A 72,089-nucleotide genomic window follows, 5' to 3' on the forward strand; every position below is an offset into this window, starting at 1 on the left:
GAAGCAAGCAACAGCCCACACAGCGCCAAAGGTTCAATCATAATCTCACAATCCAAACAAAGGCCACCAATAAAATCAAGAGGAAGCACCACCAGTGGTTGCCAACAAGCCACAATCATTCAGGTGGTGAACATAAAGTTGCCACATCATTGCCCGGTTCACAAAACACAAACCAAAGATAGAAGCCATCCTCAACGAAGCAGACCCCAACAATGGAAAGAAGATCAAATCCAAAAAGAAAAAAAAAATCATTTCTTTTTTAATTTACGACGTTTATGCTTACCACTCGAATTAGAAAAATCATCCTTAGGTGCTTGTCGTGATAGATGAATAATTGAAGCTCAATAATTAGGTCGGATGCCGGTAGTCAAGCAAAAATAGTCGAATGCTACAATTCAGACAGTACTGGTGGCAATTGCTAATTGTAGTCATCAATGATGATTGTCGGGAAACGCAAGCGCCTCTTGATATATTAGAAGTCAGAAATGCGTCTGTGAAATAACGGACACAAATGGCCTAAATGTCCAAAAAAATTAAAATAAAATAAAATAACTGACACATATTAGACATAGTAGAAATATCAAATATATCTAATTAAAATAATATTGAAAGTAAAAGGACATAAGTGCAATATGCGTGTCCTAAATAACTGAAAATTTGTTTAATAAAAATTATTTTTTTAATAAATTATTAGTCGAATAATAAATACATTCGGTGTGCGCTCCATATGGTGACATATTACGATTTTTACGAATAGCTGTGTTACAGAAGTTAAACGAAAGTCCACAGGTGGGACTCCTCTGTGGGCTAGAACAGTTAAAGGCCCAGCCCATTATTTAAATTGGCTGACTTTCTGAAACCGGCCCAATTAATCACAATATAGTAGACCTTTTTATGAATGTCCTTATTCTCATTCATCATTATTAATCAACAAAATGGCTTAGGCTTCATTTGGAACTGCTTTCTTTTTGCTTATTGAAGTAATTTTTTAGTACAAAATTTTTAATTTTTATACTTGAAATTTGCTTTTTAAGAAGCAATAAGAAAGCCGTCCCGAGGCTTCATTCGGGAAGACTTTTTGTTGCTTCTTAAAGCAGCTTTTTAGTAAAAAAAAATAAAATTTTTATACTAGAAACTGCTTTAAGAAGCAGCTGTTTTAAGAAGCAGCCGCTTTAAGAAGCAATAAAAAAGCCATCCAAAATGAAGCCTTAGTTTTATTTAAAACTTGTCTATTGTGTTATCTTTATTTATTCTAGAATAAAAAGTGTAAGTCTATATTAAATCTTAACAAAAGAGAATATCATTTTTGACTTCTCAAAGAGAATAGTGTTGTGCATTTTGTGGATTAAATTCATTGCATTTTGGTTAATAAATTATTTTTCAATTCTCTACAAATTCATTAAATATTTTAAGAGTCAACATAATTTAAATGAAGTTTGTTGAGCTATTTTTCTTCATTTGCCTTTCAATTTTTTTTTTTTTTCAAAATTATATAAGCTGAATTTTAGAAAGGATTAGTTTAAAATATAATTAATTTAAAATGTTGGGGAAAAATATTAATTTGCAAAGGCAAAGTCCTCAAATGGGCTGCGATTTGCCTGCCACGATTAAGGCTTCGTTTGTTTTTTTTTGTGCTTTTGTAAAACACAGTTTTAAAAAACATTAGTTCTAAAATGGAGTTTTCTAACGGAGAAGCACATTTAAAAAGCATTCTCAAAACTGCAGAAAAATGAGAAAAAGGAGTTATTGGGAACGTGATTTGACGAACCAAACAACACAAAAAAAAATTCCTCCGTTTTAGGAAACGGGGAAGGCAAAAAAAAGCTCAAACAAACAAAGCCTAAAAGTCACGAGGATAGTAGTTTTTTTTTTTAATTTTTATATTGAAACTTTTTTCTTTTAATAAAATTGCCTTAGATTTGTTTAAAATATTTTAACAGCAGCAATTTTATTTTTTTAAGTTTCAAACTTTCTTCTAACTTTTTAAAAATATTTTAATATTTTTGATACATTTTTCGAACTTAGAATTTTTTTATTTTTTATTTAAATATAATTTTCAATTAATCACCATAAAATCATCTTCTATAACTGACCATACAAAATTACAACTTCAAAGAAAAATATTTGATTTGTTTTTTAAAGCAAACTTAGTGAAATTTTTTTATATGGGTAATGAGTTCCCCACATGATAAGTTGTCAACTCTTGGGCGATTTTTGTCATGTGCAGGCAAAAATTGCACTGTCTGAAGAAATTTGGTCTATTTTTCAAATTTAACTTTTCCCTTCTTATTTTCAATCTATATATTATTAAAGTAGTTTTTTTTTTTGGTCAATCATATATATGCACAATTACTTTAATACATGTGTATCTCACTTACATAGTGGACAAAAATCAAGCTTTGTCATTTGCTTTAATGAGAGAATGTAAGACTTTCAAATTTGATAAGACATTTACAAAATAATATATGTAGGCTTCAGTGGCACTATTAGTAAGAAAATTTGTTGGATTTTTTAGGACTTTCTAGCTGGAAATCTCACTTGATATAAGTGATAGATTTTCTAGCAGATAATTCATTATAAAATATACTAGAACTCTGCTATATTTTATTTTAAATTGTGTTATCTTCTCCAATTTTGTCCTAGCCATTGTGCTAGCTCTCATGTGTCTCTATGTTATTGCCTTTTCTTGCCTCAATTTGGCCTCATGAGCACTCATTGATACATCTCCATCATAGATTAGAAGCTTGAGCAAGTCCTTGTCCATCGACAAAAATTCTGCTAATATTCGTGTCGATTATGTTGAGGGTGATTACTCTTCTTTTTGTCAAATGATGATTTTATAGTTAATACAAATAAGCATATGATAGTCGCACTTAATTTCTAGTGTTGAGGCATATTGGAATGCTCCTCTCGATGATTGCAAGCATTATTCTAATATGGAGGATGATGACTTGTTGGAGAAATTTTAATGTATATGATGAGGCATAACCTTTATATATATGGGTCATTTTTTTGTATTATTTTTCTTACTACTTAGTTGTTTAGGCTAGGTATTCTTATTGTAGAATCTCTTCATGAAATAAAATATAAATAGAAATTAAGTTGGAATTATGAATAATATTCTCAAATAAGATATCACCTATTTGATTTTATAAGTAGTAGTAAACCTATATAAGCTATGCATAAATATGCAAAAATTTTCATTTGAGAAGCAAAGTATGTTTATCCCTATGATTTTGGAATTACATAATTGCAAATGAAGAAAGCCATTACAAGAGGATTTAGATTTACATGCTGTAATTAAGGCCATTAAGAACTTTATTCACCCAAAAGAATTGAAGCATAGCATTGGTGATTGTTTAGTTGAGGAAATTTATAAGAAACTTGATGGTGGTGTTTGAGGAGTGAAAGCTATGGCTTTATTAAGGGACTCAATTAAGAGGTGCCTTTGTTTAGCAAAGATTTATGAAATGTTTCAAGAAATTATTTTTTAGGGGTCATTTGGTTGTAATTATTTAGAAAATTCAATGTATTCAAAATAGAATATAAAGTAAAATCAAGGTATCTGAAAAAATTTGTGATATTTAGTTACTTGTAAAATAAAATTAGAAGTTTATTTATTTGTGTTTGATTTATTATTATTATTATTATTATTATTATTATTATTTTGCAAAGTTAACTAATATTTAAAACATAGTTGGTGGCTAGCAGTTGTTGCTAGCAACTACAATGGTCGACACGTGTGACAGTCAACTATGATATGGTAGCTGGTAGTGGTTGGCAGTGGCAAATGATGGCTTAATGAATATCACGTAAGTTGTTTATTTGATATTCCGATGCAGATTACACCATAAAATTACATTGCATTTGCTTTTCTTCTAGCCAAACGGTTGAAAATTCTAATCCCTCACACTTGATTTACTCAACCCTACTAATACTAAAAACAAGACAGTCCTTAAAACTAATATGCTTTTCTATTTTTTAACCAATTTTTTTCTATCATATGTACACTACAAGAAAAGAGATATTTTCTAGCGGCCATTTTCGTTGGAGGGTGACTAAATTTCATCGGTAATTACTATTTCTAATAAATTTCAAACGGAATTTTTTTCACCAGTAAAATATGCCTTGAAAAAATAAAAACCGGTGATAAAAAAAATCCGATGAAAATATTTTTGGCAAAATAATTAATAATCCACAAGAAACATTTCTAGCGGGTGGAAATTGCTGTAAGAAAATTACATTACATTTTTTATAGTGGTAGCTATATATAATTTGTTTTCTTTATTCAGGGTTACCTTTAAATTTATAGTGAAAGATGATTAAGTATTATGTTTTAGCTTATTCAAGACATTTAAATTACATAGGAAGAGTACCTAGTTCAAATTCATAGCTATATTGGTTCACTTTCTTGAGTAGTTAGTTGTTGAAAGATGCTCTATACACTTGTGTAAGCCTGCTTATGATCAAGTGTCAAATATCACTCATATAGAAAATCCCCTATGACTAACAATTTCAATGTAGAATGTATCAGACAATATTTATAAAGTATTTAGTTAAAAATGTCTAATATTTCATAATAGGTGCATGTTTAGGTATGCCATTTTACTAATGTTCAGTACATTGATCCCCTTTTAAACACATAAAGCTATTACATATTACTACACATGCAACATATATAATTGCTAAATATTAAAAAAATCATTGTTTTTTACCTACTAATATGATTTTAATACCTCTTATTTTAACAAATAAATTGTGATATCACATATGATACACCACATAGCAAATATATTTAAGATATTATTTTTCTTTTTGTTATTTCACCACATTGTCAAATCAATATTATAGCGATAATTTGTAATATGTTTGATGCATCAAGTGGAAGGTTTTTACTTCAAGATGATAGGTAATTACTACCTCAAATTTGTAAGGCCTTGTTGTTTGGATTCAAGCTCATAATAGTTCTTACCTATATTAATAAGTCCAGTTTGAGGGCACTTTAGATATAATGAATAAGGCTTCGTTTTGGGTAGCTTTATTGTTGCTTCTTAAAATAACTTTCTAGTATAAAAATTAAACTAGAAAGCTGTTTTATGACGCAATAAGAAAGCTATCCCAATGAGGCTTAAGTCAAGTAGGAGGGTATCATCTTAGAGTAGTGGGTGGACATTATCATCTCATATTAACATAATGAATCATCAATGTAGTTTATGTCCAATTCAAATTAACCATAAAAATTTGACCATGAACCACATCAAGTCCAATCAAAGGTTGGTGAATTTATTCACATCTAATGTTTCCTCAAATGATATTTAGTTATTCTTCAAGTTTATCTTTCTTAGAGCATGAATCCATTCTTTATAAACAAAAACAAAAATAAAATGAACATCATCACATGATCATAAAATGAAAAAACAAGCCAAGCCATGGCATATGAAATTGCATAAATATGCCTATGGAATAATCATTCTCCATTATATCGTCATCACATCCTAGCTAGTATACATGCCAAATCTTTTATAAGATAAAGTAAGTATATGATTCACAAGTATGCTCATCAATAAATAGGACAATCATTTGCCGCAAAACATGCATATAATAGTATTCTTATCATCATGAATAACCTAAACTTCATCATAAACCTAACATAATTATTAAGTTACTTTTTTCCTAACTTGAACATATAGCATATTTCACAATCTATGTTATAAGCAACCTACTACAAAACATTTTTGAGCCATCTTTGTCTTCTCCTTGCCTCCTCTTCAAGGTGCCCACTCGTCTTTCTCTAGTTTTTCCTTATCTCTTTCACTATAAAGAAGCTAACGGTCACTCTATCTTATATTAAATAAGTAATAAAAGCAAAATGGTTTCCTCTCCAAAAGCCAATAGAGACTTAAAACCTCATATGACTAACAATAGGATGTTTTCATGTAAAAAATTAAGATCTTTTTTCTCGTACTACAAATTAGTCATTCATTTCCATAATACTTCAGCTCAGTGTATATACGTTCTATTAAAAATGAATTACAACGCACACATAGATTTAATTATTGGAAACAATATTTTTCATTAAAAAGGTGTTAATTATATCTTATGAGCTCATTAACAAAAGGGTTATTATATAAAAATACATATTTTCTCCTATCCTTACAGTAATTTCATTCCATCAAAGAAGTGACATATGGAATTAATAAATAGTGCACACTAGCAAGTTGGGAGGTTACTGTAGTTGATATCAAATAAGCCAAAGAATTGAGGCTTCAACTTGTCTGATTCAACAAATAGGAGTCAGGGCTTTCCAGGAAAAGAGAAAACCATTCTTATTCATGATAAAGGAATAAAAAATTAAATATAAATAATGAGAAATTACTTAAAATAAAGAAGAGGAAAATAATTTTTAGAAATTTTTAACATTTTATATCAAATTTATTAAATTTTTATGTATATTAAATAAATTTACTATTAAATTTTTAAACAAGCCAGTCACAAGCTGATAAATCGAATAAGAGTTTTGAAAGATAATCTTAATATATTTAAAGAGATCGAGGTATAGTACTATGAAGGGTGCATGTTTCAAAATAATTTTATCCAATTCCTTCATGATATAGTATACAAATTTTTAGCCATAGGGTTGGGAATTTGCATTCCATCCACTTTGAGATGTTTGAATGAATTTGGCTAGTTTAGGATCTCAAATAAATGAAGGATGAATTTGTTCTATTCTATTAGGCCATTTGGAGGTTCCTTTAAACTTTCATTGATTCCAAGTATAGTCTTTTCAGGTAGAATATTAGCTTTTGCTTTAATTACCAAAAACCCTTAACAAGTTAACATATCTTATGATTCAAAGTTCAGTTTTGTATGACATTCACTCATCATTTATTATATTCATATCTTATAGTCAAATCAAGCGACTCGACGAGATGAATCCAATCGAGCCCAAGACCACAGAATTTTGACATCATCAAGGGCTCAAAATGCCTAATAAATGGACTATGATGAAAGAATTCAACATCGGCCATCCATTCAAATCACTCTCAATTTACTCATGAGCTTCCTCCTATTTACTGGTCATGCCACTCTCAGAAAATTATAAATAAATCTCTCATTTCTCTTGAAAAGGGGGACCTAAGTAAGAGGAGAAGAAGAGAAGGACATCAGAGTAGAAGAAAAAATGAAGAGAAGGAAGAAGCTCCTCCTCGACCACCGCCGGAGTTTAACCCGGCATTTGACCGACGTAGGAATTAAGCAAGGGACCCTAAATGGGGGGAAGAAGGAGACCCAAGCAAGAAGAGCAGAGAAGATAACAAAGAAACAAGGAAGAGACTCCTCATCGAGCACCTCTGAACTTTCACCCGGCAGCTTATCGACGCCAGAGTTCTGCCCGAATGCCATCTAACACCGGATTTCTACCCGGCTGCCGACTAACATCAGACTTCTATCCGATGCCCGACCTCCGCTCATCGCCAGACTTCTACCCGATGTAGGACTTCCGCTCGTCGCCGGATTTCTACCTGATGCTGGATTTCTACTCAACACTAAACTTCTGCTCGTCGTCGGACTTCTATCTAATGTCATACTTTTACCCATTGATAGACTTCTATCCAATGTCGGACTTGCGCTCGTCATCGGATTCCTATCCTGCACTGGACTTTCGTCCGTCATCAAAATTCTATTGGGCTTTTACATGACGCCAGACTTCTGCCTTTCGCAAGACATTTACCAAACTTCTATTCAATGTTGGAGTTCTCCTTGACGTCGTCCTTCCGACCTCCGTCACCAGACAACAGTCTTTATGACCTTCGTTGCCCGCCGACTACGATCCTTCCGATTTACGTCGCCCACTGACTACGGTTCTTCCGACGAAACAAACACATCAATAGTTATTCTTTGTATTCATATCATGTAATGTACTATATATGATGTACATCAAGCTAAAGCCTTCCCTCAATGAAGTTCCTCATTTGTAATCAACTACAAGTACTAGTGGATTCATTCAAACTGGGCTAGGCCCAGTGATTTTTCCCCTTTTTAAAAGTTTTACATGTAAAAATATTGGTGTCTCCTATAAATGATGCATCATCTCTTTTTATATATATATGCGTGTTGGATATTCATACAAAGCGAAGACATTAAAATTTTATATTTCTCTATCACCGCGAATACTCCAGGACGCAACAATTATATTTCCTATTTGTTGTAGTTAATATCATTGTTGATGATTCAATTCTTTTTTAGCAAATATGATTCATGTAGACTTCACATTTGACATTATAAAGATGGTGCAACAAAATCTTGAAATAGGAAAACTAATGCAATAAGTCTTAGGATTCGTTTGGGATAGATTTCTTATTGCATTCTAGTACAAATATTTTTTAAAGTAAAAAAATATTGTATAAGAAAGTTGCTTTAGAAAGCTGTAAAAAGTTGTCCCAAACGAAGTCTTAGTTTAACCACTGAATAATTCTTCTCTTAGGATTTCATTAAACAAAATGCATATGATCATAACTCCTATGTTTTTTTTTTTTTTGTCACAAATAACTAAGCTCTTGAAAATTTTTTACTTTATGATTCTAATTAATGATATCAATAAATGACCTGACCATATAATTCGCCTAGAACCTGATCCAAAAAAAAATCAAGTTCAAGTTTACCCGCTTACTAAATGGGTCAGATCATACTCAACCCCCCCCCCCCCCCCCCCCCTCTTTCTTTTAAAAAAATTGTTTTTGATACAGGAATTATGCTCAATTTTAGTAGGATTTAGGTAATTGTTAAATCCCGCCAAATAAGGTTTAGGGAACTGTTAAACTTCAAAGCGAGTTAAATGCCCTATTTTCCTTTTTTTGTCATTTATCCCGATTAGCTAAATCAAGGAGTTCGGTGGATTTATGGGATTTGGCCAAAGAAGCATGTGAAAGAAAGAAAGATGGCTACCTTAGCAATGAGCAAGCTCTCATCGTCAACGTTCCTTCCAATCCAATAGAAGAATGGCGAGGTGGTGCGACTTCAGATTCGACATGAAGGAACGCATCGAAGGAGGCAAAGAAGCTATTTAGCGACTGTTCAAAACTACCTCTCGTGCAGAAGTCAAGTAGCAACGAATAGCCAAAGAAAAAGAAAAGAAAACATGTGGCCAAAGAACCCCTTTTGGTTTTAAAGGGATAATTTTTTCATCAATCTTATATATTCTATTTATTATCAAGATTTAGTTTATTTTGCTACTCTTAATCATCTAAACTTTACACTTCGATTGCTTAAAGTGCATTTGTTTTTTACTTCTTACTTAATCATTCTATCTTGTATTTTTTTTTTTCAAGCATTTGAACACTGAGCATTTCACTTTCATTTAATCGTTGCATTCTTTACAATTCTACTTATAGTCAAACAATCCTTAGTAAGTTTTAAAATTTTGAGTTTGTTTCTTTTCATTTCTTGCTCTATTAATTTCATTAACTCCAACTTTGAGATCAAAAATTTGTTAAAATAAATTTAGGCCTTCTGAAAAAAATTTTGGGCTCCACCACCGCCTCAAATAGGACATTAATTCTAAGAAGATGATACTTAATATTGATGATCATTTTATTCAATTCTTGATAAGCATTAAGCAAATTCATTGATATGTAAATACTTATGCTATCATTTTTTAAACATTATTTTAAATAGAAGTAATAAAAGGATCTTGCTGATGTTCTATTTTTCATTGGTTATTAAATTATTTTCATAATTATTAACAACAGAATACTTTATGCCTAATCCCTAAAATTAAATTATTTATTATTAAATAATAATAATAATAATAAAGACAAAATTATCATTTCAAAATAAAAAACTAACTAAATAATAGCTTTACCAAATGAAAAAATTTACCCTTAGTTATTTTCTATAGAACATCGGCGCCACGTCTTCTCCAAGCAGTCCATGCAGTTGAAACGTTGAATCTATTTCACTAACGTAACGTTAGTTTAATTCAGGCTGCTATTTTCTGACAATATCTTCCCAGCTATTTTCTCAACTATAATACATATTTGTAATTAAAAAAACTAAATAACTAAATTATTGCTTTTGCTATGATATGACCAATCATTACAAAATATGAGCAATAAGTAATTTATAGTTTGTGCGAGTAAAACATGTCATTTACTTTGTAAGGTTTTTATTTTGGAACGTGATATCCACCTATTGTCACTCTTGAAAGAGAGCTATATTATCCTGTGCGAACACTGAACGGTTCTCACATCCTGTTACGCTTAGGTACTGAACGATGCGCGATACATTTTTGGAATGGTGTGGAGAATTTTTATTGGTCTCCGAATGTCATCTGGACTTTGCACAGAATAATAAATCCTTTAAAGGGCCCTTGGCGGCATGACTAATCCTCGACTGACCAAGAAGAGGCACCCACTGCAAAAACCTCTTGACCCGCACTTAATTGAGCCCCACTTAAGAGGTGTTATCGCTCGAGGGAAATAGAGCACGGATTGGGAGTTTCTCAACCATACTCAGTCCAACAAGTAAGGTAAACAACGATGATTATTTATAAGGTTTTTTTTAACCTATTTGCACGGATAATTTTAAAATGTTTCAGCGGTCATAGTTAGACGACACAGTACTCGACAAAAAAACAAATTTTAGTAAATTATAATTATTTTTATTTGTAAAGAAAATGACAGGGCAACTGCAATTTGTGATTTTTAAAGTGTTTTTTTGTCATAAAAGAAGAGGAAATAGGAGTTTCGGGGATGTTAACCGATACAAGACAGAGAAGCGACAGCTATGTATGTGCTTTGGACGAGAAGCAATAAGTAAATACGCAAAAGTTAAGCTCCACCTCTCATTTTGAGCAATGAGATGGCAGCACGCTCTCCAGCTCTTCACGGGAAAAGATTATAGAAGAAAGACTGGCTTTGAAATCTTCTCTACCTGCGCAATTTAATGTTCCTTCCTTCTTTGATATTTATTTTGAAAAAAGTTATTTTTTTTTTATTATAAACGGTATTAAATTCAAATAATATTTGCTACGTACTAAAATATTTATAATAACATGGATCATTCTTGTAGGCGAAGGCGTATATCAAAGGCAAGCATCGGCTTTATAGACAATGGCGCTATATATCATCACATATGTAAGCTTCGAATCTAAGGCATCTTAGTTGATAACCAAAGCTCCAAACTAATACATCAAGATGAGCTTTGTTGTGAAAGATTGTCAAACCAGTTTACATTTTGCTCTATTTCTATTCTATTTTCTTCATCAATCTAGTACTCATCTTTCAATAACTTAAAATAATTTTACTAGAAGTCTCATTTTTCAAGTATTTTTTGGCTGGTTTCAACCATTTAATAACATGAAAACAATAGGAAGAAACCACCATAATCAATGCACATCCACATTATAATGTCCTTTTTCATCACAAATGGAACAAGTTCTCTACATAGAGACACATTAGGGAGGATGAATCCCCTTTCAACTAATGCCTGAAGTCGAACCTTCAACTCCTGAAGCTCCTTAAGTGTCATTCTATTCGGAACAATAGAGATCGAAGCAGTATCCAAAAAAAGATTGATACATAATTCTATCTCTTTGTAAATTGCTATTGCCCTCAATCTACCCATGGTCGACTGCGGAGAGCCTTTGAAATCAGAACGTCTATCAAAACCACCTTAGGGACACTCTACAATCCTATGTCTAAACTGACCATAGTTAAAACACTTGCCTCATGCTCTATAATACTGAGCATTGTGCTTTATACCACACTGTTGACATAATGGGGCCTCACTCACTGAACCCCCAGAACTAACAACTTTGCCTCTATATGATCCATAAGAAATTGTTATTAGTTGTCCCCTTCTTCTGAACTCAACAGGTCCAAACATGCTCTTCTTCCCAGAATGGTTACTGCTAGCTGTCTCACTACCAAATCTCTTCTTGCTTGTATTTCATCGTTGCTGCACTACTACCAGATCAGTCTCTATCCTCTTGGCCCTCTGGATTAACTGAGTAAAGTTTGTGATATCTTGAGCCAATAGTGGCTGCCTCAAAGCATCTTGGAGTCCCTTCAGAAATCGATAACACTTTTCCTCATAAGAGTTAACTAACTGTGGAGCATACCTTGAAAGAGCAGTAAACTCTGTCTCGTACAAGATCACTGACATGTTTCCCTGAATCAACTTCAGAAAAGAGCTATGTAAATGTCTCCTATAAGGCAAAGGCATAAACTATGTCCTGAATGTCTCAGCAAACTCATCCATAGTAATCAACGTATTTGCATGATCCTAAAACTTCTCTTTTTGTTGGCCCAACCACTAGCGCTCTATGTTGCCATTAAATAAAAATACAACTAATGCAACTCTCCCCACATAATCACAATATATCACATCCAGAGTTTTTTTTATCCTCATCAACCAATCTTGAGCTGCTCTAGGCTTGATAACACATGAAAGTCCAGAAGGCTATAATCTCATAAAATTTTATAAATATATATCCATGTCATCAGATTGGGTACCAACAACTAGTTTGTGAGCCTCACTAACTAACTATGTTATTATACATGCAATTTGAGAAATAATGTCAGAACTAATCATAAGGATTGTACCCTGAACTTGAGCAGCCTGACTAAAACTCTGATCATTGGTCATATCTGGATTTAGTTGATGTCGATAAGCTATCTCAAAATGCAGAGCTGAATGCAACCCATGTATATGAAAAAAAAATAAATAAAATGAGCACACAAAACTATCCAGAAGCATCTCACTCTTCTACAAATTAAATCTTATAGCTCTGTTATAATTCACTTCTCCAACCTATGCTCTGATACCAAAAATCTTATCACAACTTAACCCGATATGACCCGATAACACATAGGTCATACCGTATATGATTATGGCAAGATTGACCTCAAGATATGGTTGGAGAAATACTGAAATAAAATATCTAATATATATACTACACATAATTACTATTGAATGCAATATAAAGCGGATGACTACTGAATTTCAATAAGATTTTTTATATATCATCCAAAACATATATAATATAAAATATATCTACAACAATACTTGACAATAGAGAGTACAACAAAAATAAAAGTCAAACTTACAAAAAAATGAAAACTAATCAAAACATACCTACAACACATTAAAGCGTGCTATCCAAACTAAGGACTACAATATTTTTTCATTTTCTTAAGTTTTTCACATAAAAACTTGGGTGCGTTGATCTCATACAAAACTAAAATATTAAATTCTCTCTACAATAATGATTTTTTTTTATCATATAATAAGATCATATTACAATCCTACTATAATTTTTTTAAAATTTAAAATCACTTAATCAAAACTTTAAAAACTATATCTTCAGCATTAATATTAAGTATTTTATTTTTTTTACATGAAATTGTAAATATATTTTGCTTTAGTCTTGGATTCTCTTACTAGGCATTTGCAAGAGGATGTATGGCTTTTTGATGTTAATATTCCGAAAGAGAGAGTTGAAGGTAAACTTGAATTAGGAAGTTCAACCTTAGAGTTTAAAAGTTTTCGTTGGAGTAGATGTAAAAATGAATGCATAGTGTAATTTTAATAGAGATAGATTTACGAGGGTTGTGACTTTCGGTGATCATGTCTTTAAAGAGAGTACACATTTTAGATATCTCAGATTTATTATTCAAAGTGATGGTGAAATAGATAGATATATTATTAGTAGAATTTAAGTTTTAATGGTTGAAATGGAGGAACAAATCGGGCATGTTGTGTGATAGAAAAGTACTCGTCAAACTTGAGGGGAAATTCCATAAGATGGTGGTGAGAACTGCAATGTTTTAATGACGCAAAATGTTGGACATTGAAAGATAAGCAAAAAATTTAAGTTAGTGTTGTAAAGATGAGGATTCTCAAGTGGATGAGTAGATTCACTCGTACTGTCAAAATATTAAACAAGTATATACATGAAAAGGTTAGAGTAGCTCCAATAGTGATAAATAAGATTAGAGAGAATCATCTTAATGGTTTGGTCACATAGAACGTCGGCCTTCTTATGGCATAATTAGAAGAGTATATTATTAGATTTGGCTTATATTAGAAAGATAGAGGTAGACCTAGAAACACTTGGTTATAAAATATTAAAAATGATTTTTTGAATTAGATTTAAATGAGAATTAGATTCTTAACTGAACATATTATAAAAAAAAGGTTTATGTAACCAATTTCATATAGTGGGATAAAAATTTGATATTATTATTATATGAAATTATAAATATTTATTTTTGTTAAAATCTCTGCCCTCTTCTAATATTTATCGTTTGGCATTTCTTCACAGTCCCACGCCACATAAACTCCCCCATCGTTACGTGGTCACGATGAATTTTTCTAAAATTCCTTATTTCTCAAAATAATATTATTATCATTAAAAAAATTACCAGCTATAAAAACCCCTCTCCTTTCTCTCTTCCGTTCTTAATCCTGCACATAGGCCCGATGCTTCGATTTCCACTTCCTCAAACCTTCACAACAGAAAATACCTAAGAAAAAAGCGCGGGAAAAAGTGGCGATGATTAGCTTCTGCAAAAGTAGTTTCCATTCGATACTCGGCATCCCCGAATCCGACGATCGCCGGAATCCTCCTCATCGGTGGAGCCACATTTTCCCTCCACCCGACCACGGCGGGCTCCGCCTCCTTGCTACCGATTCCCCCAAGCCTCCTCACGTGGTCGAATACCCTGCTGTAAGGCTCGACACATGCGGCGAGAAGTCGCCCGATCCCGGTGCGTGGGGACTTCACGAGGCATCGGCGGATGCGAGGGGACTCGGCCTCTGCACCGAGAGCCTTGGATCCGAGAGCTGCGACAGCGGGATTGAAATCAACGAAGGCGATGAATCGGCAGCGGAGATCGAGAAACGGAATTCACGGCGACCGTCCCGGAGGCGAAGGGCGGAGGTGCGGCTCCCTCCGCCGCTGCCATGGATGATGGGGCGCGGAGGTCGGAGGACCCGATTCTTGAAGGCTGAGCGAAGGGATGGGCGATTCGTACTCACTGAGATCCAGATCGATACGCCGCCGGAGATTCTCCGCGCTGTCCGCAGCGACGGCAGGCTTCGTCTGGAACTCGTCGAAACGGAGGCGGAAGGCGAAGGGGAGGCCATCGATTGTTCGGAAAGAGAAGAGCACTCACCGGAGACAGTGGAAGCCGCGGGAGACGAGGGATCGGAGGAGAATGGTGAACGGTGGGAGTTGCCGCTGGTGAGGACTGAAGCGCAAAGGTGCCTCGAGGCGGTCAGTAGTGACGGAGGTACTCCCATTTGGTGGGATCACCGCTTCGCCACGAGAGCGTGAGCGAGAAAGTAAAAGGCCGTTGAGATGGACGTGAAGCGGTAACCTTACCTCCGGCTGGCACCAGCCTGGCTCGTTTACTGATCGCCGTCGTTTCCAAAAATAACAAACATAAAACGGATTTTTTTTTTCTTTTTTTTTTGTGCAAGAAGCGAGGAAGGGATAATATCCGGATTTTTTTTGTGTGCAGAAAATAGCTTCTTTTTTCTTCGTATTAAGATTTTTTTTTTTTTTTTTGTGCAAGAAGTGAGGAGGGGATAATTTAGTTCATTCTATGAATTTATTTTAATCCCTAAAAAATTATGAATTTTTTTTTTTCAATTTTAGCAGCAGGATTTCATCGAAAAGATAGTAAAAAAGAAGCTAGGAGGAAAGATTTTGTGGGACAGTTGGCTTCTGAAGCTGTAAGGAGCGAGACAAATGGTAATATTAAAGAAGTGACGTAATAGTTTTTTTAAAAGGAGGGTAGTAATTAATTATTTATTTGTCATATTTTCAAATTATGCTCAATTTTTATTTGTTTTAGTAAATTTATTGGACATAAGATATACTAAATAAAAAATAAAAATAAAATTGATGCTAATTTGGCAGGTCAATGTAACAAGTATAGGTTAAGTTGTTTGATGATAATTTAACGATTAAAGTTGCATGTGAAGACAAGAGTTAAGGCTTCGTTTGGTTTTTTAAACTTCTCAGTTTCAAAAACATCATTAGAGGAAATGGAGTTTTTAAACGGAAAAAGCTAAACCATATCGCTTCTCAAAACAATAAGAAAATGGAGTTTTGGAAAAAACGTGCGGCACATTCAAACGGCAAAAAAAAAAATTGTCGTTTTGAAACGGAAAAAGTACAAAGAACGGGCAAACAAACCAAGCCTAAATTTAATACACGTTGGAATCAAATATGTTCTGAGGTGCATTTGAATCTAATTAACAAGCATGATCTGAGTATAAATAGAAAAGAGAAAAAGACAGAGAGTGAAATTTTGTGAATCATATAAAATTTTTGTCTTGGAAAAAAAAAATGTAAACATAAGATTTGTTGAGCTCAGCATCTCATCCCCTATTTAATTAGTCAATATTAAGATTTAATGTTATATGGATGACATATATATATATATATATATAGCCCAAGATTTCTGAATTCCGACATCAATAAGACATTCAAATGTTCATCAAACGATTCATGATCAAGGGATTCAACATCGGCGGTCCATCCAACCACTCCCCATTTACCCTTGCTTTCTCACCTATTTACGGGCCATGTCACTCCATAAATCTATAAATAGACCCCTCATTTCTCTTGAGAGGGGATCCAAGCAAAAAGAGAAGAAGAGAAAAGAAAGAAGAGAAGGAAGAAGCTCCTCCTCGACCACCGTCTGAGTTCGCCAGACCACCACCTGCGGCCCTCGCCTTTGCCGGACCACCGCCTGATGCCCTCTCCTTCACCGGATCTCCGCCTGAGGCCCTCGCCTTCGGCGGACATCCACCTGAGGCCCTCGACTTCGCCGAGCCATCGTCTGAGGCCCTTGCCTTCGTCAAACTACCATCTGATACCCTCGCCTTCGTTGAACCACCAACTGAGGCCCTCTCCTTCGTCGGACCACCACCTGAGGCCCTCTCCTTCGCCGGACCACCACCCGAGGCCCTCTCCTTCGCCGGACTAACATTTGAGGCCTTAAACTCTGCCAGACCATCAACTAACGCCCGAATTCTGTCAAGTCGCTGTTGGACTACTAGCTGACGCCCTAACTTCCAAGTGACATCATATTTTACACTAGACTTCAACCATACTGTTGACATTTGTATTCTGATCGCCCTGTGGGACGAGTCAACCCACTGTAATCAACTCAAATTCTAGTGAAGTCTTTTCAACTGAGCTAGACCCCGTGGTTTTTCCCTTTTCCAGGATTTTCCAAGTAAAAAATCTTGTGTGAGCTGGATATCCGTGTAACGCTAAGACGTAAAATCATAACTCTATCGCTGTGTATATTCTAGCCCGCAACAATATATATATATAGACATAGCTTGTATTTATTTCATTATGATGAATTGAATAATTTTTAGTAAAATTACATAATTCTGTTTATATATAGCATTATTATATTTATCAAATTATTATTTGTTTGAAATTATCTAATTATAAATAAATCTTTAGTGTAATGATTACTAATGATTAATTAAGATAATCCATAATGAACGATATGCTCCTTAAACCAACAATTACTTTGTTGGAAATAATGTGTACAACCTTCTCAACATAAGGGATGCAGCTGAAGCAAAGTCAGATATTGGAGGAGCTCTAGAGAACGAGGGAGCAATTCAATGGAAAACAGTCAGCATTATTAGAGGACGAGAATGACGAAACATATTTTGAGTAGACTATGTTATAATTGGACGTGTTATTACTATGTATATGTATTTTGAGTAAACTAGTTACATGCGCAGAAGATCAAAAAACAGCAAAATTGTGGATAGCAACAAGAAAATCAGCACAAAAAGTGCCAAAAATACACATGCTAGAGATAATTGCAAGAAAGCAGAAAACAACCTCTATGAATGAAGCAATCAGATGTCCCTTGAGCGCAGCATTGGACGGCGACGATGGTAGTGGACAACAAAGAGAGATGGTGAATATTAACGAGTAACAGTAGTAGAAGCGAACATCAACATCGGCCGGTGGCGACAGTGGTTGGTTGGTGTCAGATGGTAGTGGAAGATGATGGTGATCGTAGGGTAGTGATTGCAATTTTTCGGTTGGTGGTGTGTGGCAACGGGGATGGCTTATTGCTGATCCAACTATGACCAACAAGGGAAAAAGGCTAGCTAGAGGCCTTCAACTAAGGCTTCACTTGGGACGGTTTTCTGTTTCTTTTTAAAATAGTTTTTCAGTACAAAAATTTAAATTTTTTAACTAAAAAATCACTTTAAAAAATAATAAGAAAGCCATCCTAAATGAAGCCTAAATATTCTCTTCGGCTCTACGAGCAGTACTAATTAAGGCTGTCATTTAACTCGCATAGCCCATTGCAAGAAACCATATTGGACGGAAAAAGAAATAAAGACCATTTTGACAAATAAAAAAACTTATCAGATATTAGAAATGCAAAGCACAGAGTTAACAGCTAGTGTTACACTTAATGGGAATGAATGGATAAATATAAGTGATAAAAGTATTATTGTGCATAGGGCTGCAAGCGAATCAAGCGTTCAACGAGCTATTCGATGCTCGGTTCGATTAAAACTCGTTTGTGATCGTTTAACTAACTAAACAAACAAACTTCAACATTTTAAATACTCGATCCTTAAATAAAAAAGCTTGAACACTAATGTGTTCGATTCATTTATGTTCACGAACAACATCATTTGAAGTTCGTGAACAAGCTTGACATTAAGCTCGATAAAAGCTCGAATGGAGAGAAATGCAACTGCTAAGCTTCATTTAAGAATAAATTCATATAGATTAATCATAATTTCATTTTAAATAGACAACTGCTATTATTATAAATTTAATTTTCTGAACAAAAGACATTTCACATTTGTTTATGTTTGCTTGTTTAAGATGTTCATAAACAAATTTAATGTTTGTTTGTCCAATAAATTATTTGTTAAATATGTTCACGAACATAGCTCGTTAATGCTTGTTGTTTAAAGCTCGACAAGGATTAAACGAACCGAATGTGATATTGAACATGAACCAAATATGAACATCCTTAAATTAAACGAACCAAACATGAACAAAAACAATAAAGCTCGAATCAAACACAAACCAAACTTGAACAAGCTAATTATAAACGAACTCAAACATGAACACACACATACTCGGCTTGGCTCGGCTCGGTTCGTTTGCAGCCCTAATTGTGCAAAAGAGATTTAACTTCCTGTGCATCACATAATAGAAATAAATATAAAATAAGGATTTATAAAATGATCGAAGAATTAATGGCGCTAATAATGCTAAATTTTAAAGCCTTGTTTATTGTTTCGTGAAGAAAAAATGTTGTAGAAATTTAGTATCTGTTTGGAATGACTGTAATGTTTTATAAAATTAGTTTTGAAGTTGGTGTGGAGAAAATAATTTAACTACTATGATTCCAAAAAGTAATTTTTCAATATAAAATTTTTTTGAAAAGCAATAAGAAAGTAATAATCAAATAAAATTGTAGTTGATATCTGAAAAGCAAAGCAGCAAGAAAGCTATCCCAAACAGGGTCTTAGTTCATGAAGGGGCTTTTAAAAATTTTGGCTTCATCGTTTGGAACAGCTTTATTAATGCTTTTTAAAACATTTTTCTAGTAGAAATTTTTTTTTTCTGTATTTGTATAAATTTATGGTGATCTTCATTGCTTATTTTCTAACAAATGATTCAAATAATTGATGATTGCAAGCTGCATGACAAAGAAATTCATTCAGCATGATAGATTTTTGTTATTTTGAACTTTACTTTTCAGCAAAACAGCAAGATATCATCAGTAATCTTTTGCTTTTCACTTAATCTTAGCAATGTATCTTTTTCTGATGGTTTGACTCTTAACGTTTATGTAATAGTTATTTAAAACTTAATATGCGAATCCATTTTAAGTTCTCAAAGATCAAAATATGCAGAACCTTAATACTTTTGTGTGCCTTTAATGTATCGCCGATTTTTTCTAGCACAAAAACTAAGGTTTCGTTTCGAACGTCTTTCTTATTGCTTCTTAAAAAAACTTTTTAGTACATAAATTTTAACTTTTGTACTAAAAATATGATTTAAAAAGTAATAAAAAAATAGTCCCAAACAAAACTTAAGCTAAAAAATCGATAATTCATTAAAATTATCAACATAATTATTAGAGTTTGTGACCCAAATTCTGTTCGACTATAACCCAAAAGCTTATGGTGCAACATATATATGAACCCTTACTCTTTTTCGCTCGCATATCCATGGATGTAATTAGAGTTTTGGAGATATGTTATGCGAGCAGTCACTCTTCACTTATAACTGGTTTCTTCAAATTAGTTGATATATCATAAAAAATTTATCTTGATCAAGCACAAAAAATAGAAACTCACTTACAATTTTTCTATCCGGAGTTTTCATTTTTTTGCAGACAGAAGCACTAATATATGCAAAATTATTAACTATTGTGGAGCTTGTGCCATAGGAATCATAAGAAAATGAAAATTAAAAAAAATGCAAGACGTACCTATTCTAAATAGAGCAGAGCACCCAATTTATGGCTTCATGCTTACATTATCTAAAAAAAGTAATCATTTTCTCAAGAAGAGCAATTATCTCAAACAGGCGAACAGCACGAATAGAAATAGAAAGTTTGAAAAAGCGTGAAAAAAAGTTTGAATTGCCCCCCCTGAGCATTAAGCAGTTCCGCCTCTGTGTTCACGAACAATATCATTTGAAGTTCGTGAACAAGTTTGGCATTAAGCTCGATAAAAGCTCGAATGGAGAGAAATGCAACTGGTAAGCTTCATTTAAGAATATAATCATATAGATTAATCATATTTTCATTTTAAATAGACAACTGCTTTTATTATAAATTTAATTTTCTGAACAAAAGGCATTTCATATTTGTTCATGTTTGCTAGATTGTGTGTTTAAGATGTTCATGAACAAATTTAATGTTTGTTTGTTCAATAAATTGTTTGTTAAATATGTTCACGAACATAGCTCTTTAATGCTTGTTGTTTAAAGCTCGACAAGCATTAAACGAACCGAACGTGAATTGAACATGAACACAACATGAACACCTTTAAATTAAACGAACCAAACATGAACACAAACAATAAAGCTCGAATCAAACACAAACCAAACTTGAACAAGCTAATGATAAACAAACTCAAACATGAACACTAACATACTCGGCTCGGCTTGGCTTAGCTCGTTTGCAGCCCTAATTGTGCAAAAGAGATTTAACTTACTGTGCATCACATAATAGAAATAAATAGAAAATAAGGATTTATAAAATGATCGAAGAATTAATGGCGCTAATAATGCTAAATTTTAAAGCCTTGTTTATTGTTTCGTGAAGAAAAAATGTTGTAGAAATTTAGGATCTGTTTGGGATGGCTGTAATGTTTTATAAAATTAGCAGTGAAGTTGGTGTGGAGAAAATAATTTAACTACTCTGATTCCAAAAATAATTTTTCAACAGAATTTTTTTTAAGCAATAAGAAAGAAATAATCAAATAAAATTGTAGTTGGTGTCTGAAAAGCAAAGCAACAAGAAAGCTATCCCAAACAGGCTCTTAGTTCATGAAGGAGCATTTAAAATTCTTGGTATCGTTTGGGACGACTTTCTTAATTCTTCTTAAAGTAACTTTCTAGTACAAATTTTTTTTTCCTGTACTCATAAAAATTTAGGCTGATCTTCATTGCTTATTTTCTAACAAATGATTCAAAAAATTGATGATTACAAGCTGCATGGCAAAGAAATTCATTCAGCATGATAGATTTTAGTTATTTTGAACATTACTTTATTTTAGAGAGGGATAAATAGTGCTCTCTTAGATAGAATTTCTTCATGTAATCTCAACTTAAGCTTACTTTTTGCAGCAAAACAGCAAGATATCATCAGTAATCTTTTGCTTTTCACTTAATCTTAGCAATGTATCTTTTTCTGATGGTTTGACTCTTAACGTTTATGTAATAGTTATTTAAAACTTAATATGCGATTCCATTTTAAGTTCTCAAAGATCAAAATATGCAGAACCTTAATTCTTTTGTGTCTTTAATGCATGTATCACCGAATTTTTCTTGCACAAAAACTAAGGTTTCGTTTGGAACGTCTTTCTTACTGCTTCTTAAAAAAACTTTTTAGTACATAAATTTTAATTTTATACTAAAAACTTGATTTAAAAAGTAATAAAAAATAGTCCCAAACGAAACTTAAGCTAAAAAATTGACAACACATTAAATTTATCAACATAATTATTAGAGTTTGTGACCCAAATTCTGTTAGACTTTAACCGAAAAGCTTATGGTGCAACATATATATGAGCTCTTATTCTTTTTCGCACGCATATCCATGGATGTAATTTAGAGTTTTGGAGATATGTTATGCGAGCAGTCACTCTTCACTTATAACTGGTTTCTTCAAATTAGTTGATATGTCATAAAAAATTTATCTTGATCAAGCACTAATCTCAAAGAAATTTTGAATTGAAAATTTTAGAAATTAAATTCGGAACCATCAGAACCATTCAAACTCCGATTTCAACAAATTGGATGTCTCAAAAAGACAAATCCAACGACACCAAATTCGACCCAATCTGATCCCAAATGGGTCCAAATCGAGGATTAAAAAAAAATGGAAGGTTCAAATCATAAATTTGATTATCAAAAGATTTTAAATGTTGCATGCTTATAGTCTACCCGAGCAGCTCGAAGAGACGAATCCAACGAGTCCAAGATCATTGCATTATGATATCATTAAGACAATGATCAAATACTCAATAAACGGTTCATGATCAATGGAATAGATATCGGTCATCCCTTTGAACCACTCCCAACATGATCTTAAGTTTTTTCATATTTATCAGTTATGGTACTCCAAGAAAACTATAAATAGATCTCCCATTCTTTACTGAAAGGGGGACCAAGCAATGAAGAAAAAAAAAAGAAGAGGAAGAATGTAAAGAAATTTCATCTCTTTTGCTACAAAGCTCTTCCTCGACCACTGCCCAGCCACCAACTGTCGCAAGACTACGGTCTTTCTGATCTCCGTCACCCTCGATTACGGTCCATCTGACCACTGTCACCCAACTACGGTCTTTCAGACCACCGTCATTTGACTACAGTCTTTCCGACCTTTATTACCCTTCGGCAACAATCCTTGAATCCTTCCAACCACCGTCACCCTACTGTTGTCTTTACGAGCTCTGTCGCCTGACAATTACGACCCTTTCAACCTCCATCACTGACTACAGTCTTTCCGACCTCTGTCAACTGCCGACTATGATCCTTCCAACCACCGTCATCAACTACGATCTTTCTGACCTTCGTCGTTCACCAACTATGGTTCTTCCAACCACCATCACTTGACTATAGTCTTTATGGCCTCCGTCACCTACCAACTACAATCCTTCAGACTATCATCGCCCGACTACAGTCTTTTTGAGCTCCATCACCCGACTACGGTCCTTCTGACCATCGTCATTCAACTACGTTCCTTCCAAACTACATTTCTTGACAAGTATGGTCCTACTGATCAAACGAAAATGTCAACACTAATTCTTCCAAATAGTACCATGTAATGCACTGTATATGGTGTATATATATTACATCGAGGCATGGCCTTCCCCAAGGATGGTCTCAATTGTAATCAACTTCAAATACTAGTAGATTCATTCAACGTGATCAGGTCCCGGGATTTTTCCCCTTTTTAGGGGTTTCCACATAAAAATTCTGGTATCCCTTATAAATGATATACCCCAATCTTTCATCTAATTATGTGTTGGATCTTCATACAAAATTAAAACGCTAAAATTTATATTGCTCTACCACCACGAATATTCCAAGACACAACAATAGTAAATTCTTCTTCTTTGTATGTATTTTTTTTTTTACTTTTTCATGTAAATTTACAAGGATTTTTTTTAATGTTTTATGATCCATTTTTCATTTTTTACTGTTACAATAGTAAAGCTTTGAATAAAGATAACATACTTCATTTAATGAATAATAATATTATCTGAATCATATTGAATCAAAGAAATTCTAGCTAGTGGTGTAAAACAATGTATATAACAATTAAGTGAGCTTGTGCTAGTTCCCTCATTAGATGATGCTAGTACTTTTGATTTCAAATTTCAACTTCCTAAGAACTAAAGTATAGTTCAAATGTATAGCAAGTTTTATGCTTGAATGATCCCATCTAACCTGTTATATTTGTAGTTTCCAAATGAATCCAGAGACCTTGCTCTCACAGAATGGAGATTTTGTTCTAAAATAAGCTGACCATTAACCGAAGATCTCTGTAATTACCAATTTCACCAAATCAAACACTAGACTTACTGCAACAACCATAGAATCCATTTTATGAACAATATCTTTCAAAATCTTTCTTTCTTTCTGAGCACATTAATAATAAACATTATCAGTTATATCAGTGGAATGTACAAAGCTCTTTAGAAGTAGCTTTTAATGATCATGAATTAGTTCTCCAAAAAGCTTTTGATTTAGCCATTTCCTTCCTCAAATCTCTTTGCTTCCTCTGTTTGCTCTTCTTATCTTTCACACTTAAGCTTCTATCAATTATGATGTCAACCTTCACAATGTGATGATCTGAAGTGCCCTTTGATGAGAGAACTTCATAAGAACCAGGCACAAATTTGTATATTGAGTTTGGTGATGCCAATATGTAATCCACTCTTGTGCCATACTTGCATGTCCCTTGCACATCTGCAGAACAATTATTTAATGAATAAATAAATATCTACATATAGAAGTAGCTAACCAGAGAGAAGATTTCTTACTTTGTCCTTTAGCCAATACAACCACAGCTTGACATTCTCCTGCAAAATTCTTGGCATCAACATAATGCTTTGATTTCAGAAACTTCATCACTTCAACCTTTGGTGCTGGTTTACCAATCTCTTTATGGTACTGCAGAAAATACCAGTCCTTATAATTATTTCATGCATTTCAATCAGGGGCGGATCCAGCCTTAATTTTCAGGGGCAATCTTATAAGTAAAAATATAGAGTTTTTTTTTTCCATAAATATCCTTACAATCAAAATTTGTTCCGAGGGCAACCCCTATTTGTTCATCGTTGTACGCTTCAAAAAATGTTGGGGGTCCAAGGGAGCAATGCCCCTGCTGGGGTTTCCTAAGGCAGCGCCCCATGAACAAATTTTGATTGTAAGGATATTTTTGGATTCTCTTTATTATTTCTCTTTGTATTTGGTTCATCTTTCCCTAACAAAAACATCTCTACACAATGTGTTTGATTATGTTGGGGGCAATTGCCTAAAAACCCTTATAATAAAGACTAAAAATTACATTGAGTAGGACAAATTACCTAAAGAATTATACCCCCAGCCTTAAGGTGGATCCGCCCATGTTTCAAATAGAACTCTATGGAGAAATCTTTAGCAAGCAAGTAATTACCTTGACTATGTCTGTCCATCTCTCTTCAGAGTAATCTGTTTCATCAAGTGCATTCAGTCCTCCAGCCAATATATGGGGACCATCATTGTGCTGAAGTATGGAGTTTATCTGCTTCATTCTCCAGTTCTCGTCAAGATGGTCAAGGTGAGTGCAGTGGAAGTTTACTTCTCCTACTCTTGGTACTTCAATGGTGGCCTTCATCACATTCCTGCTTGGTTCCCAAGTTCAGAATTTAGACAACAATATTCTGTAGATAGCAGAATTATTCAGATATTAATATAAGTTACAAATGTATTTTCTATGGCTTAGTGTTCATCTTGTTTAAGGAACACATCATTGGCATCAATTCCCTTTCAACAACATACGATCACAACATTGGCATCATTGTTCACCTCTTCTTCTTCCTCCTCATATTATCGGCAAATTATTCTGTCCGGTGTCCGGATTCGTCCGGACACCAATAAAAACACGCCAAGTCACTCAAAAATACCGGGGCCCAGTGCATCCGGGTGAGGTGGCGTCTCTGGATTGGCTGTTCGCATGTCAGGTGACCGGACACAATAATTTGCCCATATTATCACACCCCCGAGTCCCGTCAAGCCCTTCCCACAATAAAATTCAATTGTGACTTCATCTATTACTTTATTGATCAGAGTTTCAAGCATCAGAGGTAAAAAGTAATGGAGTGGTGATTTGAAAATAGAATGTTTTAGAAGTAATATATATATATATAATTAAACTAATTTAAAGTGTTATGCATGCAAATCCTGCTTAATTGAATCACAATTTCATTTCAGAACCTAATCTTTATTGATGTTTCAGAATTTAACTAATTATAGACTAAGGTTTCATTTGGGACAGCTTTTTTCTTTGTTTTTTAAAACGGCATTCAAGTACAAAAATTTCAAATTCTCTAGCTCAAAAATTTTTTGAATTTAAAATTTTGTACTAAAAATTCGTTTTAAAAAATAGTACGGAAGCTGCCCAAACGAAGTCTAAGAAGATAAATTGGACAAAGATATCAAACTGCTCTCTACTTGGATTCAAAATTTATGACACGCCTAAACAAAGACAAGCAACTATGGATGTATATATACTTTTGATCAAAATATAATATTCCTCTTTCAGATGGCTTATAAAATTAAAAAGACAATATTGCCCATTCTTCGCTGAGCTCCTCCTGCCTCCTCGATGCGAAGAAAATGGTGAAGATTTAGGGGAGAGAAAGAGAAGGAAGAAGACAGCCAGACAGGGAAGTTAGAGGAGAAGCAGGAGGATATTTTGGGAAGAAAGAAGCTTTTTTTTATAATAAAATTAGTGTGCAGATAAAGAAGTAGATAAATTAGAGGAATTTGCATGTCTAAAACTTAAATTTTAATATTTATTTATATAATATAATTATTCAATATGTTTTTACATTTTTTTTAATGTATAAATTTTCATGCAATTAAAAATTAAAGTATTATATAAAAATTTAAAATTCAAAGATTATATGTGTAAATATATCAAAATTATGTGGTATGTATCTAAAATATATTTTGTAGCAGCTTAAATCATTATTATAACTAGAATATCATATGTCTACCCAGTAGTTGTAGAACTGCTGCAAAACATCTTTGCAGCACATTGCAATCACAGCGATCGTGCAACGGTTCTATAACCGATGCAAGGAAATTTGTGACGGTTAAAACCACCAAAAATGATATAATTTTGTGTTGCCGTAGCTCTTTTTTCTAATAGTGATATAGATCATTGTTATAAAAAAATCCTCATTTTATCTTTAAATAAAATTTGAATGGAAGAGATTAAAAATTAAAAAAATAATAAAGTACACAAACTATAACATAGATGAAAATTATCAAAATAAAAAATATTCACAATAATTTTATCATCTAATGTTAATGAAATGCAAATACTAATTAAGGTTAATAACATTGATTATGAAAAACTGAAGAAGCATCACCTGAAATCAGAGTCATCAAAAACCTTCTGAACTCTCCACTGCTTAATGGGAAACCTCGAAAGCACAGCGTTGCCATACTCCGGCGCCCAGCTCTCAGCAAACACATACTTCATCCCCAACCCGGCTGCCAAATCTGAAAGCGGCCTCATCTCATTCTCCTCCTCTGCCTTCACATTCTGCAGCCCAATTATATCTGCACCCACCTCTCTCAACACATCCAATACGCTTCTTCCGCTGCTTTCCCTTCTACTGCTAGCTCTAAAGTTCAAACCTTTGCTTTTTCTCTCAATCTCGTTGTCAGGAAGATTTATGGAAACTTTTAGCTTGGGCTTCGTTAAGCTGGGAAGCTGCTTTAAGATGCTTCTCGGCCGGTGGTTAACCGATTTGCATCGAAGATCGTGCTCAGATGGGGTAGAAGCCGCGGGAGCCATGGAGAACATGGAAGCGTTGAAGGTGGCGATGCGGATTGGCCGGGTGGGGAGCTCGGGGAAAGCGGGAACGGCTGGATTGATAAGCGATTCTTTACCGACGGATTCGGCGGGCTTGGATTTGAACCGGGATGTGAAGCCGCGGATGGTGATTTTGTTCCTGTGAAAGCGGCGGTGAGCGCACCGGATGCGGCGGCATAGGCGGCGGAGTCGCCACCCGGTTGTTTTGAGCATGGAGGATGGAAAAGATCGGAATTTGGCGACGCTTATGGTGAAAGCGTCTGTAAAAACTCTGCTTTTTATTTTTCTACTTCTCCGTTTGGGCATTCGAGAGATCAATGGCATGAGACTAATCTTAAGTGGGGAAGGCTTAAGATGATTCCTGTGAATTGATTTGAAAACGTTAGCGCTGGCACGTGGAGGAGAGAGAATGGAGGTAGGGGGGAGAGAGAGAGAGGTGGGTGGAGAGGAGGGAGATACTCTTCCAACTGCCCCAGCGAGGAAAGAGGATGCTTTTGCAAGAAAGACAACTGGATACATGGAGGGCATCAACAACTCCATGAAGTATGCGTTTGCTCATGAATGAATGGAGTTTGTTTGAACAGGATTCTCTCTCTCCTCTCTTCTTTTGTATGGACTTTTTTTTTTTTTTTACATTAATGGATGTGCATGCTTCGATACCGGAGTAGCCATGGCATGTTGTGATATGTGAATTATGATGAAATTTTTTAATCTTTTTGACTAATTATGGTTGCTTGGAATGCTAATTGGCACTTTGACAGCATAAATTATTATGTGCTGATTTCGAACGTCATCTAGACACCAACAAGAATGTGCTTTCACATATTCGCTCGGTACCGTAGCTTGGTGCCGCTGATGTGCTACATTCTAGTTGATCTCCGAACAACGTTCTACGTATGGCCTCCCACACATAATAATTAATTCTTTGATGGGAATGGGTGATGCTCGAAGCCTTTGACTTGTGTTGCTCATAGTTTTAATTTTTCAGTCAACTTCCAATCAAGAAACCAATGAAGCTAAAATTTTGTAATTTGTGTCACGAATCACGATGGTGGTTCTTCTTCTTATAAGAGGGGATACTTGACATTTAAAATGGTAAGTGCGAAATATCAATTGTTGATAGATGTTAAGCATTGATTATTGTTATCTTTTAGATGGTGGTCAACAAGAAATGATAAAGTCATGTTAACAGTCGGCAATTGGTTCAATAGTTCATTAATAGAGGAGAAATCGAACAATTAGGAATACAACTACTAGATGTCATTGCCTGACAAAATGTCAAAAATTTGTCGTGGAAGTGCAACAGAGGAATGTTCTATGATGAATATTAATGGTGGTGATAGTATGTGTCGATGTTGATCGAATAATTGTGTGAAGTAGTAAGAACAATAGGTGTTGATATTGATTGAGATGTATCATCACATAATAATGAGTAGAGTTCTTAAATTCTCTCTCAAATAAAAGTTCTCCTTTAAATGTGTAGAATTAAGGCCTATAAATTTCTTGAAAGAAAAAAAAATGTTCATATAATATAAGTAAAAAATTATTGGATATGTATACCTAACAATTGTATCATGAATATTAAATTTTAATTTTAAAAATATATTGCATAAATAACTTAAGGTGCACGTATCTCTCTTGTATTTTAAAATAAATTACATATATAATTTGGTATCTATTCAACAATATTTTATTTTTTTTATTTTGCTCTATTTTCATAATACTTTTTTATAATATTTACTTTTTATTTTTTTTTTATAAGAGAGTAATTTTTTCAACTTAAAGGTAACAATCTATAATATCATGTGGCTATTTTTTCTTCAATTGAATTTAAGAATTTAGTAAATTTTAATAAATTTTTAAAATAGCAATTGACATATATAAAATATTATTTTATGATCCATCATATTCACTCGGAGTTGCCACTTCCTTTGTTAAAACTTATGTGCATGCTCATTTTTCAACATGAGGTAGCTCAAATGAGTCAGCCACGCCCACCTAGTTAAGCTATTTCAAGAACATTTGTCCCTCTATTCAAGTTTTTTAAGTCTTTGTTTCAAACAATTTTTTAAAGCATTTTTTAATACAAAAATTTTTAATTCAACACATTTTGGTACTAAAAAATTTCTCTAGAAATTAAAAAAAAAATCATTCCAAACAAAATCTAAATATTTACAAACTTAATGCATCTGTGATACATCAGTTTTATATAAGAGTTATCACTAGGGGTGTCAATATTTGACACGACACGAAAACTCGGCCGGAACTTGTCCAAAAAGTTGTTGGTTCGGGATAGGGATTTCGACTAATTTGTAAAACGGAGTCGGATTCGGATTGACCTGAAACCCGAAAATCAACCCAATTTGACCCATTTTTAATTAATTTAGGGGGTTGTAAGAGATTGTTATGATATAAGTAAATGCTATTTCCGAAAAATAATAAACCATGTTGCCTAAATTGAATTAAATTTGATTTATTTTAAGTTGATTGAAGTAACTCTTACCTTAATTTGATTTAGGTTTAAATAAATCGAATTAAATTAAAAAATTAGTAAAACATATTCGAAGCTGGTTGGGTTCGAGTCCGAAAAACCGACCAGTTTGAAAAAAACGGGTGAGGTTCGGGTTGGGTCAAACAGAGCCAGGTCAATTTCGAATTAGACTCGAACCTGACCCGTGACCCAATTTTGACTGCCTTAGTTATCACATCATCCTAAATTAGTTTAGACATCGTTTCAAGCAGACTAATTGGATTGGATTGAATCAATCATCAGTTCAATCTTCAAAGCCATCTCCAAATATGTGCTTAACATCAAAAACTTTAATTTTGTCATAATATTTCATCTAATACTTTTTTTAAGATATAAATCAAAATTAATGAATCTGATTTTTATAATTACCTTTAGATAACTATCAATTATCACTAATGATTTTCTTAATGACTGGTCTTCGCTAGTGGTGGCCCAGCCATTGTCATCAAATCTTAGTTTAAATCATAAAAAATGCATATTAGGTGAAATAATTGTTTTCATCATGGTCAGACATGTCACATGATTTTGATTAGTTCTGCAGTGAAGAACATTGAGATATTAATTAAACAAATGCCGGCGTTCCTCCTCATAATTTATATAAATGATGACAGCATTAGTGTTGACAAAAATAAGTGCTTATGTATTGAATATTCAAGCTTCGTTTGGGACGATTTTTTCATTGCTTCTTAAAGCAGAGTTTTAGTACAAAATTTTTAATTTTAATACTAAAGTTTTGTTTTAAAAAACAATAAAAAATACGCTCCAAACGAAGCCTATGGCTTTGTTTGAGACGGCTTTCTTATTGCTTCTTAAAGCAGAAGAAAGTAGCTTATCTATTAAATTTTTGTATTAAAAAGTTGTTTTAAGAAGTAGAAGAATGTTGTCCCAATCGAAGCCTAAGGTTTGGTTTGATATGAATTTTTTTTTTTTAAAGAAAATTTTTAATATAAAATTTTTAATTTTTGTATTAAAAATTATTTTAAAAAACAGTAAGAAAGTCATCCGAACAAAGCCTAAATAATTTTGTGTTAATTAGAATAATGATTAACAAAGCAGCTTAGGAAGATCAAGAGCATGTGATGATTGATAATAGCCGTCCGATTTGGCGTTTATGAATTATGATTTACCCAACATGTGGGTCCATGCGTCCTCTTAAAATGGGAAGGGTTGGGTACTGTGTTGTTTGGTTCTAAATTAATTATTATTTATGATGGTCCCCGAAAATCGAATATTGACCCGATTTTGACCCGAAAATTAGCAATTTTGGGTCAATTCCGGGTCATTCGTGTCGGGTCGGGTTGACCCGGACCCGAATCGGGTCGGGTTCGGGTCCAGAAACCTGACCCGTTTTTAAAAACGGGTCGGGTTCGGGTTGACCCGAACAGTGCCGGGTCAGTTTCGAGTTCGACCCGAACCCAACCCGTTGACCCGAATTGACACCCCTAATGTGGGTCCATGCGTCCTCTTAAAATGGGAAGGGTTGGGTACTGTGTTTTTTGGTTCTATATTAATTATTATTTATGATGGTCCAAATAAAATGACCGGTTTAACAAATTGAACCAAACCGATTCGATGGATTTTGGTTGATTTGGGTTTGGGTTTTGATGTAATTAAGAACATGACCAATTAGAAATTTTAGTTTTGATTCAAATGTATTTGAAATGTTTATAATTGTTTGATGTTTGTAAAAGAAAAGTAAGTTATTTTTGGCTCGAAGTCAAATGATGGTAGTAGAAGATGACGTCGGTAGCAGCATCCGATGGTGATATCAGTTGGTCATCGGCAACGAACAACTGCAAAGTAGTCAGTTTGTAGCGAGAAAGGCAGCCAACAAAATGAGCAAATTTACAATATATAAAAAATGAAGAATGGATTGAAAATGCTAATATTTTATATTGTATTAATTTTTTATCAAATTAAATACCTAAAATTTGAAATCCTTTGCATTTAAAATAATTTGAATTCTTTTTTTTTTTTAGCAAATCAAATTGTCCCTAAATTAATTTAAAAAATAAAGTGTGATATAAGAAAAATATTGAGCCAAAGAGCAAACCAAATGATAAATATTATATTATGATTATAACAAAATAAAACATGAAAATAATATGCAATATGATTTATATATTATGTTCAATGGGCCGCTTTATTTATTTTAGTTTCAGAAAATTTCAAATCAAATAAAAATCAGTTTATAAGACCAAAATAAAAATAAATTAAAACTGTTTCTTTTAATATTTTTTTAAAGATTTAACAATTAATTAACTTATTAACACACTCTTATAATCCACCTATGAAAAGCTAATTCTTTGGAAGTGTTGGGCTTGAGGAAGGGATTCAAATTGCTCTCCATGGGCTTGGTCCATAAAAAATTAACAGGAGAATAGCAAAGGCGGATCTACTATAAAGGGAGAGGCTGCATCATTAATTTGATAGGCTATAAAGCTCAATAGTTTAAATTTCTTTGCAAAAACTCCATCATAGTTTTTTTTTTTAAAGGATAAACTATTGAAGTAAAGATAAAGTTACAACCAACCAAAGAGGAGAGCACGAACATCAGCAAAAGAAAAGAAAAATTTACAGTGGAGCAACCAACCAACAAAAGAAAAACAACGAGGGATGACCAAATTTGGGCTCAAGTAATGGCAAAACGTTGCAATCATCCAGACGGAGATCCAAGCCCTCCAAAGGGCAAGTAACAAGCCAACAAAATCAAACAGCCGAAACACCCACGAAGAGCAACAAGAACCCGCCAACATTGGTTGCCAATGAGCCAAACGAATGGATGAAAAGCAGGTTCGCCACATCATAGCCCGGGCTAAAAATATTAGCCTCACCAACCAAGCCAACAAAAACTAAACACAAATCCAAATCCAAAGAAATGTGCAAATCAACCACATCATCCAAACAGACGGAACCTTATTTGGATTTTCTGCAACGACGATTTCTCCCAACCAATGAAAAATCATTTCCATCCTGCAACATATAAGTTTCACGAAGACCCCCAGACGATTCAACAAAGACAGCTTGATCCCCATCCGAACTAATAGGGGAAACATTCAACCAATCTGAATGGTCCACAAAGCAGTCTTTAACCTTGCCCAATTTAACTTGCAAAGCATCATTGGAAATAAGTGCTACCGGCACATCCACAAATTGAGCAGACATAAGAGCCCCCACAGAAGTACCTGAAACAGTAACAACAGAAGTATCAGTAGACCCACCCAAATCAGTGGATTTAAAATTCACAATCATATTAACTCCACATTGACCATTAACATTATCCACCAGAAACACCATCACTAGTGAAATCCTTAGCAACAATAGGGGCAACAGTTGCACAAGATCCCACCAACACAATAGCGTCATCACAAATCTAAGAACAAACTACAGGAGCAGGGTCCTCCATCGAATCCTCCAAAGGAAGAACCAATGAATCCACAACTGCTGGAACGTCAGCCACATCCACAAGCACCACCACACTATCGAAAGGCTGAATGCCAACAACATTAGCATCTACAATATCAACATTATTCAAAACATGTTCAGGCACCACCCCACAAGCCAAAGGATTAATGCCATCATCATGACCATCCACAAGATTAGCATTATTTAAAATAGGTTCAACATCCTTGTTTAAAACAGAATGAGTTAAAGCTAAATGGGGATGAAGGATTTTGCATTCAGATTTAGAGTTCCCCAAAGACTTGCAATGAGAGCAATAACAAGGAAAATCCTCCATCACAATCGGTTGAATTTACCCTAAATTTTCTGGACCAACCCATACCATATAAGGATAAGATTTCGTAACATTTAGCTTAACCAAGACACGAGCCTCCGAAGACCTAGAGCCCAACGAAGTAGCATGATCAATCTTAAGAGGCCGACCAAACATAGAACCCAAACCATGCAAAATTCGTGGGGAGAAAAGATGAGGACGCATGTTAGGGAAAGAAATCCATATAGGAATAATGGGTGATTCAATCTCCACATCAAAGATTGGCGTCCACTTGAAGATCTTCATGTAACATTTGTTTACAAAATAAGAGCGGTGAACAAACAGACGACAATAGTCTAGATCATTAACAAGTTTGATTAAAACATGTCTGGGATTAAGAACAGTAACAAAAAACTCGCCATTGAGCTTGAGGTTAAAAAAAATTTCTGAATATCCTCAAGCGACGGCCTGTGCGAAGTGAATTTGCCTACCAGAGCAAACTCAAAAGGAAATGCTAGAACTAGAAATTAAGTTTACAAAATCCACACCGAGGGCAAACCGCGGAAAGAAGCTATTTTGATATCTGGGAAAAGAGAGGGGGAAGAACCATTAGATAAAGCATCACGAAAAGATTTTGAAAAAGATTTGGTGGCCAAAAACCCAAGATCAACCAAACGCTTGTCCGCCATCGACAAAGACAACATGAAGAAAACCAGCTTAAAGAAAATAAAAGAACTCAGAAAGGGAGAGATCAGAACTTCACTGAGAGGTGAAGAATCACTGGCGGCCATGAAGAGGGCAACGGAAAACGAAAATCCGAGCGAGACAAAACCCTAGCGGGAGGAAAAAAAATTATTTTGGCTTATCATAGTTAAATCTATAGGGGGGGCAATGTAACACAATCATCAATTTTTTGAAATTATACGTATCTCTTGATATGCTTTGTACTTTAATAATAATACTATTTTATTTATTCTGAATGATTTAAATTAAGGCTTTGTTTGGGACGATTTTCTTACTACATTTTAAAGAAGCTTTCTAGTACAAAAATTATCGTTTGAGGCGGCTTTCTTAGCTTCTTAAAGCAGCTTTCTAGTGCAAAAATTAAAATTTTTGTACTTGAAAGCTGTTTTAAGAAGTAGTAAGAGAGCCATCACAAACGAGGCTTCATTTGTGACATCTTTTTTGTTGATTTTCTAAATCAACTTTATGGTACAAAAATTTCTATATAAAATTTTCTTAAATTAGAAATTTTTATTAAAAAGTCGTTTTAGAAAGCAACAAGATAGCTGTCCCAAAAGAAGCCTAAGTCTCTCCTAATTCTTAATAATACTTTTTTCTGCTTTCATTTGCTTTGTTCATCATCTTCTGCTATACCCTCATTTCAAAGTATGATCAGCCTAGTTGTTCTTCTATGGGACAAATGAAGATGGATGTTTGAAATAAGTCAAATGAAAAAATAGGATTATGTAAATAACATACTATAGATTAAAGGCTCCGTTTTGGACAGCTTTGTTACTCTTTTATAAAATTATTTTCTATTATAAAAAATTTTAATTTTTATACTAGAAAACTAATTTAAGAAGCAGTAAGAAAACTGTCATAAACAAAACCTAAATTTGATAACCTGGTTGATTATAATATTTGTCATCTTATAGCTCAGAATTTTGAAGCTGGCAATATGTGAATAAAATTGTAGAAAAAATTGGCTATAAAATATTATTAATTAATTTATAATTAATTATTACTCAATTAATATGTCATTTTTCTATGCGAATCTATCATCAGAATTACTCTATTATTTTCAAATTAGCATAAACTATTATAATAATTATTATTATACCATGCATGCATGTATTTATATGTAACTAAAATTAAAGATGGCTCTCCAAAACTCCTATAATCCAAACTCACAACTCAATTTTATGAAAATAAACTTCAAAATTAAAATTCAACACTTCAATCAAAATTTTTTATTTTTTCAGGGGACTTAAGGTGGATCCGCCCATGACAAGCACGAAAATTGACTTACGACTGAGACAAAAGTATAACTCGATTGATCAACACAATTAGATTCCATACAGACTAACAAGTATAAGTAGATAACAAGGCTAAAAAACAAGATAACCGATTTGTATTATACTTTCATAAGCATCGTTACCGTAGGTGCTTTTTCTTATACATGCTTAGAGAACAGGCAGTGGTACAACTATATATTATTGAAAAATGGCTAAGAAAGCTATATTTTATTTCCTAAAAGCTATAAATTATACTATTTTGAATAGATTCGATCTTAGCTTAAAATTGAATTGAATTAGACTTGATTTGGACAGAGCAAAAAGGCAATTTGATCTTGAACTAATTGTTTCTAAGTTTTGTGCTAGCCAGCTTCTATTGAAAGAGAGTAAAACGAGAAGAAGAAAAAAAATCTATCAGCTAATTAATGAAAATTTTATTTTATTTTGACATATTTTCTTCTTTATTTGTTTAGAGAATACTAGCTTAAATAGAGAGAATTATTTATAATATTTGTTGCTAAAGAGGCTTTTTTTTTTATTAAGTTGGTATAAATTAATCTGAAGAACAACTTCAATGGGTCTTAATTAAAGCACTCAGATTCTCCTTGAAAACAATTATCATCACATTTTAAACAAGAATATTTAATCTTATTTGATAATATATTTTACCCTTAGAAAATAAAAATCAATAAAATTTTTAAGGTTTACAATAAATTCTTCAATTAGTACCTCCACTCTCAATCTATATTTATATACTTAATAACTTCACTAAAAGTGATTATCATATTAATTAAGCTACTTGAATAAATCAAGGATCAGATTTATTGACTCATCAAAACTTGATCACCACCATTCATTAAAATTCTGGTGGTGACCAGCAAGCATGTGAGGGATAGGGAGTTAGGGATTCTGATTGAAATGGGGAAGAAAATTAAAGTTTTGTTTGGAACAGTTTTATTACTGTTATTTAAAATAGTTTTTTGTATTAAATTTTTTTGATTTAAAAAAAAATTGTATTAAAAAATTGTCTTAAAAAGCAATGAAAAATCATTCCAAATAAAACCTAAGACTGACCATGTCAAATTCTGATATTCGCAACTGCATATACACAATGAATAAATTTGTTGCAAATCTTTACAATTATGGAAAGCCCCACAAAGCCGTCTGAAAGTTGGTGTATATACATAGTATTCTTGTACATATTTAAGACTTCGTTTAGGATGACTTTTTTAGTACTTCTTAAAGTAGATTTCAAGTACAAAAATTTTAATTTTTCTACTAGATAGCTGTTTTAAAAGCAGTAAGAAAAGCCGTCCCAAACAAAACTTGACTCTTTCGAATTAAAAGACTCCCAAATATCATATTATGTTCTACCAAAAGAAATCTTCAGCTCGCAAATATTATAATTTTTTTATATTTTTATTACATCTTAATTAAACAAGCTCAAATATATATGTTATGCTTTTATTATATTTTATGAGATAATTGGCTCCATCCAGATAATTGGCTCCATCCACATCCTTTTTGTCTTCCCTGCCTTTGCCTGGTTGGTGGTTTCGCATGTTTCAGATGGTGCTTTTCATTCCGTTAGTTGCTGGTGGCTGAGGGAAAATTTTTGCTGGACGATGATGAATGCTGAACCTGTTTCAGCTGCTCCTTGGACGGCCCCTTGGGCAACCAGGGGCTACGCTCAAAATTTTTGACCCAATCGTGCATTTGACCCTTCGAGTTTTTGAGCTTTTCTGAGTCCATGGGCTTTGCCCTTCTGTTTTTGTTTCATTACAGAATTGTATTTTCCTTATTTAGAATCCTAAATCTCTTTTTGTTATTTGAGATTTTTGGATTATAGTTTTGATTAGTTTTCTTACTTGTAACCTCTTTAGCAATGAGATGGGCTTTATGCCCCAAAATATCCCCAAAAAAAAAAAGACGGATAAATATTGATGCGGAGCATATTAGTTAAATCGAGGTTTAGGAATAGCTTATCTAATTTAGTACTTTTTTCTAGAGAGTTCTAGGCATTTCTATTATATTGTTATAAATAGTTATATATATGTTTTAAAATTATGTGTAATTTTATTATATATATGAACAATTTTTTGCTCATATTTTTTGTATTTTTCTTTTAAAATTAATTATATTATATAAAAATTAATTATATTGAAGAATTAATAATATGTAATTAATAAAATAAAACATATTTTCAATAAAATTATCTATATTTCCTATATCAGAATATTCTAATAAATTTTAATTTTTTTTTCTTATTTATATAATTGATCAACACCCTACCACCATCTCCACACGCTCAAATACCATTCTCTCTCTCTCTCTCTCTCTCTCTCTCTCTCTGACCAATGGAGAAGAGTGAATTCACAAGAGGTCCCTCCATGTGCGAAAAGCTCTTCAACGCCTTCTCTCCGATGAAGCCGCTTCGCCGCCTCAGCTTGAAGCAGCAGGAGCTTCAACCGCGGATGGAAACCGCCGCCGTCGCTTTCGCAGAAGAAGACCAGCAGGTAAATATACAGAACTTGGATCTGGCGGCGCCACCGCGCGTGGGGAAGAAACCGAGGAGGAACAAAAGCCTGAATGAAAAAGCTGAGGAGTACATAGCTCGTACAAAGATGAAGCTCAGGTCTGGCTCTACCGTTGGAAAACAGGCAGGTTAATTCATCGCTCGCTCTCTCCATATATATATGGTTTATTATATATGTTATAAGTATGTCGATTGAGAGTTCTGGTTTCGTGAGACATGAGGGGACATGTCATGTTGTTCTTTGAGTGATTTGTGTGAGTGTGATTTCTGGTTAGTACCTTTCGTTAAGGGAAAGATGAACGGAGATATGGGTTTTGCCCGTTATAAGCGTTTGATAAAACGCTGGATATTAATTTGTCTGATTAATCTTTTCATGTTTGGACAATCTTTTTATTCTTTTATGTTTGGCTTGTTCATTGATTGTAATTGAATTTTGTTTGAATAAAATATTGTAATTTAGTAACTTTAATGTTTTTTTTTTTTAATTTTTTTTTCAATTTTTATTATTTTATTCATGTATAAATTTATCTATATGAATCTCGATACATTATTTGTGTTGAATTTTGATTTCAACAAAGTTATAGTGGAACCAAATGTTTCAATAAGATGAGTATGCCGGCATCAAAAGTGTTAGATTTGGGTTCAAATGAGTTCAAATCAAACACTTAGAAGCATAATTGAAAACTTCTCATCAGTATTGAATGACCAAAAGAATCCATTAAACTTTTGCAGTCAAAATCACGCATTTCATTGAGATGAATTCCTCTCCACGAGCTAAATATCGCTTAATTCAAAAGGTAATTAATTAATGTACTTAAATATTCAAAGAATAACGTAAATTGAAGGAATTAATGCAAGCCCTCGATAGTGTTTAGATTTTGGTGAAAATTATCAAAATGTCACTCTATAAAACTATAAACAGACCCTTATGTTTTGCATGAAAGAGAGCTTAAACTTTGATTGTAATTGATAAAACTATAAAGGTACTTAAATACTCAAAGAATAATGTATAATTGAAGGAATTAATTAATGCAAGCCCTCAATAGAGTGTGTGGATTTTGGTGAAAATTATCAAAATGTCTTTCTATAAAATTATAAACAGACACGCATTCTTTGCATGAAAGAGAGCTTAAACTTTGATTGTAATTGATAAGTGTTTGGAGATATAAAAAAACCTCTAAAGCTATGCTTGATGTTCGACGTAGATAATCACTATAACCTATCTACCATTGTCCATCCGTCATTGTCTGACTGATATAACCTAACTATCATTGTCTAACCACCATCTTTTCTACACATTATAATAATGTCCTCTCCAATATAGGGGATAAAATGAATTTCCTTAATCTCATTTATACAGTGGAATATTTCATTTGGATCAGGCATAATGATTTTTTCCACTTATAAGTTTTATATGTAAAAATGTCAGTGTCTCTAACAATCTTCTTTTACCTACGTGTATAACATAAAACTATTCCCATTATTCTAAAAATGCATCATCAATAACTAATAATTAATCCATCAACTAAGAAGAACATAATCTAGCTTGTTAAGATCACCTAAGCTTGACTTTAGAGGATTTTATGTGTAGGATGGACGAGAACCAAGCCTAAATTTATGCTCTTAGAAGAGATTAGCTAAGAGCGAGTATCATCAAAACATGATGGAAATATCTCATCACAAAATTAATAATAAGTTAGGATTGTTCAATTTAATGTTACCCATCTCATCATATTGCTACTCCTTATATACCACAACCTCACCAAGATCTCATTAATATTATTAATTCAACCGTTCTTTTTAGTATTGCTAGACTAGTTCATAATCATATATTACTTTGGTGGACTTGACCTAACCTCACCTCATGGATGACCTTCATGGTATTTTATGAAATGAGGAGTTAGCTTACTACTTATTGGGATTTTTAAGAGTATTTGCTTCTAATTTATGTAACTATCTAGCATCTCATTCTAGTAGTATTCAAACTACCCTCTATTCTCTTTATGATAGATTTCTGATCCTTACGGGCATTTTGAGCACTATTGAACAATCATGAATATCCAATAGACTTCTAATGCACTCATTTGCTTGGTCTTCCGTAACACACTACATGAAAATAGATGATTACCGACGGACAATATCTGCTGGTAATAATAAAAAACGTCGGAAATTATGATTTTCTGACGAATTTCTGGTGAAAAACCATATGACGGTAATTCGAGCGGTGCAAATAGAATATCGACGTAAACATTTCACCGAAAACATTTCCGGCTGTACTTCCCGCTAAATGCCGGCATAAATATTAGACATATCTGTCTATTTTCGGATGTCGTTTTCCGGCGTATGTTCCGCCGCTGTTTCCGACGAAAAAGTACGTCGAAAAAAGTGGCGGAACATACACCAAAATTATCATCAAATATCAATTTGACGGATATACCAGCGTAAACGCCACATGTATTACTGACACACGATTATGCTGTTAATAGCCATTATAAGTCATGGTATTGTATGGTAGCGAACGTACTGGCGGGATATTATGCTTCTCTTTTAATGGCCAATATTATACACCATAAAGCATTGCAGGTCTAACCACCATCTTATAGAATTTTTCCTTAAGTTTGAGGGAGACTTTTTTATCACACAACAAGCTCGATGCATTCCTTCACTTCAACCATCCAACTTGAATTCTATTAATAATATTCCCATCTATTTCACCACCACTCTTAAAAATAGACCAAAGATATCTAAAATGTTTACTATTATTAATGAATTGATCACCCAAAGTCACAATCCTCCCCCCCCCCCCCGCTCTCCCAATCCCATATTCCCACCCCCCCCCAAAAAAAAAAAAAAAAAAAAAAAACTATTATTACTAAAATTACATTTCATATATTCAGCTTTAGATCTACTCAAATAAAAGCATTTAGACTCTAAGGTTCACATCCATAATTCAAGTTTACCTTCAACTCCCTCTCTAGTCTTATCAATAATAAGAATATCATAAGCAAATAGCATACACTAGGGAACTATCTCTTGCAAATGTCTAGTGAGAACATCCATGACTGAAGCAAAAAGAATGTATCTTTAAGTATTACCATAAGAGACGGATGGAGTCGCGAGAACCGATACATGCGAACAAAGATCAGCTCACCTTAATAGCAGCGGAGGCCAAGAACGGTGGCGGAAGCCAAAAACAACGGCGAACGGTCGGCTAAGGTTGGCGAGGCATCGGTCGCAGCTAGACAACGAACAAAGAACCAAATGAGAGAAAATGAGAAGGAATGGGCCGAAGCTAGGAAATAGGTCTCGTTCCATCGGAATTACCGACAGATAATACGCCGGTCAGGTTTTCGGTGAAATATACGCCGGTAATGATCAGTTGTTGTGTTTAAATAAGTCGGCGGCTAATTCGCCGATAATTTCCGGCGAATTATTTGTCGGTATAACAAAATCACTGACGAATTAACCGGCGTACTCATATACAACGGAAACGTACCAGCGTAATATATGCCGGAAATATTCTGGCGAAATATCTGCCGGTTCAATCGCCGTTTTAAACGATATATGAAGATCCGTCGGAACATCCGCCGGAAATAAGCAGTTTTCTGTAGTGACACTCTCAAGAATCAAGCCTAATTGTAGTTGTTCTCTATTTCTAGTAGGACTATTCGGCCACAGCTACTCCAATCTTATTAAATCTTTCATTAAATAGTTCATTACAAATTAAAGGATTATTAAAGACTCCTCTAATTTTTTTATATTCTCTGAAATGAGAGAGAGACCATTTATACTCTTCACTCATACCAGAGAATTCATTCCTTTATTAATCTTGTTCTTCTAGTCGAAGCACAAATATTTGTTGATAAGATTATTAACACCTATCAGAAGCAATTTGAATAATATTCAAGTAAATATTAGAATCATAATAATAGATTGATATTTGATAGGCCTCCCTGACAAAAAAAATATGAGTAATCAAAAGACTAAAAAATGTTCATCTCAGAAAGATCAATAATCTCAACAACACCACGAAACAACTGATTATGCTTCATTAAATACATTCATGGCTAACTTTTGAATGGAGATTCAAAGTATTAAACATCTCAGGCCAGTGGTTAAAGTCACTAAAAGGCCAAAACAATGAAGTCCAAACTCAAATATTGTAACTTTCACCTTTCAGCAGAGTATTTGATAGGAAAAAAAAAAATCTTCATCTAAAATAAGAGCTTGAGCATTTAATTAGTTTATCAGAATCACTTGATCAATTGTGTATGGTAGTTAATAATATAGGAAATCAAAAGATTTATGAAAAGAAAATTATTGAAATTATTAATATTATTATAAGAATATCACCACACCTATTTATCCTCATGCACATAATAATTTGAAAAAAAAATCAAATTATTTTTTAATAATTCTGATTTTAAGAGTATATTATCTACATCAAGATGATTTAATCATCTTAGTTTGAATTTGGACGTCTGTTATTAATGCTAACACATGTAGTTAAGTGGATATTTTATCCCTAGCTAGCTTCATTCATGAATCTTGGATTGATCCATGTTAACTCTTTATCTCACTGGATTCTCTTATCATTGAGATTCCTAAAATATATATCAATAAGCTGATATAGTCTCTATTGCCAGCAAATAACTAAATATTTATCTTTTCTAAATAAATTTCTATTTAAACTGTCATGCATCTCGTAATAAAATTTTCTCATTTTTTAAAAAATATCATATATAATATTGAAAAAAAATTAATGATGTTGTTATAATATATATATATATATATATATATAATTGATACAGGCCTCCAAATGCATGACGAACGGTCCATGATCAAGGGGTTTAATATCGGCCGTCCATCCAAGCACTCCCCATTTACCCTTGATCTCTCACCTATTTACGGGCCATGCCACTCCAGAAAATGTATAAATAGACACCTCATTTCTCTTGAAAAGGGACCCAAGCAAGAAGAGAAGAGAAGGAAGAAGCTCCTCCTCGACCACCGCCGGAACCTCGCCGGACCACCGCAGAAGTCTCGCCAGAACACCGCTGGAGCCTCGCCGGACCACCTTCGGAGCCTCGTCGGACCACCAATTGAGTCCCTCACCCTAGCTGGAGCCTCGCCGGACCACCACCGGAGCCTCGCCGGACCACCGCCAGAGCCTCGCCGGACCACTGCCAGAACCTCGCCGGACCACCGCCGGAGCTTTGCCAGAGGCCCTCACCTTCGTAAGAGGCCCTCACCTTCGTCAGACCATCACCTGAGGCCCGAAGTTCTACCAGACCATCACCTGACACCCGGACTTCTATCGTACAGTTGTTATTTGTAATCTGATCGCCCTCGGAGGCAAATCAGCTCAGTGTAACTGACTTATATTCTAGTGGAATCATTTTCAACTGGGCTATGCCTCGTGGTTTTTTCCCTTTCAAGGATTTTCCACATAAAAAATCTTGTGTTCTCTGTGTGTGAGCTGGATATCCGTACAAAGCTAAGACGTATAATTAAAACTCTATCGCCGCGTATATTCAAGCTCGCAACAATAATACATATATAATTTATATATGGTGTATATCAATTTTATAGGCGATGATGTGCGTCAATGTTGTCAGCAATATCATATATAAAATTAGAAGGTTAATATTCAAGTTATGGTGATTGAGAGATCATAGTTAAGTGACGGTGGTTAAGAGATCATAGATGAGTTATGATGATTGGAAAATGATGGTCGAGTGACGAATGCCAAGAGATGGCGATCAAGTGATAGTCGTTGCTAGTAGTGATCATTGGTGCCAGATGTTAGGTGGAGCTATAGAGTTCTTTAAATATTCAAAGTATCTTTAATTAAGTTAATGCGCCTTTTTATGTGGATAATTAGGATCTATTTAGAGTTCTATGAAGTGATTTATTAGCAATTTTAGCCAAACTTTATAAACACCATATAAGATTGCTCATAATAATTCTCTTGATTATAAATAATTCTTTTAGAATTTAAGTGTCTTAATAATCTCAAAATTAAGTGATTTTAGGATTAATGGATTCCAATCATTAAATGCACTTTTTGAATATTAGTATGGGAGATTAAACGATTATTTAGACCTTCAATTAATATAACAAAAATTTCAACCATGGCCGTTCAAGTACTTGATTTGAGTTATTTGTTGTCAGATCATATCACTTTTTATGTCAATTTTTTGTCCAATAAAAATATTCAATTAGGCTATAAATTTACTAAAATTAAAGTTCATATGTTTTTAGATTTAAATCTAAAAGTTTCTTAATCAAATGTTGCATTGAGATTTATGCTTGATTGAATAAGGCTTCCTTTGGGACAACTTTTTAAACTAATTATTTATTGCAAAAGTTAAACTATAAATTTTTTATTAAAAGGTTGATTTAGAAAGTAGTATGAAAGCTATCTCAATTGAATCCTAAATTATTTATTGAAACAAAATATAATTAGAAGAAATTAAATGCCTTTGAGAAGTTTTGAAGACTGGCACGAGTGTGAAAGAAACATAAAAGTATACAAAATCGAGTTTTTGAAACTAGGTGCTCGAGAAATCTTTATTTTGAGACAAAATATGTTTTCTATCACATAAACTAAGTATTAATACATAAATGGAATTTGAGAAGGCGAGTTTGATTATATTCTCGCCAAATATAATGCGGAATTGCGGAGGCTATTGCGAATGACGTTTAACTCAGCCAAACGGCTGGGCAAGATGTGCTAATATGCGGAGGCTTCACGCACTCCACATAACCCAAGGAGCTAATTTTTCTGCAGGATGGGCTGAAATCATTAGAAGCTACCTCTCCCATGGCTTTGCCATGGAAGCGCTTCTTGTCTACACCCAAAATCTACCATTTAGAACTCAACAATCCTTTCTTCCTCTCATTCTTAAGATATGCGCCTCCCATTATCTTCTTGTGCTTGGCAAATCTCTACATTCAGAGTCAATCAAAGCCGGTACTGTTCATGAACTTCTCACTGGGACAACATTAGTGTCAATGTATGGCAAATGCAAAAAAATAACTCTTGCTCGGAAGGTGTTTGATGAAATGCCTGTTAAAAATTTAGTCACATACAATTCCATGATTGGGGGCTACTCTATGAATGGTGATCTAGTATCTGCTTCTGCACTCTTCCATTTGGCTCCTGGAAGGACACCGGTGACATGGGCTGTGATGATTGAAGGCTATGCAGGGATTGAGAATCTCGTGGCTGCTAGACAAATGTTTAATTCAACCCCACCATGGATGAAGACTGTTGTTACATGGACTGTCATGATCCATGGTTATGCTGCCAATGGTGAGATGGATGCTGCGAGGGAATTGTTTGAGGAAATGCCAGTCAAGAATGCATTTGTCTGGTCATCTATGATCACTGGATACTTCAAGAAGGGTGATGCTCCCGAGGCAAAAGCTCTGTTTAATCGAATTCAAACCCCAAATTTGATCAATTGGAATTCATTGATTGCAGGGTATGCAAAGTTGGGATTTTGTGATGAGGCTTTGGAAGCTTTTAGACAAATGCAAGGGTTTGGAATTGAACCAGATGAGTTTACAGTTTCAAGTGTATTATCGACTTGTTCGCAGCTTGGTTCCATAGATTCTGCCAGAGAAGTACATGATTTTATTCGAAGGAAGAAGATCAAGATGAACATTTTTGTCAAGAATGGTCTGGTTGATATGTATGCAAAGTGCGGGGACCTTGACAAAGCTCGAGGAATCTTTGATGCAATGATTATAAGGAATGATTCATGCTGGAATTCAATGATATCTGGTCTCGCTTCTCACGGACGGAGTGATGAAGCTCTTGAGCTCTTTTCTCAGATGGAAGCATCCGAAGTGAAGCCTAATTCAGTCACGTTTCTTGTGGTTCTTTCTGCTTGCACACATGCAGGATTTGTGGAGCAAGGTCTACAGATTTTTGGGAGAATGCACAAATATGGTTTGAAGGCCGGAGTGGAGCATTATGGCTGTTTGGTTGATCTCTTTAGTAGAGCAGGCAGGCTAGCTGATGCTTATAATGTAATCAAGATGATGCCAATGAAGCCTAATGAGGTGGTCTGGGGGACTTTGCTTGGTGCATGCAGAGTTTATTTAGATATGGAGATGGCAGATCAGGTGGTTCTTGAAGCAAACAACAAAAATATCAGCATTTCTTCAGTTAATGATGCAGAGTATGTCTTGCTGTCAAATATTTATGCTGCATCAGAAAAATGGGAGAGAGCTGAGAATATAAGGAGGAAGATGGTGGAAAATAAGTTATCTAAGACACCAGGCTGCAGTAGAATTGGATTAGGGGAGACGAAACAACAATCTAATGTTGCCTTTAGCTTGGAATCTCAGGTTTGTCGATCATAAGATGTAGGTCTGATGCGGCCTTGAATAAAAAATTAAGTGGAAGAAAGCAGGTCGTGAAGTTGGATTGTGAAGATCACAAGCCGAAGGGATTAATGGAATTGTGATTCTTAACACCTAATCCTTCTCTATTAAATGATGAAGATACCCATTGGAGGGAAGTAACGATAATATATTAATGACTGGGCAGTTTTTTTCATTTTTGAAGTGAAGCAGATGCTGATTAGAACCCTTCAAGGCGTCATAGATTTGAGGGAGTTGAACAAATTTATCTTCAAACCCTAGTCAATGGCCTTGGGCATAGCAACAATCTTCTTTCCATGGTCATGGATAACTTTTCAGTTTTCAATTCTCTTGACTATGACATCCAAATCTTTGGAAGTTCTTAGTCTCCACATGTGGTTTCCCGTAATGCTATGATCAGATGCTTCACTCAAAATGGACATGAATTTGATACCTTTAGAAGTTACAACAAAATGAGAATTTTCGGTGTTTCTCTTAACGACTTCACCTTTACTGTTCTGCTGAAAGCCTGCAGACTTCTTGTGCGCCTGAGTTGTTGTAAGCAGATTCATGCTCAATTGGTTAAGTATGGACTTGGGTCTCCATGGTTTGTACCTATTTGAATCGTTGGGATAATTGTTGGACTTGATACCAATAAGGAACATAAAGTCATGGAATTTGATTATTACAGCTCTTTTAAAGGCTTGAGGCATGGCTCTTACCTGGTCTTTCTTTAACCAGATGGAAATGAGGAACACCATTCATGGAATGCTAGCTATAATCACAGGATATACAGCTGTTAGTGATGTTAAGTTTGAGAACTTCATCTTTGAGCAACTATGGAACAAAGATGTTGTTTCATGGACAGCCATGATTGTTGCTAATGCCAATGCTGGGAACATGGAATCTGACAGGGAACTGTATGATATAATGCCATTTAAGAAAGTTTTCTCATGAAATGCAATAGTGTCAGGCTATATTAAAAGTTCTTAGTTTGATAAAGCATTGGCATTATTTCATTTGATGCTGCTGGATGGAACATGCTTGCAAGATGAGGCCACTCTGGTAAGTGTTTTCTCAACCATCACTCACGTAGGCATCCTTGAACCTGGAAACTAATATTACATGAAACCTACAGCCATGCAGAAGTGCTTGTATATATCATGAGATATAGATTATGTCAAAGTAAAAGTTTATATGCTATGAATGCCAGATAATCTAAAGCATATACCAAATTAGAAATAGATTTTGTAAGTATCATATTTTAAAAATAATTGAATAGAAATAAATAATCACCTCTCAATATTCATGCAAGTAAGATTAATAAACAATATTTTTCAAAGATAGTTCAAAATGAATTCAGGAGGCAAAATACCAAGGCCATCAGATGATAGAGTTAGCCTTATAACTTATTTCCAAAAATAAGGCTACCACCAACCACCTGTAGATTTTAAGAAAAAACCTATGAGCTCACCTCCTTGAGTAAGTAATAAAACATTACTAACCAATCTAAAGTCTAACTAGTCTTTCTTTGTATGTATGCATTCCGTATCACATGTATATATAATTTAATCAATTTCTATAGATTACACACAAATCATATGTTGTAGTCAAATAGAACCGTGGTTATGATCTGAAAAACAAAGCAGTAGAAAAGTTGTCTCAAATAGACCCTTAGCTACTTTAGTTATAGAAAGCAATGTTCCATAGAAATTTCTAAACAACAGTAAAAAAATAATAGCCAAATAAAATTTTGATTGCTATCTGAAAAGTAAAGCATCGAGAAAGCATACTCAAACAGACCCTGAGTATAACAAGTGCTCGATAGTTTCTATGAATAAACATTTGCCTTTAAATTTAAAGGTAAAATATTGTTGAGCCTTCTTCCACTCTATCACCTTTAGCCAAAAAAGGACTTTAGTTTCTTCTCGCCATATAAAGTTGCATGGAGGCTTGCTGCTACTCGATTGTGGGAAGTAGGGGCGGAATCACTGTAGCGGCAGGGGGGGGCAATTGCCCCCCAAAAAAATGTAAATTTCATTTAAGTGTAAGGGCTGTTAGGTAATTTGCCCATCTAATAGCTTAAAATTTGCCCTAAAATCTGATTTTACTGCCCAATTTCGCCTATTCCGCCTAAATCCCGAACCGGAACATAAAACCTCTCCCTCTCCTCCGAAAGCTCCGAACGGCGAAAGCGATCGCCCTATTCAATCTCCGGCTTTCCTCTTGATTTTTCCTTCTTGACGCTCGAATCGGAGGAGGCGACAGTCGCAGCTTTTATCTTCGGTAATTTTCCCCTCTCCTCCAATTTTTATAACGCAATGCCGCGACTCGCGAACGCCTAACGACGCGACTGGTTCTAAATCTTCGGTTGTGCTGTTTTTTTACTCTGTTCTTAACGAAAAAGATGTGTTTGATTTAATTCCCAATGAAGATGTTATCCAATATTATCAAAAAATGCAAAATGGATTAATAAAATTGTAATTATTTACAATTTTCCTATCATAATGAAATACAAGATTTCAGTTTGAATTATGTTCTCATTTTGTTTTTCTTATATTAGTCTATTACTAAGAAAAATTTGCCCCCCCTAATATGAAAGGCTGGTTCCGCCCCTGGTGGGAAGTTGATAGTTTGGTCAAAATCTCGAGGGATGCCCTAACACCGGCAGCTATGGACGAACTACAATATATATAAACACTGTTGTTGCCAAATCCTAAATTCTAGATGAGAAAAGTAGAGAGTTCGTTAGATAGTCGACAAGCAACGTGAAATTTGTCAAATAATTATGACATGAATTCTTCATTACATTGTGTTAATGTTAGGGTGTTCCGTGGGAACAATGCATTGTATGACCTGAATATACCGAGAAGTGTGCAAGGGCTGCTGCACTGACGTCCTGGGTGCAGTGTTAAATAAGCAATACTTCCAAATTATAAACAGATATGTGCAAAGGAGTTAGTCCATGAAACTAGAACTAGGATATAGGAACTTAGAATATAAGTTCTCTTAAATGTAAATTAATAGAATTAATATATATTATAATTCATATGAAGATAAATATTCTATATATTTTGGAAACTAAATGGGTTGGAGAGAAGGATAAGGAGATTGATTGTTTTTGGTTGCTATATGCCCATATCGTATCAGAAAGGGCCTTCTTCAGCCCCTGGGCGACTGCTGGTTCGAGGTCTTTGATGTTGAGCATCTCTTTTTGGATTCTCAATATGAAGTTTCTTAGTGACTCGCTAGGTTCTTACATCATCTTTAGTAGGACTTGGAAGTTTTTTGGGGATCTTTGGGAACTGGCGAACTGTACGAAATACATTTGTTTGAACTTAGGGAACAAGGTGATCACCCCACTGGGTAGCCGAGTGAACCACCTTAGCATAAAGTCTTTCAGAGTTGTAAAAAAGAGACAACATTGGAGGGCATTGTCAATGTCAAGAAGAGAGCTCATGATCTCGAATGTTTCCGCATGATTCGTGGGGTTAGTTTTCTTTGGTAGGCTTCTAGATAAGGTACCTTAAACTTGGGAGGCATCCTTGCTTCGGAGATTAATCTAGAGAAGGCATTTGTTGACATTGGTTCAATTTCTCTAGCCCTCCTAGCTATTGGATTGGAGTTCTCATCTCTCTCCTGGGGACAAGCGGGGTCAGTGGCTGGTACAGGCACTTCTACCAGAGGCTCTCGGCAAGCACTGGGATTAGTTGGCTCTTGAGGCATGTTGACCATTCACGGCTGGTGGTTGGCGGAAGCGAGAGCATCTTGAATGGATTTTAAGAACTACTCTTCCATCTCTTGCAATTATCGGTGATTAGTATATTCACAGTTCTCGGTAATCTCCAGGGTGTTTGGTTGCCTGACATGCAGCAGTTTTCTTGCCTTCGACATTAATCCATGCTCATCGCACCTAGGAGGATGTTGAACTCCATTTTGTCGTGTGGATGATGTCGGGCCATACTATATGCCACCGCTAGTCGAAAAGCATGAGAGAAGTATGAATACGAAAAGAGAGAGAGAGAGAGAGAGAGAGAGAGAGAAGATAAGAGATTATATAAATCTAGTCAAAATCTTTATTATCCAGACCAGAGATAGAAACATGTGAAATGTTAGGGTTTTAGATTACAAAGAAAGAAATAACCTCTCTTTTTTCCCTCCAGCGGTTCTTTCTTATGGTCACTCTCTTGTGAGGATGCCCTATTTGAGGATCTTAAAATATCTTCTTTCTTCCTCCATCCTCCCCTTTTATAGAGTCTAAAAAGTTGAATGAGGTACATCTTTGACATGATGGATGTCTTATCAGTCTATGTTGTAGGTCGGTCGTCGGTGTCGAGTGGAATGGTGATTGAGAGGGGCGAGTCAAATAGGCTTATGGAGACTTGCCATCATTGGCTGAGAGGAGGACAAGTATCATCGTCATGTAGTCAGGAGGATGGGTTGATGTGGAATATTAGGTTGCCCTGTTGTGAGGTGATAAGAGCGAATGATGTCTTGGCGAGGCCTTTAGATCGATCTGGTTGCTAGAAATGTCTATAAGGGCAGCGTTTATCGCCCGTTGTTTGATGTGTCCCACGTGGGAGTGTTGGCTCTAGCTGAGATGAATAAAGATTTGTCTATCTGAGAAAGGAACTTTTGAGATTGCCCTCGCCTAGGAGTGACTACTTGGAAGATGTGGCCGGTGCTAGTCCATCATGCTCTAGTGTTAAGCTCATTTCGAGCTCCCGAGTAAATCCCTTGAACGAACTACTCTAAAAGAGAAGTAGATCCTCCTTTCGCTTGACCTGAACATGACCTGCAAGACACTTGCGAACAGGTACCTCCATAGGTATTCACGGGTGTACACAAACAAACACCGTTTCAACTTTTGGTCTATTCATTTTGGATGATGCTCGCAGAACGCTGTGTATTTTGCTCATCATCTTCGTTGTAGTTGGTTGGGCTGATCTTAGAGCAGTCATTGAGGTCAACAAGTTTGAAAAAAAGAAGCAAAAGGAAAATAGAAGGCAAGGGCATGAAGACCATATTAACATTCAAAAATATCAATACTAGCATTCCACATCTAGTTGTTCCTTATCTGGGGAGTGACATAAAAAATAAAAAGGTAGAGGTCTTCCTCCTGCAACATAAGGCCACCTACAAGCCCTACACTTCCAAGATGCAATCCGAGGAGGATTTGGATTCATATTAGGGACCCTTCATCAGGCCAAAAAGGTGGCATCTATCTCTATCAAAAGGATAGTCAGCTTGCTATTCTCTAATTGGGCTATGCTTATGATTAGCTCGAAGTCATTCAATTCAATCTCAATCTAAGCCAAAGCTTGAAGTTATTCAATTCAATCTCAAGCTTGTAGAAGGACTACGAATAATAAGACTACCTCATAAGTGGTGGATTGACTTGCCATTAATCTTGAAATAGTGCCCATCAAACAACCATTGAGGTAAATGTCTCAAAATCAAAGAAAAGATCACTATTGAGGCCATAAAGTTGATTGAAATAGATGATTGGTGGAAAAGTATGCTAAGTCAATGGTAAAAAATGTCCTTGTGAAGAAGAGTTGTTAATTTGTATTTTCAACAACTTTCGGTTCGGGACATTGAAGCATGCCTCAAAGATGACATCCTATGCTAATTGTAGAACTAACGGTCAATAATTTGTCAACTCATAACATTTTCTTGTTCATAAACTTGTTGTTTGGCTACACTCAAATCAAAAGGGTATCAAATGTTCAAAAGGAAGCATCCTTCAAAATACCAATCGACATTTTTTGCTATTTAATGATGCCACTTGTTCTGAAGAATATATTTCTTCTTTTATAATAAACTAATATACAAGAGGGCTGAATGCTATGTGATGGTCTATTAGTCCAAAGCTAAGCTCACTCGTTTATAACCTTCTATACAAGAGGGTTGACTTCTATGTGATGATCTATTAGTCCAAAGCTAAGCTCACTCGAAGCATCTTGATGACCTTAAGATCATGCTTGAGAGGCTCAACAAATTTAGCTTGAAAAAGCTTTCTTAAATGTGTCTTTGGAGTTTCATCTAGAAAATTATTGGGTTTCATGGTTTACCATCGAGGTATCAAATCAATTCCCAAAGATTAAGGACTTTAAAGATTCCAATAATTTATGGAAGCTTAACTCTTCTTAGGGTCATCTTCTTACATCTGAAGGTTCATATCGAATCTATTTGGAAGATATCAAGCTTTCTCCAAGCTTATGAAGAATACTCGATTTATCTGAGATGATGCTTGCCAAGATGTATTCAACAACATAGCAATATCTGGTCTATCCTCTAGTCATGGCAGTTCCAATTCAAAGAAACCTGAACTCAGATCATAAAGTCCTCGTAAAATGAGGGCAATATCTCTGATTAATGTCTTATCTATAATTCAATTTGCCTATTGAAAATTTGCCTCGGAACATATTCGTTAAAACTCTCCTCAACGACCCGAAGGAAAAAGGAAGGGGTCAGCGGAGAGGCCGAGGTGCAAATTTTCGGAGCCCACAATCAGTTGTGAAGGTAGCAAAAGCTCATGGCAACAGAGTTGAAAACATATAATAACAGTATATCCCAGTAGTATTGGCACATATTATTCCAATATGTTATTGCGTAGACTATTTGGATGGCAGATCAGCCTCATTTTCAATACATGCTTGATGGGAACTTAATCGTTATGCAATCTAATGAAATTCATTCCATTAGTAGTTTTTGTTGCGTGGATGTAAATGAGCAGGATTCTGTTTAAAATGGCAGACTAAAAAAATGAATGTGAAGGAGAATAACTCCAATACAAAGAAAATTTTCTCTCTCTCTCATTGTATCTATCTTCAAATATTGTTCTGCACTTCAAGTGCTTTCTGGAAATCATAATAGTGATCATGAAGTGTAGTTTGATCCATTCTAATACCACAATGATTTCCTTTATTTAGGGGCGGATCCAGCCTAATTTTCAGGGGGGCAAACTTATAAATAAAAATGTAGTTTTTTTCATAAATATCTTTACAATCAAAATTTGTTCTGTGGGCGCTGCCTCTCGACCTCTATTTATTCATCGTTGTATGCTTCGTAGATATGTCGGTGGTCCAAGGGGGCAGCGCCCTCTGACGGGGTTCGACCTAACAATAACATCTCTACACAATATGTTTAATTATGTTGAGGGAATTGTCTAAAGACCATAGTATTTTAAAACTTTTAGGGGAGAGGCGGGGGGGGGGGGGGGGGGGGGGGGGGGGTGCAATTGCCTAAAAATACTTGTTATAAAAACTAAAAAAATATATGGAGGGGGACAAATTACCTAAAGAATCATATAATACAGAATTTTTTTATTTTTTCGGTGGTAAAGGGGGGCTTCGCAATTGCCCTTTCGACCCTAAGGTGGATCCGCCCATGCCTTAATTTAGTCCTGAAATATATTTTAAATTGACAGTAAGTTGTGTAGCTGTTTTGCACAGTAATTCATGCATTACAGCCTTATTCAGCCGATTCATTTCTTCTGTACTGTCTCCAGCTTTTCTTTTCTATGTGAAAATAACTCCCAAAGACTTTCTTTTTCATTTTTAGTCTTGACACAGCAGCTGTTCTTCCTCTTGGAACCTTGTGCTTGTGCTATTTGCCATGCCAGGGGCTCTTGCTTTCGCAGTCTTCATTTTCTGATCTGGAGAACATAATAAAGCTCCAGAATCAAGCATATCTGGATTCTCTGCTTTGACATCTTCAAGCTCCTCCTTTCCACCATGCAATCCTCCAAGAAGAGATTGCTTAATGGCTAAAGGAAAATTCTGAGTTATGATTGTCTCTAGCACTGCAAGATAGTGCTGTTCCAGTAATTATGCACCTGAAAGTGCTTCTGCTTGATTGTTGTTCTAAACAAATAATTTAGAGATGTATTTTGCATGGGAGTTTTCGGGGTACTTGTCACCGGGTGACGTGGTGCGTCCAGATTTGTCTCTGGACGGTCCGGACACCACATAATAATCTCTCACTTGGGAAAATTATTACGTGCGGTGTCCGGATGCACCTCTGGACGGTCCGGATACCGCACGTAATAACTCTCACCTGGGAAAATTATTACGTGCCGTGTCCGGATTCATTTAGAGGAAAATCCGGACGTGCAATGTCACCTAGGGCCCGGTGCATCCGGATGATGTGGCGCGTCCGATTCACCTATGAACGGTCTCGCACGTAATAATCTCTCCACCACCTGATGGCTAATGTTCTGTATTTGTCATCAGATGATGTCATACAAGCTCTCAATGTCTTTTCTATTGGAATTTTTTGAGCCTGAATATTTCTCTTGATTAAAGCTTCTGCATTAGAAGGCAGAGACAGCCCAAGTCTTACTTTTCCAGTTTTTTTTCATATGGGGCGGCTGAATAATCGTTCTAATCAATATTTGGCAATGAAATAAAATTGTGTTTAGAACAATGATAGAGGTGCAAGTGTAGTAAGTCGACTTATGAGCCAGCTCAAATTAGTCTCAATAAATAGCTTATGAGCTAAATTTGATGAGCTAATTAGTCAAAATTAAGCTAACCTCAATTCAAGAGTTGGCTCGTTTAGGAAATACTAATATATATTTAAAATATATGAGAATTTAAGAATTTAAGTATAAAATTATTAAAAATATTTAAAATTTATATTTCTTTCTTATATGAGGTTATTCTTTATTATTTATCTTCAAAATTTTCATTATTTTTATAATTTTATTATACCAATTATTTGAATCAAAAACTTTTTTTTTTCTCTTTCGTTATAAAAGAGCCAGCTTGGTCTCAAAGAACTAAGTTTGAGCTAGAATTCAAATTTGAATAATTAATCAAGTTCAGGCTCAAATAAGTTATGACTGTGACTCAATCTCGACTTAACTCGTTACACCCCTAGATTGCGATGGATATATATTAAGTAGATTTGTGTTGAAATTAATTCTATATATGATATCAAAAAGTTATAGCAATGATATAATTTATTTCGAGATTTTTTTTCAATTTTTTTTCCTCTCTGCACTTGTTTGTTTCGTTTGATGGGGCTAGGATTGTCTCATTCACTCTTGTTTGTCTCATCAGGAGAAAAAGACAATGTTGTAACTATAAACATGCCATCGCTAAAAACAAAATTAAGTTAGTATTTATTTACGATAATTTTTTTATTATTTTTTGAAGCAACTTTTTAATAAAAAAATTTCTAATTTAAGATATTTTTGTTGTAAAAAATTATTTTAGAAAGCAATAAGAAAGTTGTTCCATATTTGGGATCACGTTTGAGACAGCTTTCTTTCTGCTTCTTAAAGCAGCTTTATAGTATAAAATTTTAATTTTTTAATAAAAAATTATTTTAAAAAGCAATAAAAAAGCCGTCCCAAACGAAATCTTAGACAAACCAACAAAAGTTGTTGATGCATTCGACATCCACAGAGCATAAGATAGTCTTTCTAGTAAAATCTAAGCAAGAGATTCATAGAAATAAATAAATAAATATTAGACAAAATGAGAAGTGGTGTGGAGAGCGAGAAATTATTGTGTACGCAATCCGAGTGCAGAGTAAGGTTCGAATGCTACGTATTTATTGCTTATTTTACTGCGTATTTTTTATACATAATTTTTTCGTTGTACTTTTTGCGTCTTTATTGTGTATTTAATGAGTATTATTTATTTGCTGCTTATTTGCCACGAAAAAATAATGTATAAAAAAATACGCAGCATCCAAACATTAATCTGCGTTACAATAATTTCTCGTGGAGAGCAGAGCATAGCAAGATTCTTAAAAATAGTGCAGAAACTGCTGGCACTCCTATGGTTTTTTTTCCTCCAAAAATATTATAAAGAGCACTAAACGGAGAGGAAATATAAGTTTTCAACGACAGTTAATCAAACGGTTGAATTTGATTTCATGTTCCCTTTCAACGCGTTGAATTCTGTTTGTTTAAAGCTCTCACAGCTTATTCAACGAAAGAATCAAAATAAAAGTTTAGAATTCAAAAGTCAACCTAAAAATCATAGTCCTATTTGAATTAAGAAAACAACTGCTCAAAATTCAAAACAAAAATCATGATGGAATTTTGACTTAGGCTTCATTTTAGACGGTTTTCTTCCTGCTTCTTAAAACAATTTTCTAGTACAAATTTTTTAACTTTTGTACAAAAAAACTGTTTAAAAAACAATAAGAAAGCCGTCCCAAATGAAGCCTTAGGCTTTGGGACAATTTTAAAATCACTATTTTTTTTTCTCTACTTTTAAGATATTTTTGTACTAAAAAAAAGCTTTACAAAAACAGTAAGATTGTAGTCCTCCAAAGTCTTAATTAGGAACAATTATTACGTGCTCTGACCGGACGTAGAGCTACGTTCGGCCGCCAATAATATGTCGCCACGTGCTCTTACTCTTTACGGCCCGACGACTTGACTCGGACCGGAACCCGGGAATGCTATGTTCGCGTATTGCGAGGTATTACTCGGTATTTGCTCGGTATTGCTTGGTATTGCTAGGTATTGCTTGACAATATCGAGAAATACCGCTCTCTGAAGACAAATACCTAGTAATACCGAGAAATACCGAGTTGTACCGAGTTTTTTCTTACCGAGTTTTTCTAGAAAAACTCAAAATTTACTAGAAATACCGAGTTGTACCGAGTTTTTTCTAGAAATACTGAGTTGTAACGAGTTTTTCTAGAAAAACTCGGTACAACTCGGTATTTCTCGGTATTACTCGGTATTTGCTCGATATATCTCGGTATTTTCTCGGTATTGATTATTGCCGAGCAAAATCGACCAATACCTAGCAATACCGAGCAATATCTAGCAAAATCGAGAAATACCGAGCCATCCTGGGACCGTTCCGGGTCGGGTTGTCGGGCCGCGCGGTAAATAATATGATCGCGTGGCGCGATTCTATTGACGGCCGAATGTAGAGCTACGTCCTGTGACCGGACCAAATAAAAGTTCCTTAATTAGCCTATTTTATATTTTATATTGAGTTTTGATTTCTATATTGGAGTCTCGTTAGTAATTCAGATTAGAGAAGTTTGCTTTTGAAAATTTTGCATAGTTTTTTTTAGGAAATAAGATCGTGTTTGATAAAGCAAATTACTAGAATATAAGGAGTCTTGCAATTTTTTGTAAAGATAATTATAAAATTATTATAGGGAAAATAGCTTTTTAATACATAAATTTTTTGAACGAAATGAAAAAGCACATAAAAATTATAAATTTAGTATGAAAAGTAAAGTGGTAAATAGTTCAAGTAGGAGATTGTTGAAAAATTTTTAATCTGTTAATATTAATTATACATTATATGTCAGAGAAAATTTTATGACTATGAACTAATGATCAAATTAAGGTTTATTATTGAATTTTTTATATTTATGATTAATTGAGATAAATTTGTGTAATACATATAGAAATCAATATTTCCTTTTATTTATATGATGAATCAAAATAAACTAAAATAAGCTACTATATAAATAGGATATGATCTTGATCCGGAGTCTATATGATGGTTCTTTCATTTGCTCATATCACCAATGTGCCATTTACATTTGTCGTTGTCACCCATCACCTATCAGTCTCTATCTCACATCATCGCCATCACTCACTGCCACCAACGGCAGAGCCACTATTAATCATCACCATCATTGATAACCTTCGCTCCCTACACCTACCATCGACAACCACCAGCATTTTTTACTACCTATTGTCAGCCAATGTTGAGGCCACCACTAGGGGTGTCAAAATCGAGTTTTGGGTTGAACCCGGAACTGACCCGGGTTCATCGGGTCGACCATAACCCGACCAGGGTATGTGAACGGGTCGAAAATTCAAACCCGGACCCGACCCAACGGGTTGCCGGGTTGACCCGACCCGCTTGACTGGCACGGGCAGCTCATTTCAAACGGGCTTCCGGGTTGACCCGGCAACCCATTGAGTCAACCCGAACCTGACCCGTTTTTCAAATAGGTCAAATTAGGGAACCTGAACTCGACCCATTTTGAAATTGGGTAGGGTCTAACCCAAAATGTTCGGGTCAGATTTTTGTGTCGTATCAAATATTAACATCCATAACCACCACCGCTTTAACCATCATCATCATTCACCGCCACCCTCTACTTTCACAGCTCAACCATAACATCCTAAAAGGAAATTTCATTTAACAAATGAAAAAGATAAGGATTTATTTTATAGAAATAAAAAAAATCTTAAATTTATTCAATAACCAACTAAATATCATAAAACATTTCATATACAATGAATTTATTTAAGGATTTATTTTATAGAAATAAAAAAATCTTAAATTTATTCAATAACCAACTAAATATCATAAAACATTTCATATACAATGAATTTATTTAATCCAAAACTTCCTTTCCGTGATGCTCATTATTCCATCCAATAAGGTCTAAAAAGTCGCACGTGCTCTTGCTGCGGATTATTCAATCCATTGTAACCAACAAAGTAAAATAATATATTGAGCCGCCTTTTTATATTTGCAACATTGCCCATTTTGCATTACCACACGTTTCAAAATTGTTTTTTTAATACGAAATGAGGAGCCGAGTCGAGTGGAGTCAGTTATCTGTCTAATTAAGCTTAGCTTATTTAATTTTTATTAAGCTCGAGCTCGACTTATAAATTTTTTTTTAAAGCTTGGGCTTGTATCGATTGTTTGAACTCGTTTGGAAAGTTCGAGCTTGACATAATTGTTGAGCTCAATTTCTTAGTTTAAATTAAAATATTTATGTTTTATAGATTTTTTTTTTACTTTTAATGTAAAAATAAAATATATTTTAGTCATAATAAAAAAGTTAGCTAGTTGTTGCATGTTTTTTAACTTTACTATTAATTATAAAACATTAATTTAAAATAATGCTAATTTAAATTTAAATTGAGTGGCTCGACAAGCTTGCGAATCAAGCTAGGCTAAGCTCGATCTGCAGCTCGATAAGCTCGACTCGTGAGCTCATTAGCTAGTCAAATTTGACTTATAAGTGTACTTTCCTCACTTACATCTCTTTATGCGACTTACTAAACAAAAGAATCAAAGTAAATTCATATTAAAAATAAAATTATATTTTTATTTTATCATGATACAAAAAAAAACCCTGTCTCAGTGAAAAAACAAAAATTCGTTAATGCTGATTGAATCATTTAAGGTTTCATTTGAGACAATTTTCTTACTATTTTTACAATAACTTTCTAGGACAAAACTTCATTAAAGTAACAAAATAATTGTTGTTTATAGGAACATTTGTGACAGTAGAGAGATATATAGTTTATCATCATAGTTTTCTATGAAGATCCAACACACACATAGATAAGAGAGGGAGAGAGGTGCAAGAGTCATAAGAGACACCAAAATTTTTATATGGAAACCCCTGAAAAAGAAGAAAAATCACTGGTTCTAGCCTAGTTAAAATGATTTTACTAGTGTTTGTAGTTAATTACGAATGATGCCCTTCTTAGAGGGAAGGCCTTAGCTCATTATAGTAAATATACACACATAGAGCACATTATATGGTTGGAATTGGAAGAATCTAGTAATATAAGAGTTATTTTGAGGAGAACATTGGCCTATTCATTTGGTTAGTATAACCATAGTCGGTCGAAAGTGGTAAGAGATATCGTAGCCAGGTGACTGAGGTCAGCTGGATTTTAGTCGGGCGACGATGGTCGGAGCGACATTTGTTGGGTGATAGAGGTTGGAGGAACTGTGTTTGGAGGCGGAAATGGTTGAAGGGACTGTAGACGACTAACGATGGTGGTCGGATGAACCGTAGTCGACGGTTAATATTTGTCGGAGGTGTTATAGTTGGTCTTCGGAGGGATTGTAGATGGCGGGCTACGTACGGTTTCCACAACTTGACCCCATATGAACCATACAACATAGGTCATACGATACCCAATCTTGGCAAGAACCAAAAAACAACCCCAATATTTAGATTGAGAGGTGATGACAAAACTAAACTTCTAATTTCACAACACAGAGCTAGCCACTACTAAATACAATATAAAGCAAAAGATTGAATCTAATACACACACACACACAACCTGAGATCTATCTATAACACTGCTTGAGAATATAAATTATAATAAAATAAAGCCAAGCTTGCCAAAAATGATACTAGCTAAAAAGTATATATACATTACATGTCAGATCATGCTATCAAACTATCTAGCTCGCTCATTACCCTTCATCTGACCTAAAAATGAAAGCAAAAAATAAGAATGAGCTAACATGGCTTAATAGGTTATTGTAGCCTAAAATAGAAATCAATAGCTTAAACTAAAAGGATTGAAAATGATGTGTTGTGATAATAAACTAAAGTATTGTTAAAAAAGATGAAATTAAAACATATACTTATACTGAATTTTTTAATATGCGTGTAAATAACTATTAAAACTGTACTGAAATTGACTGAAATATAAACAAACATTTCATAGTAATTAACATATTGACTCTCAAGCCCCAATTTTTAACATATATATAATAATTAATAGACTCTCTTCTCATTGCCAACATAATATATTCTCTCCACCAACAAAATCTCTTCTTAAGGAATATTAGAATAACCCTCAGGCTTCAGAATCATAAAAGCTCTCAGGCTTCACAATTTTTTAATAATATAATAGATAACAAAATCCATTCTCATCGTCAGCAGAATCCCTTCTCTCTGCAAACATAATTTCAAATTTCAATTAATATAAATATATTTCAATGCATTACATTAAGTAAAATATTATTGAGCTAAATTTAAAATTTGCCAAAATGCCTCAACGATAAGCAACTGAAAATCTTGCCTAGTATGATGTTCATAAAATAACCAAAATACATGAGATCACGCATAATAGTATTATGAAGTTTTAACTGAACTAATGCATTATTTTTAGATGTTAAAATAAAAATTTGAATTGATAAAAATCACTACTTTTCAAAATTACAATGCGAAAAATTTAGAATAAATATTCAAAACAATCAGAACGATTATACTGATAACATATCAAAAGTTAGACGAAAAAAAGTTTTTAGAATATTATAAAACTGCATTTCTTGTAAAATTAAATTAGAAAAAATCCAAAAATATCAAATTATTAAAAATTGATATAAACAAAATATAACCTACCTCGATTCAAGTAACTTTTAGAATTTGGTCGACGACTAAAAATGACTAAACTCAACCCAAAAACCTCTCTGTCCAAAATCCCTTTCTTTCTTTCTTATTCAGTTGCCCAAAGAAATAGAATGAAATGAGCATTGGATTTGGATATTTTTAAGTGTAGAATTCAGCCCAGTGCCTAGGCGCCACTATTTAAGTGCTATGATGCTAGTCCAAATTCCAAATTCTCAAGATAATAATGCTAAGGTGCCAGTGTTCAACATCTAGGCACCACTATTCAGCACCAAGGCGCCATAACACCCAACACCTAGGTGCTATAGGGGGAAATTCTAATTTTTTACAATATACATTCAAACATCTAGAACTCACATCAGAATATACGAAGACCTTTTTAATATACAGAAAATTCTTCCAAAAACATGCTAAAACTATGTATAAGAGTTCTAAATATAAAGATTCAATTACCTCTTTCGAATCATGTCAGCACAAATTAAACTAAATATTAAATTTGAATGTACCACAACGGTGGTAGAAGGGACTGTAGTTAGCGAGCGATGGAGGTCAGAGAGATTGTAGTTTACGGGCGATGGTGGTTAGAGTGACCGTAGTCGTCGGCTAATGGAGGTCAAAGAGATCATAGTTAATGGGCGAAGGTTGTTAGAGGGACTGTATTCGGTGGGTGATGGAGGCCAAAAAGGCCTTAGTCAGTGGGTGATGATGGTTAGAAGGACTGTAGTCGACGGGTGATGGAGGTCATAGAGACTGTAGTCAGTAGGCAATGGTGGTCTGAGGGATCGTAGTCAGCAAGATATAGTATTTAGAAGGATCATAATCATGAGGCAATGGAGGTTGGAGGGGCTATAGTCGTCAGATGATGGATGTTGGAGGGATCATAATTGACTAATGATAGAGGGATTTCATTTGACAAGCAATAGCTGTCAAAGGAGGCATAGTTGGCGTGAGATAGTGGTTAACCCTAGTCAGTAGGTTATAGTGGTCAGAGGGAATGTAGTCTGTGGGTGATAGAGGTCATAGAGACCTTAATCGGTGGGTGACATTAGTCGAAGGGACTGCAGTAAACTAGTGAAGGAGGTCGCAGGGATCGTAGTCCGCAGAAGATAAAGATCAGAGGGACCTTAATCAACATAAGACGGAGGTCGGAGGAATCATAGTCAGTGGGAGATGATGGTTGGAGGGACCTAATGGGAGAATGTGGATAGACAGAGGGATCATAGTTGGCGTGCGACAGTGGTCGGAGGGACTATAGTTGGTAGGCGATAGAGGTCAAACAAAGGCCCGATGTTAACTGTTGAACTAAGGTCCAATGATAATGGTTGGGAAGAGGACCACTAGCGGTGGCTTGGTGGTGAGGGTGGGTTCATCGGCAGTGATAGGTGAAGCTCCGGAATGCTTCAAGCCTCGAAGCTCTCTTGAGTCTCTAGCTAGCTAGGGTCTAAGTCTCCAAAAGTCCAAGCCCCCTCTCCTAAAGTCCCCCTTGCTGTGAGACGTGGGGGTCTATTTATATATTTTATGAGTGGTATGCTATAAATATGGAAAAGTTCCTAGGCAAATTCAAAGTTCACCATTAAACAAAACATATTTATTCCCTTGATCATGGAGTGTTTTTCAAGTGTTTAAGTGCTTAAGCAATCTTGGGCTTGTTGGATTCGTCTCGTTGAGTTGCTTGATTCGACTATAAGCATCCTACATTTTGATATCATTTGTTCCTCCAATTAATGTACTAAAGCTTCCAAATATGCTTTGGTGCCTAGATTTGGGCCCATTTGAGCTCAAATTGGACCAATTTTGGCGTTTTTGGATTCGTCTCATTCAAACATTTAGTTTGAGTATAAGTTTGTTAAAATTAGAGTTTGAATGATCCCAATTTAATTTTGGAAGTTTTCAATTCAGATATGTATCAAGATTCGTGCCTACTTAAAATGATTTGTGGAGATGTATCAATAATGACGATAAAAAAGCTATTCCAAATGAAACCTAAATGAAATAAGTACATTAATTTATATGCGGGTTGCATAAATTTTTTTTTTGTGCATTTCAATATGCATTTTTTTTAATTTTAATTACGATACCAAATGATTTGATGATTGACACTTAATATATTAAATTAAATTAAATAGACATGAGTAATATTATTAAAAGGATGGTGGGCCAAATAGAATTTTTTTAAGCGCACCTATCAATTATTATAACGATACCGTTTTGAATGACCTTGAAAATGACGTCATAACTTATTCTCTTCCCATTTGGTTGCACGTGCTTTTTTTACTTCAATTATTATTATTATTACTTTTTTTTTTACTTTTAATACATTTATTTATTTATTTTGTATGCTATTAGAAATTTTAACATTTATTAAAAACTTATTGATACTAGATGGGTAAGTTGAGTCATTTTAACCTTTAACAATTGGATTGAAATTTATTACTGAAAAGTCTTACTAACGAGTTGAGCGTGAGAGTGAACCAGTAATCTAGGGCCTTATTAGAGAGAGTACTTAAGAAATTATGAGTCTCAAAATTGGAAGAGACTCCATTATATAACTCCAAAAATTCTCAAAATATTTCTCATCACCTATTATTTATAGAATTTTGAGGGTTACATAACATGTTACACACAGAAAAAAAAAAAGAAGAAAAGTATAACTCTATATAGAATACATATACAATGCTTTACACCACTATAGACACGTGTTCCCTTCTGATTGGTTGAAAGATGGTGAGGTTGGCAAAGCTCTAGTGAGTTTCTTTAGGGTGAGTTCAGTAGTGCGATTAGTGGACAAGGGCGACTATGCTCAGGTTAGTCTGTGAGCTAGTATTGAGATGGGAGGGCACCAACAGCAAGTGTCTTACTACGAGTATGGAAGCTCTAAGATTGCTTAATTGAGAAGAGGGGTGAATGTGATGCTGTCGTGGGAAAGGAGAGCTTCAACTCGGATGGTTGTAGACTCAAAGGAGAGCTTCAACTCGAAGTGATGCCGTCGTGGCAAAGCTCTACTGAGTTATGTGAGAATGGTCGCCCTGTGAGAGAGTGAGAGCTTGAGATCTGGTCTAGTCTTGTGGTGAGTGCAGAGTTACTAGCTCTCGAGAGAAATCCTCAATCTGTCTCGTATTGGGGAGCTCCTTGGAAGGCCAGAAAGAGTGACACCTATTGGTTATTTTGGATATTTTGGGTAACACCTCATGAGAGTTTCAGACAAGTTTCCATATGGGTCATTTTTTAGGGCGAGTTTTTTTGTCATAATCTATCAACTTCTTGCTAAATACGTATAAAGACATATGTAAGTATACAGTAGCATAACTTATAATCTCTAAAATGAAGATTTAGGCAGTAACCACAAAGTCATGGTACAAAAGATTAAATGAAACTATTTTTTCCATATCTGATTGGCAAGATAGTTAAGCGACTTAGCTATCATATTTCACCCATTTGCACAACTATTTGCTTTGGATAAAAAAATATTTAGCATTTCCTCCAATGTAAATAAATATTTTATTTTAAATAAAATATTAATTTTCATTTCCTCTGATTGAAAAAATTATTTCAAAGCCTAAGTCTCCATTCTAGCCCAGACGTGTAGTCTTCTAAGAAGAATTTTCAAAGTAAACTCAACAATCAAAGACAAACCCTTTTCAGAACGTCGCTCTTGCCCCTGGCCCACGTTAGAATTATCATGTTCCAGGCGAAGCATCACAACACTAAACCTACTGGCGGTGCTTCGACCGTAGACCCACTAACATCACGGCACGTAGAGACCCAACCAAATGGACGGTCAGCATTGCTTCCGGCCGTTTGCTTTCCGTAATATTCCTTGAGGGCATATATCCGGATTCGGATTCCATGATCGAAAGCTAAAGCTAGCTCAGACCAACCTCCACCAAGCAATATTTATAACTAAAATAAATACAAATTTTTATCCCACTACATATAATCACCTACATGAATCCTTTAATACTGGCATTATTAGCGGTACAACCAAGTCAAGCCGACTGGCAAGCTGGCTCGGAACCGACTTGTTAATGAACTCGCGAGTGGAGCTAGCTCGAGCAAGATTTTGAGATCTTTGGGCTTATTGAGCTCGAATAGTCATCCGCTCAATTCGATAACTGGTGCGAGCGGTTCGTGGAAAGAGGAACGATGGGGGGCCGAAGCCAGAATGGTTGGGGTAGAAGGTGGAGCTGTAGAAGCTCACGTGCGAACTGCCAAAGGCAGAACTGCGTGCGAGATGTGGAACTGTGTGCAAATGATGGAATCCGTGCACGAATCGAACGCGGAAGTCGGTCGATGACTCGTTTTTCGGTGGCGAGTCAAGCTGAGCTATACTCAAGTTCGAGCTCGAGTTCAAGGTCAATATTTGGCACTCGAGTTAAGCTCAAGTTAGACCTGACTCGAGCTCACCTCGACTCGTTTGCACCCTTCGTCTTTATCACGTCCCAAGCCTTGGATGTGGAGGGTTGAGTTACGTAATCAACATTCAAAATAAAACTTGTCGAACAATCATGACATGAATACTTTAATACATTATATTAATGTTAGAATGTTCTATGAAGTAAATAAATAAATTAATAAAATTAAAGTGAAATGAATAATATATATAATTACAATTAATTAGAAATTTAAGGGAATCGATTCCAATCAGATAATTTCTGTATAAAGCTAAGCTGAATCTAAATTTTTATATCAACTTTGCATTATTTAGAGGGAGACAATTAGGGCTTCTTTATTAAAGAGAGAGAAAGAGAGGTTAGGTTGTAGTAATCATAATGGTTCTAAGGTCTAACTAAAAGGAAGACTTTATAATAGAGACATTGGAACGTATAGGCCTTCTTTAGCATCTTAGCAAAGCCTGATTATTATAATAATAAATCTTTCTTATTGACATGTTAATTTAAAGTATATGTGACTTTTGGTATCATTAATTTGTTCCCTTTCATTTTTATTTTGTAATGATTTGATTGATATTGATTGGAGATATATTTATTTGCATATGTTGAAAGAAGTTATTGATAATTTAATGTCTTAAAATATCTAAGCTTTTGTGGGACCAATAAAGTAATTAGGTTGAAAATTTTGATTTAAGGACCCTTTTGTTGCTTGAAATTAGAAAGTAGGTTTTGAAAAATAATGAGACTTTTATCATTTAGTTAGGTGGAAGCAAAAATCAATAGTACATAGATCTAAGTTCAATTTAGCTTAAATCAAGCACTTGGAATTATAATTAAAATTTCTTGAGGCTTTTTAGAGGGTCAAAATTTTCCAAAATTCATATGCTTATGATTAAAATGAGTGTCTCAATAAGATGAATCACTATTGGACGGATAAATTTTTTTGTAGAACATATATTGAAATTTTATTTTTTTTACTAATAAGTAATTTTAAGTCGGTCAGTTTGAGACCTTGAAGAACTTATTTAACGGTATATAAAAGGGCATCAACTATATATATGTATATTCATTAAAATGGACCACTTAGAGCTAGAAGGATGATTAGTATAGTGAGGTTTGGTTAATGATTTGAGGTAATTCTTAATTAAATTGATTATAAGTAGTCTAAGAGAATAAAAGAAATTATAGGAGAAGGAGATGAATGCATCAATATCAATCTACTAGAGTTAATGAGGTTGTAGGATATATGTGAATGACATAGGGGAAAACCCAACTTTTCATTTTAGGGTCGACATATATATATATATATATATATATATATACGTCGGTAACTACGATGTTTTTACTGGCGTTGTTTGTGACAAAATTATTACAGCATACTTTCCGGCAGAATAGTCACCGTTATTGTTTCGATGAGGTTTATGCCGGTTTATACGTCGAAATATTTTTAGGTCAAAAAATATTTTTAAGGGAGAAATTTTGTATATATTAGATATGATATAAGCTTAGATTATTGGTTATTATATGTTCAAATGCATATGATGATAATTTGTGCTACTAGGATATTAACTTTATGTTAAGTGATTGTTGGGGTAGATAGTGATAGGGGTGTCAATTCGGGTCAACCCGTCGGGTTCGGGTCGAACCCGACCCGACCCGTATATAAACGGGTCAACCCGAACCCGACCCGTTTTTATAAACGGGTCGAACATTCCAACCCGGACCCGACCCGAGCGGGTCACGGGTTGACCCGACACGACCCGTGACCCGGTTTTTTCACTCGCGGCTGCGAGGAAGGAGGTCGCAGGGATCGTAGTCCGCAGAAGATAAAGATCAGAGGGACCTTAATCAACATAAGACGGAGGTCGGAGGAATCATAGTCAGTGGGAGATGATGGTTGGAGGGACCTAATGGGAGAATGTGGATAGACAGAGGGATCATAGTTGGCGTGCGACAGTGGTCGGAGGGACTATAGTTGGTAGGCGATAGAGGTCAAACAAAGGCCCGATGTTAACTGTTGAACTAAGGTCCAATGATAATGGTTGGGAAGAGGACCACTAGCGGTGGCTTGGTGGTGAGGGTGGGTTCATCGGCAGTGATAGGTGAAGCTCCGGAATGCTTCAAGCCTCGAAGCTCTCTTGAGTCTCTAGCTAGCTAGGGTCTAAGTCTCCAAAAGTCCAAGCCCCCTCTCCTAAAGTCCCCCTTGCTGTGAGACGTGGGGGTCTATTTATATATTTTATGAGTGGTATGCTATAAATATGGAAAAGTTCCTAGGCAAATTCAAAGTTCACCATTAAACAAAACATATTTATTCCCTTGATCATGGAGTGTTTTTCAAGTGTTTAAGTGCTTAAGCAATCTTGGGCTTGTTGGATTCGTCTCGTTGAGTTGCTTGATTCGACTATAAGCATCCTACATTTTGATATCATTTGTTCCTCCAATTAATGTACTAAAGCTTCCAAATATGCTTTGGTGCCTAGATTTGGGCCCATTTGAGCTCAAATTGGACCAATTTTGGCGTTTTTGGATTCGTCTCATTCAAACATTTAGTTTGAGTATAAGTTTGTTAAAATTAGAGTTTGAATGATCCCAATTTAATTTTGGAAGTTTTCAATTCAGATATGTATCAAGATTCGTGCCTACTTAAAATGATTTGTGGAGATGTATCAATAATGACGATAAAAAAGCTATTCCAAATGAAACCTAAATGAAATAAGTACATTAATTTATATGCGGGTTGCATAAATTTTTTTTTTGTGCATTTCAATATGCATTTTTTTTAATTTTAATTACGATACCAAATGATTTGATGATTGACACTTAATATATTAAATTAAATTAAATAGACATGAGTAATATTATTAAAAGGATGGTGGGCCAAATAGAATTTTTTTAAGCGCACCTATCAATTATTATAACGATACCGTTTTGAATGACCTTGAAAATGACGTCATAACTTATTCTCTTCCCATTTGGTTGCACGTGCTTTTTTTACTTCAATTATTATTATTATTACTTTTTTTTTTACTTTTAATACATTTATTTATTTATTTTGTATGCTATTAGAAATTTTAACATTTATTAAAAACTTATTGATACTAGATGGGTAAGTTGAGTCATTTTAACCTTTAACAATTGGATTGAAATTTATTACTGAAAAGTCTTACTAACGAGTTGAGCGTGAGAGTGAACGAGTAATCTAGGGTCTTATTAGAGAGAGTACTTAAGAAATTATGAGTCTCAAAATTGGAAGAGACTCCATTATATCACTCCAAAAATTCTCAAAATATTTTTCATCACCTATTATTTATAGACTTTTGAGGGTTACATAACATGTTACACACAGAAAAAAAAAAAGAAGAAAAGTATAACTCTATATAGAATACATATACAATGCTTTACACCACTATAGACATGTGTTCCCTTCTGATTGGTTGAAAGATGGTGAGGTTGGCAAAACTCTAGTGAATTTCTTTAGGGTGAGTTCAGTAGTGCGATTAGTGGACAAGGGCGACTATGCTCAGGTTAGTTTGTGAGCTAGTATTGAGATGGGAGGGCACCAGCAGCAAGCGACTTACTGCGAGTATGGAAGCTCTAAGATTGCTTAAGAAGAGGGGTGAATGTGATGCTGTTGTGGGAAAGGAGAGCTTCAACTCGGATGGTTGTAGACTCAAAGGAGAGCTTCAACTCGAAGTGATGCCGTCGTGGCAAAGCTCTACTGAGTTATGTGAGAATGGTCGCCCTGTGAGAGAGTGAGAGCTTGAGATCTGGTCTAGTCTTGTGGTGAGTGCAGAGTTACTAGCTCTCGAGAGAAATCCTCAATCTGTCTCGTATTGGGGAGCTCCTTGGAAGGCCAGAAAGAGTGACACCTATTGGTTATTTTGGATATTTTGGGTAACACCTCATGAGAGTTTCAGACAAGTTTCCATATGGGTCATTTTTTAGGACGAGTTTTTTTGTCATAATCTATCAACTTCTTGCTAAATACGTATAAAGACATATGTAAGTATACAGTAGCATAACTTATAATCTCTAAAATGAAGATTTAGGCAGTAACCACAAAGTCATGGTACAAAAGATTAAATGAAACTATTTTTTCCATATCTGATTGGCAAGATATTTAAGCGACTGAGCTATCATATTTCACATTTTCACCCATTTGCACAATTATTTGCTTTGGATAAAAAGATATTTAGCATTTCCTCCAATGTAAATAAATATTTTATTTTAAATAAAATATTAATTTTCATTTCCTCTGATTGAAACAATTATTTCAAAGCCTAAGTCTCCAATCTAGCCCAGACGTGTAGTCTTCTAAGAAGAATTTTCAAAGTAAACTCAACAATCAAAGACAAACCCTTTTCAGAACGTCGCTCTTGCCCCTGGCCCACGTTAGAATTATCATGTTCCAGGCGAAGCATCACAACACTAAACCTACTGGCGGTGCTTCGACCGTAGACCCACTAACATCACGGCACGTAGAGACCCAACCAAATGGACGGTCAGCATTGCTTCCGGCCGTTTGCTTTCCGTAATATTCCTTGAGGGCATATATCCGGATTCGGATTCCATGATCGAAAGCTAAAGCTAGCTCAGACCAACCTCCACCAAGCAATATTTATAACTAAAATAAATACAAATTTTTATCCCACTACATATAATCACCTACATGAATCCTTTAATACTGGCATTATTAGCGGTACAACCAAGTCAAGCCGACTGGCAAGCTGGCTCGGAACCGACTTGTTAATGAACTCGCGAGTGGAGCTAGCTCGAGCAAGATTTTGAGATCTTTGGGCTTATTGAGCTCGAATAGTCATCCGCTCAATTCGATAACTGGTGCGAGCGGTTCGTGGAAAGAGGAACGATGGGGGGCCGAAGCCAGAATGGTTGGGGTAGAAGGTGGAGCTGTAGAAGCTCACGTGCGAACTGCCAAAGGCAGAACTGCGTGCGAGATGTGGAACTGTGTGCAAATGATGGAATCCGTGCACGAATCGAACGCGGAAGTCGGTCGATGACTCGTTTTTCGGTGGCGAGTCAAGCTGAGCTATACTCAAGTTCGAGCTCGAGTTCAAGGTCAATATTTGGCACTCGAGTTAAGCTCAAGTTAGACCTGACTCGAGCTCACCTCGACTCGTTTGCACCCTTCGTCTTTATCACGTCCCAAGCCTTGGATGTGGAGGGTTGAGTTACGTAATCAACATTCAAAATAAAACTTGTCGAACAATCATGACATGAATACTTTAATACATTATATTAATGTTAGAATGTTCTATGAAGTAAATAAATAAATTAATAAAATTAAAGTGAAATGAATAATATATATAATTACAATTAATTAGAAATTTAAGGGAATCGATTCCAATCAGATAATTTCTGTATAAAGCTAAGCTGAATCTAAATTTTTATAACAACTTTGCATTATTTACAGGGAGACAATTAGCGCTTCTTTATTAAAGAGAGAGAAAGAGAGGTTAGGTTGTAGTAATCATAATGGTTCTAAGGTCTAACTAAAAGGAAGACTTTATAATAGAGACATTGGAACGTATAGG

At 34.7% G+C, this 72,089-nt stretch overlaps 3 protein-coding genes across 5 annotated transcripts; 2 read left to right on the top strand and 1 right to left on the bottom strand.

Moving 5' to 3' along the window:
• Positions 1-14,413: 14,413 nt before the first annotated feature.
• LOC110103652 (protein FANTASTIC FOUR 1-like) lies at positions 14,414-15,544 on the top strand. Its single transcript, XM_020832450.2, has one exon. It carries the CDS (start codon positions 14,555-14,557, stop codon positions 15,335-15,337), a length of 783 nt encoding a protein of 260 aa, XP_020688109.1. The 5' UTR covers positions 14,414-14,554; the 3' UTR covers positions 15,338-15,544.
• Positions 15,545-24,339: 8,795 nt separating this feature from the next.
• Positions 24,340-28,397, bottom strand: LOC110103656. The gene is made up of 4 exons (XM_020832455.2): positions 27,403-28,397; positions 25,440-25,647; positions 24,805-24,934; positions 24,340-24,730 (listed from the first exon to the last, which is right to left on the bottom strand). The coding sequence occupies exons 1-4, from the start codon at positions 28,389-28,391 to the stop codon at positions 24,477-24,479; spliced, it is 1,581 nt and encodes a 526-aa protein (XP_020688114.1). The 5' UTR covers positions 28,392-28,397; the 3' UTR covers positions 24,340-24,476.
• A 16,850-nt stretch (positions 28,398-45,247) lies between these two features.
• On the top strand, positions 45,248-55,355 carry LOC110103639 (pentatricopeptide repeat-containing protein At3g21470). 3 transcript variants are annotated; one of them, XM_028694580.1, is made up of 2 exons: positions 45,248-46,061; positions 46,140-48,249. In XM_028694580.1, the coding sequence occupies exons 1-2, from the start codon at positions 45,392-45,394 to the stop codon at positions 47,024-47,026; spliced, it is 1,557 nt and encodes a 518-aa protein (XP_028550413.1). In that variant the 5' UTR covers positions 45,248-45,391; the 3' UTR covers positions 47,027-48,249. The 3 variants fall into 3 exon arrangements, 2 of the variants coding, with proteins under 2 accessions (XP_028550413.1, XP_028550412.1); XR_003700608.1 differs by adding an exon at positions 54,593-55,355 and having other exon boundaries at positions 45,259-48,091; XM_028694579.1 differs by having other exon boundaries at positions 45,259-48,249.
• The last annotated feature ends 16,734 nt before the right edge of the window (positions 55,356-72,089 follow it).

Source organism: Dendrobium catenatum, unplaced genomic scaffold (genome assembly GCF_001605985.2).
Source record: "Dendrobium catenatum unplaced genomic scaffold, ASM160598v2 fragScaff_scaffold_506, whole genome shotgun sequence".
Classification (NCBI taxonomy): Eukaryota; Viridiplantae; Streptophyta; class Magnoliopsida; order Asparagales; family Orchidaceae; genus Dendrobium; species Dendrobium catenatum.

Coding starts and splice junctions, on each gene's coding strand:
- LOC110103639 (XM_028694579.1), top strand. CDS start 45,392: ATGCGGAGGCTTCACGCACTCCACATAACCCAAGGAGCTAATTTTTCT.
- LOC110103656 (XM_020832455.2), bottom strand. CDS start 28,391: ATGGAGTTGTTGATGCCCTCCATGTATCCAGTTGTCTTTCTTGCAAAA. Junction 24,935..25,439: donor GATGGACAGACATAGTCAAG/GTAATTACTTGC, acceptor TATTTTCTGCAG/TACCATAAAGAGATTGGTAA. Junction 24,731..24,804: donor TGTATTGGCTAAAGGACAAA/GTAAGAAATCTT, acceptor ATTGTTCTGCAG/ATGTGCAAGGGACATGCAAG.
- LOC110103652 (XM_020832450.2), top strand. CDS start 14,555: ATGATTAGCTTCTGCAAAAGTAGTTTCCATTCGATACTCGGCATCCCC.